The 72,089-nt window shown below is 36.0% G+C and overlaps 1 pseudogene; it reads right to left on the reverse strand.

Moving 5' to 3' along the window:
* Positions 1-33,707: 33,707 nt before the first annotated feature.
* LOC114209875 (U2 spliceosomal RNA) lies at positions 33,708-33,835 on the reverse strand (annotated as a pseudogene).
* Positions 33,836-72,089: the final 38,254 nt, after the last annotated feature.

The raw sequence follows: 72,089 nt of genomic DNA on the forward strand, positions 1-72,089 counted from the left end.
AGATCTTTTTTTTTTTAAAGATTTATTTATTTGAGAGAGAGAATGAGATAGAGAGAGAGCACATGACGGGGGGAGGATCAGAGGGAGAAGCAGACTCCCCACTGAGCAGGGAGCCCGATGTGGGACTCAATCCTGGGACTCCAGGATCATGACCTGAGCCGAAGGCAGTCGCTTAACCAACTGAGCCACCCAGGCGCCCTGGAATTGTGAAGATCTTTTATGGACTTGTTTAATATGAAATGATTGATGTGTAATGTATGAGGCTCTTTACTGTGTGCTCTGGAAATTTAAAGAAGAAACTCTGAACTCAGTTTTTATTCATTGATATTCTTGGAATTAGAGCAGAAGCTTGTTAGCAAAGGATATTAAGTCAGATTATTCTTTTGTAGTGTCTTACCTCATTCTCATCTGGTTTGCTGAACTCACCCCTAACCCTCAGAAATGCACACAGACAAACAGTAGATAATCCTATTTTCTTCACCTTTATTGCTTCAAAAATTACCATCATTTGCTCCCAAACATTGAATGGAAACTCCATTCCCTCAGGACATCTCAACTACTTTCCAACAAAACCTCACAGCAGTTCAGTATATGGACATTTGACAACATGGATAACAAAGGTTTGAATGTGAGCTCTGGAGCTTACTAGCTATAGAAACTTCGGCAAGTTAGTTAAAATTCTCTCTCCTTCATTTTTCTTCTCTGTGCAATGGGATGACAGTATATCTATTGGCTAAGCTTATTATGAGTATTAAAATATTTAGTACATATAATACACTCAAAGCTGCATATACACAGTAAGTACTAGATATGTGTTAACCATTGTATTATTATCACTATTATTTATTATTTAGCACTTAGGAGAAAGCTTAATTTATATGTTTAATGTGCTGATCTTTTCAGCACTCTTCAGAATTTGAAATAAAAATCTATTAAGGAAATAATAAGGATTCTGATACTATGATTTTAATAAATCATTGAGAATTACCCATAAAATGGAGATCATCTCATTTCAACCTCAGATCACCTTGTGAGGTAAATATTACATACACAAAGTTAAATTTAAATTGCAAAGCTCTACTTAAAGGATCATATTCATTATAATTCATATTGTGGTTCATGATGTTATGGAACAAAATTTACTGATACTTTGTGATTCAACTACATATTTTATCTAGACCAATCTATGTTGGCTAAATATTTAGACATGGGGGACCTGGGTGGCTCAGTCGGTTAAGCATCTGCCTTCGGCTCAGGTCATGATCCCGGGGTCCTGGGATCGAGCCCCACATCAGGCTCTCTGCTCAGCGGGAAGCCTGCTTCTCCCTCTCCCTCTGCCCCTCCTCCAGCTTGTGCTCTCTCTCTCTCGCTCACTCTCTGTCTCTCAAATAAATAAATAAAAAATCTTTTAAAAAAATATGTAGACACAAGCATGCCTCTATATTTTACCTCATAAATAAAGTGAAATAAATCTAAGCATCTTTTCAAATATCTGGAAAATTATCAGCATCCAATCTGATATTGTCTGAATTCTGAATTTCCAGTCTTCTGATTTCTAAAAGGTGTATGCACAGGCGTGATTCATCTAATTAACTTTATTTTAGAATACATCATTGTCAGTATTTTCTGGATTTGGATTCCCTAGGTCATCTTGACTTGGCATTTCTTTCTGTCCTGAATCTTTGTCAGTGGGGATAAAAAAAAGGTTTGGTAATGAAAAGAAAAGAAAAGAAGTCTTTTGATAGTGGAAGATTTAAAATGGATTAAAAGGTTTTTATTGGAATGTCTATTCATTAGGTGCATTAGGGGAAGACACTAAAAAAAAAATCGATGTTTGACTTTTACTTTAACCTTAAAATGTCATTAAATTCCACACATGAAAAGGTTGATGCAAACACCCTTTTTACTTAATTGACAACACTTCCATTCTCTGTAGCATTTTGTTAAAGAAAGGGAGCCTATGTAAAAGGTGCACGAAAGGTCAAACTGCAACTTGAAATATTTAGTGTTTAGGTAGGAGGTCTTTATGAGTGCAGACAGATTTAATAATTAATTTTTCCACTTTTTCCATGTAACTCATCATTGTTTTTTTCAGAGGCATTCAGATGAATACTTTTTACAGACTAAGCTGCATAATTTATATTTAGGCATTATGACACTGTCCTGCCGTTAATGGTTATTCAGTGACCTTTCACCTGTTCTCACCATGCTGCTAACCTGGAAGAAGTAATGATTTTTGTCTCATGTTATTTTTGTTATTAATATGCTTCCTCATCATAGTTGTTAATAATGCAGAAGAAGGAGCTGGCTGTGGACAGAGCATTAATTCAATTAGTCACATTTACATACTTAGCAAATGATATAACTTAATCCTTGTAGCTGTGAAAAAATAAATCCTACTTTTAGAGGTGTATTATTAAAAAATTTCAATACTCTGTTTCCCATCAATGATATGTGACTTCTAAGCAAATAGCCATTAAGTTCAAGCTTTGTCTTAATAGCACTAGTTCCTAAGGTGTTTTTAAAATTCCAATTCGGCATTTAAAAATCTAACTCCCAATAGATTTTGTTGGCAACATATTGCAAGGACACGTTTACATTCTAAAAATATACTTCTCTATTTTTGTTCGAATGTCAGAAGATAGACTATGATACCAAGTTCCCTTTTAGATGTGCTAAAAAGCTAAATTTTGCCATTTACCAAATCTACAAATACCCTGTGAAATTGCGGTTGACATTTGTAACAGCAGTTATCTGCATGCCAATTTCATGCACACGTAAGACATTTTATACCATAAAAGAATGCATGGATAAAATCAGACCCAGTGCTCCAAACTCTATGATACTTTCTGTGGGTAGGGAAGATTTGAAATGGAAAATGGGAGAAAAAAAAAAAAATCATGGGCTTTGCAATCAGGCAGTTGTGGTTTCAAAACCTAGCCCTACCATTTCCTATTTTTGTAAAACTTGCCAAGCTATTTGGTCCTCTGAACCTTAGTTTTCTCCACTATAAAAGAGTATAAACGACCTCCTCAGAATTAGTGAAGATTATAAGAAATGATTTCACTAATGTTACAAAATGTAATATACACAATAAACCCCAAGTGGTAAATAGCAGATGCTCAGTGAAGGTGGATTTTCATGTATTCACTAGTCATCACATTAATGTGGGAAAGTATGTTAAATTAAAAAGATATACTGTTAGACAAGTGGATTAGAAAAGGAGTTATTTTTTCAGTATCGAATATACATATGGTATAATTGACATGTAACATTGTATTAGTTTCAGATGTATAACATAATCCCATTTTTGTATATATTGCAAAATGATCATCACAATTAGTATAGTTAACATTCATCACCATACATAGTTTAAAAATGTTTATCTCTTGTGATGAGAATTTTTAAGATCTACTTCCTTAACAGCTTCCAAATTTGCAATACAGTATTATTAACTATAGTCACCATGCTGCACATTATATCCCCATGACTTATTTATTTTATAACTGGAAGTTTGTACCTTTTGACAGATTTGATGGCAGAGAAGAATGAAGATTACCAGGACCCTTGATAGGTCTGGGCTGGACAGCTTGAAGAAATCAGATTATCTGCAGAGTTTGAGAAAAGTAAAGAATAACTGAAAGGTACGAAAAGAACACTCTGACCATGTTTGATTTTGCCTATTATAAGAGCAATATCATTTATAAGTGAAAAGCATAAAACAAGGTCTCATTTTTTGTTAGGCCATAGTAAAAGAATCTCTCTAGAGAGTCTGTAGAGTATGTAGAGTAAATTCATGGAAAAATATAGGTTGCAGAGTGGTGTTATATTATGGAAGGTTGGAGGAAGAGAGCTATGGTATCTAAAACAGAGAATTTATTTTGCCTCAAAATCTAACCACTCACTACAGGTAGGGAATAATAACATGGAAGCTCCGCAGCGATGAAAAACTATTAGCAGAGTCTGACTGTCTACTTATATTTTCTTATGCTGCTAGATGGGATGTGCAAATGTGCACTCCCCTCATAAATCAATCCTAAACTTCTCTTTTCCTCTGACAATATACATTGGAAACGTAGAGTGGAAATGGGTTATTAATCAGTGTATTCTTTCTACTCCTTCAGGTTCTTCTCTAGCCCAACTTGCTTATTAGAAAATATTATTGTGGGCAGCTCAATATCTGGCTATGTCAGAAGAGTGTACAAAAACACCTGTTCCAAATTAATTGGAGTAAATTGTTTAAATACACTAGAGACTTAGCTAATTATGGTAGGAAGCAGAAAAAGAGAGGGGGGAAACTTAATTGAAATTCAGGGGTGCCAATATATACCATAAGATATGAACAAAAGAGGAGAGGGTAGAGTAGCCTAGCTATCACATCATATTACTTGGACAAAGAAATCAATTACATATTTAAAAATCAATAATCACTATATTTCTTACAACCTATAATGCCAAATATTTTACTTTTCTAACCTGATTGTTTTGCTTTTAATTAAATTTGAACTTTTAGTCAAATTGGAATTTGTTTTTATTGAATATATTTTATTCATTTTAAAAGATAAAATCTATTTATTTTGCACATTAAGTAAATGCAAAAACAAGCAAATGGAGCCAGAAGCAATTGTTCATGTTCCACTGCCAAGACACTGCTAACAAATGCTAATATAGATTAAAAGAAATGTAAGAAACACATCAACCAATTTCAATGAATACTTTTTAAAAGGAGGACAAGAGGAAAGCAGGGAGGAGGTAGAAGAGATTTATAAGCCAATCAGGAAAATGTGGACACTTACTGTTTGTGTGAGGCTATTAAAGAATTTATTTTGATTTCTGAGTAGGGTGATGATATTGTGGTTATATTCCAAAAACTAGAATCTGTGTCTTAGAATGAATGTATTGAATTTCACAGATAAACTGAAAGATGTTTGGAATTTGACTAAAAATCATCCTATAGCAGGGCATCTGGGTGACTCAGTTGGTTAAGTAGCTGACTCTTGATTTTGGCTCAGGTCATGATCTTGGGGTCCCAGAATCGAGCCCTGCATCAGGCTCCATGCCCAGTGGGGAGTCTGCTTGAGGATTCTCTCTCTCCCTCTCTCCCTCTCTCCCTCTGCGCCTTCCCCTTTTCATGCTCTCTCTCTCTTTCTGTCTCTCTAAAATAAATACATAAAATACAATAACAACCCAGTAGCAGAAAGAAATGGATATAGAAGAAACAAAATTAGTAATGAATTAATAATTGTAGAATCTTGGTAATAATATTCCTGAGTATCAGATTGCTTTCCAAAAGAATTCTCATAGTTTACACCACCATCGGCTCCATTCATTTCAGAAAGCACACCTTTACTGGTATGCAGTATTGTCATTTTTATATACCTTCCTGAAATATTGCTGTATTTAGTTTACCAACTCCCAGGCTCATCCATCATAGTCATCAACCATGCAAATGCCAGATCTGTAGTCTTAGTCTTGGATTGGGGGAGGTAGGAGATGGGTGACAAAAGGAGTAAATTTGCCAAATCTGTATTGTTGAAAAATAAACATCGGAATTTGATGGGCAGCTGCTACATCTCCATGAGGTTTGAGTCTAGGATTTAAAACTGTCACATGAAAGGCCTTCGATATATTTATAAAAATTGACATTTACATGATCTTACTATGTTTCAGTCTTGTACTTTGCAATTAGTGATTTACGAGGTGAGAAAGAGCAAATGATAACTGTGTCTTTTATTTTTCAGGACATCCTCTTTCTATATTCAACAATGTATAATCAAATTCCTCAGCACTTTCATATACTATTTGGCCTTATCTGATGTTGGCAAGCTAGTAAATTGCGTGATATGCTAAAAAAATAATTAAATTTCTTTGACAATAACTGCCCCATTTTATTAAATGTCTTGTAATGGAAAAATATTGAAGAAAGAAACTTATATTCATAGTTATAAGAGGCATTTTATCGATATCTACAGAAGTATCACCAAGTCTGAAAAGTAATTTAGATTTCTTTCTATGTTAGGGAGTCTTTTTGTGAGAATGTGTGAAGTCTCATGAATATTTGTTAAAGAAACTGATTAACATATAGGTGAAGCAATTTGAAAGGTGAAATATTTTATCTCATGGCAAGAAAATACTTTTTAAAGTAATGTTACCTTTTATTCTGTGACACATACCACTCTGTGGTTACAAATTGGCAGGTGTTCTTTATTCCAAATTATTCCATCCATAATACTAAAGTAACTATAATGCAAGCATATTCAAAGATCATAAAGAGACTTAATTTTTATAAGAAGTATGATTGTCTTTATTAAAAGTGGAACCCTAGGGAATAGTTTTAAACATTAAACCCATTTAACATCAAAGGAAGAACTTTTCTACAAGACTGCCATTTATTTTCTCTAGATAGTAAAGAGTTACCTATCTGTATTGATTTGTCTGTAATCCCAACAAAGCATAGACAATAGTTCCTACCTGAGAGAAAAAAGAAGATAAATCCTGAATCAAAATAATGCTCCTTCACCAGCATCACCATGCAATGTTAATTAAATTATAACATTCTTAGAATATTATACCCACCCCATCATTGTACAGATTAGTAAAAAGATTCAAGGAGATGGAGTTCTAATGAGATACAGTTAGAGCAAAACCTAGAATTTAGAAGCCAAGATATTCCATATGATATTCTTTCCAAAATATTTGGCTGAAGTAAATCAATATCCCTTTTATGTTAGTTATAATGATTTTGGTTTAGAGTATGAACATATTTGTGTAGATATTATCAAAACATTATGCACAATTGAGCATGCTCATGATTCTTAAGTCTTATATACACATGAAATTTTGAATTTTTAAGTTGGAAGACACCTAACATCCTCATGCAACACAAATTGATGACATAATGTGTGAATAGTATTTTTCTAGGATCTGGGGATATAGCAGTGAACAGATAAGATCCCTGTCATTATGGAGCTTACTTTCTAGTGAGAAACAGATAACAAATAAATGCACATGTAAAGAAGAAAAGAAATTGATAAATATTATGTGGATATTAAAATGAACTGTGATACTGACTAGATGACTACTTTTTATTTGATGACCAGAGAAGACCTCACTCTGTGAGAGCTCATTTAAACTGAAGTCAGAATGATGATAAGATTCCAGGGGGGTGAAGATCCTGAGGAAAGAGACTTTGAGGCAGAAGAAATAGTAATTTCAAAAGACACTGTGGTTGAAGATTAGAGGATAAGAGGAGTGTTCTATGACATGAATTGGAGAAGTAGTAGAGATTATATGATACAGAACTGATAATCCAGGTTTAGAGTTTGAATTCCATTGTAAATAAAATGTAATTCCCCTGGAGTGCTCTAAGTAGGAAAATGATGTGATGTGTTTACATTAAAAAAAAAAAAAAATCACTTTGGCAACTAGTGTGATGAATGGTGGCATAGTGGCAACACTATGTGATGAATGAAATTTTCATGTGGTGAACGGGATGGAAAGAGTAGAAGCAAGTAGACTGTCAGGAGACTTTTGTGATGTCCAAGCAAGAGAAGACAATGATTTGACTTAGAACAGTGGTAAAGGTGACAAAGAAAAGTGGACAGACTGGAGGTAGGGTGGACACTATCTTCCAAAGGACTGAATGTGAGGGGTTAGTAAAACAGAAATCTAGGATTATTCCCAGAAGTTGGCTTGAGCAACTAAATGGGTGGGAAAAGAAGATTTGGTGCAAAATTGGGAATTTTGTCTTGGCCATATTTTTGAAATATGATTAGATATCCAAGTGAAAAGGATAAATCAACATTGATTATTGAAATTTGATGGGGAAAGTTATATATGTATTGTATTTATGGACATGGAAGTGGATAAAACCATGTAAGGAGAGTATGAATGTAGGAAGAAGATCAAGTAGGTGGGTTTTTGCTAAATCCACATCTAAAATAATACGTTCCTTTTTTTTTTATCAGAAAGAAAGAGAGAGATAGCAGAAGCAGGGGGGCGGCAGGCAGAGGGAGAAGCAGGCTCCCTGCTGAGCAAGGAGTCCAGGGTGGGAATTGATCCCAGGAATCATGACCTGAGCCGGAGGCAGACCCTTAACTGACTGAGCCACCCAGGCACTCCAATACAGTGTTTCAGTAAGGAAAAAATTATCAACTGAAACAAATATTGCTAAGGGGGAAATTAAGATGACAATAGGGAAATAATCATTAGATTTCAGAGACAGGAAGCTAAAGACACTTTTGATAATAAATTAATAGAGTGGTGAGGCTATTGGCCTAATGAGTAGGTTAAAGAGAAAATTCAGTGTGAATTAATGTTGACAGCAACAAGAGATACCTCTTTCAAGAAATTTAGCTACAAACGTGTGTGTGTGTGTGTGTGCGTGCATGCTGCTATAACAAATTACCACAAACAGTAGTGTAAGAAACACAAATTTATTCTTTTATAGTGTTGTAGGTCAGAAATCCAACACAGCTTTTACTGGGGCTAAAATCAAGATGTGGATAGTGCTGTGTTCCTTTCTGGAGGTTCTAGATGAGAATCTGTTTCCTTGTCTTTTCCAGCTTCTAGAGGTTACCCCTTTCTTTGGTTCAGAGCCCCATGAGCAAATAACATTGATTCTCTTCATAACTAGCACCATTGACTCTCTCCAACCCTTTTTTATCATCTCATCTCTCTCTCTCTCTCTCTAATCCAGTCAGAGTTTTAAGGGTTTATATGATTAGACTGGGCCCATCTGAATAATCCAAAATAATCTCCCTATCTCAGTGTCCATACCTTTAATCACACCTGCAAATCTTTGTTTCAAAGATAACATATTTATAGGTTCCAGGGATTGGAGATGTACGTATTTGGGGAGGCCTTTATTCTCCCCACATCAGAAAGAAGACAATGAGAGTGAGTAGGGAGTTGGAGGGAGAAATTGGGTTAAGGAAGCTTATTTTATTTTATATTGGAAATATTAGAGTCAACTAGAATATATCTAGTATTCAATAGATAAAATGTAAACATATTTGAATATGTCTGAATACATAGTGTATAATATTCAAGATATCAGAGGTGCCTGGGTGGCTCAGTCAGTTAAGCATCTGCCTTCTGCTCAGGTCATGATCTCAGGGTCCTGGGATTGAGTCCTGCATCCTGTCAGTTGGGCTCCTTGCTCAGTCTGCTCAGTGGGGAGTCCGCTTCTGCCTCTCCGCCCTGCCCCTGCCATGCTCACATGTGTTCTCTCTCTCTGCTTCACATAAATAAATAAAATCTTTAAAAAGATATTCAAGATATCATGTTACTCTTACCCCTCCTCTTTTTCTTTACCTTCTCCCCCTTGACACAGATTTTTAAAATTTTAATAAGTTAAATTTTTATCAAAGTACTATTTACATCCTTCTAAAAATACATTTTTCTTAATTATTCAATAAAGCAATTAAAAGACTAGAAAACATACTTTACCTGCCTTACACCTCCTCATCCCACAGTAACATGAGGAGAAAAAAGTAGTAAAAGAAGACAAAGCTAATCACAGAGCACTATTTGGTTTACTAAGGAATAGTATTTTTATATGAATTGTAATGTATAGGATAAATGTTGATTTAATTAAAATCACAATTTATATTTTGAGAGAATAGCAAAAGCCAACAAATAATACCTAAAATATTCATTGCAACGTGGTTTGTACTGGTGAAAATTTTAAATGTTGTAAATGTCTATTAAAAGAAAAAAGAATGGGTAAACTTAATGAATATTATACAGCTGACACAATAGTAAAATAAAAATAAATAAATGTGGATAAAGGTAAAAACAATTTTAGGGAAAAAGTGTTGCAGAAGATATGATAACATCTTTTACATTTTAAAATATGCAAGATAATATAAAAATAGTTTCATGGGTAGAAGAAATATAATTCATAATAATTACTTCTTGGATGAGAAGGAGAGAAATGGGGTCATGGAAAGCTACCCAGAGGACTTAAATTTTATTTCAAATATTTAAGCTAGGTGATAGGTACACAGGTGTTCATTATATGCTTTTCTATGCCTTTACATGTCAGTAGTATTTAATGAAAGTAATTTTTGGATAAAATTAAGCAACAAGCAAAGAAATTCTAAGACAAAACGGTGATGAGAATACTTATGCCGGAGAGGTTCAGGAGGGAAAATACAAGATACCATCTTAAAAAGACCTGCATAATGCCTAGCACATATTAGACATACAATAAATATTTTCCTTTTAAGGAATTCTTTAAGTGCGAAGGAACATCAAGGGATGGTTTTATGGATAGATCTACTATTAGAGAGAGTGTGACTTCATAAAAGGAGCAAGCCAAGAGAAGGTGTTCCCTAAGCTGGCCATCTACTTGAGCCTCAATTATTATGACTTAAGTAATTCCCAGTTTGTGATGCCATCAGTCTTAAAACTGCTTAATATAGTTCCATTTTCTTTTCCCATAAGAAAGAGAGAATTTTTCCAATTTGAAAGCATGTTGGGTTGCTGCCCAAAAGCAGCTACAACATTTAAAGTAATTGAGTTTTCCTTTATTTTAGTATACTTTATCTTACAGTAGGCTCTCTGGAAGAAAAGAGGAAGACCTCTTAAGCAAAGAGGGTTAAAAGTCATAAAATTTGTTTTTTCAGAAATAATGTTTTATCACATTACTGTATCTTAGAATTTAGTCAAAAGTTATTCTCATATTCAGACTATTTTATCTCTTTAAGACAATCTGAAGTATTTATTTGTAGTACTATGACTCATCTCATTTATTGTGAAATATTTACTTTCTCCTAGCAGCAACTATCATATATTTTGTTGAATCTATTTTCAAATACCAAAACACTGAGATAGTCAACTTTTTCAAATAATATCCCTATTGTGGCAAATATTTTTTTTAATTTTTTAATAAACACATTAAGCTGTTTTCATCCATTTACTATGAAATAATCTAATATCATTATTCTAATTTTTTTCTTTATGTTTTATTATTGCTGTGTGATACGTTACAGCTGATGTTTTATGGTACATGGTTGTGGCAGATATTATTTTACAAAGACCTGTTTAATGCTATCACCTATCAGTCATGGGCTTCTTACTCTGTGACCTTACCACTTCTCCATCTACGAAAAGAGCTGATGTTCTTTCATCTTGAGTCTAGGTGGAATGTTGTTATACCATTTACTGATAGAGTATAGTGGAAATGACGCTATGTGATTTCTGAGGCTAGGTCATGTAGACAATCTGCCTGTTTCTTTCTTATGGAACTTGCTTTTGGAATCTAGTCACTATAATACAAGAAAATCTAGGCCTCATTGTGAAAGGAGGCTGATTCTGGGCAACAGCTATTATCAACTGTCAGATATGTAAGAAAGCTTTAAAGATGACTCCAGACCCAGTGGTTATCTGATGACAACTGCATGAGAGACCCCTAAAGGAGATCTGCCTAGCTAAGCAGAGTCAGTTCCCAAAGCCATGGGAAACACTAATAATAAATAATTGTTGTCGTTATACTTCATTAACTTTGAGATACATTTTTATGCATCTGTTGTATCCAGATCAGAGGGATGCTACTATACTAAAACCTAAAATATGTGGCTTTACTTTTGGGAAAGGATCATGAGCAAAATCTGAAAGTCCTCGAGGCTGTTTAGTAGAAGCCTAATGAGCCCTGAGAAAAGTATCTTTGAAGGCCCAAAGGAAAGTCAGGAAAATGCAAGTGAATGATGGAGGGTAAAAGGCTTATATATTGGCAGAAAATTAAATAACAAACATTACCTGTGAAAATATAGAAAATAAACCTAATGTATTCTATGATTTAATAAAGGATATTTTCAAGTAAAATGTTGCATGACATGCTTAACTTCTTCTAGCTACTGTTAATAAAATGAGAGAGAGGAGAAAGAAAAAAAGCTTAAGAGGAATGATGTCACCAAGATGGAAACTTGGAGGCTGAGTTTCCCTCCTCCCATGAAGGCCCCAAATACACATGTACACACAGATCAATTCCCTCTGAGAGAAATACAGAAACTAATTGAGTGACTCCTACCTATCAGGTGACTGAGACAATATGGTTCAGTGCAATTACTATCAAAATTCCAACGACATTTTTCACAGAAATAGGAAAACAAAAAAACAAAAAACACAAAGACCTGAAAGCCAAAACAATCTTGAGAAAGAGCAAAGCTAAACACCTCACACTTCCTGACTTCAAACTATATTGCAAAGCTATAACAAAAGCAAATCAGTATGGTATTGGCATAAAAGCAGACAAATAGATCAATGGAACACAACTGAGAGCCCAGAAATAAATCCATGCATATGCATATGTAGCAAATTAATTTTTTACAAATGTGCCACAAATATAGAATGGAAAAAGGATTTTTTTTTTCAATGAATGGTGTTGGAGAAACTGGATATCCATGTACAAAAGGATGGAAATAGACCCCTGTATTACACCATACACAAAAATCAACTCAAAATGGATTAAAGACTTGAATGTAAGATCTGAAGCAGTAACATTTCTGGAAGAAGACCTAAGGAGTAATCTTTCTGACAATGTCAGGGAAATGCAAATCACAACCACAGATATTACTTCACATTTATTAGGATGACTAGCATCAAAAAGACAAAAGATAACAAGTGTTGGTGAGGATGCAAAAAGGGAACCCTTATTCAGCATTGGTGGGGATATGAACTGGTACAGTCACTACCAAAAACTCTATGGAGATTCCTTAAGAAATTAAAGCCTCTTGGGGCTCCTGGGTGGCTCAGTCGTTAAGCGTCTGCCTTTGGCTCAGGTCATTATCCCAGGGTCCTGGGATCCAGGCCCACATCAGGTTACCTGCTCAGCGGGAAGCCTGCTTCTCCCTCTCCTCATTCCCTCCCCCCCGCCCCCCGCTTGTGTTCCCTCTCTCGCTCTCTGTCAAATAAATAAATAAAAATCTTCTAAAAAAATAAAAAAAGAAATTAAAACCTCTTTGTACAGAACCTGGTTTTCATGAGATCATGGACTTTTAACTTGCAGCAATGAGATTAAATTTGGATATGCATGAGAGAGGATAAATGTATTTTTCATGTTGCAGGAATGTGAACTCTTGTGGTCAGAAGAAGGATTGTGGCAGATTTTATTTTCCAAAGAGGTTGTAACAGTATCTCCAGGCTACATGCAGTACTTAAAATGTGACTTTGCCATTGGAACACTAGTGCATCAACTAGCTGAACCTTCAATTTAATTATAGTATAAAATACTACTTTCTAATTTAAGGAAAACATCCTGAATATCTATCTGCAGACTTTGGTTCTACTCCTGATCTTGCATCTCTGGCCTTAAATATTTTTACCTCTCCAGACCTAAATTTCTTCAAATGTGAAATGAAGGACTTGAATTTGGTCAGGGACATTTAAACAAGGGCTTCTTGACTTGCAGCAAATTCCATTGCCATCACCACAGGAGTTGAGCGCTAGGGCTTGCACCTCATTTCAATCAGAGCATCTCTCATTTTATCTGTTTTACACTTTGGACTCCTGCATAAATTTTCATTTGAAAAAAGAATTACACAGCTTAAAAAAATAAAACTTGAAGCTGCTGTCTTTGCTGATCCATATTGCCTTTTTTAACTGTAAAATTCTATCATTCTTTTGTTTTGTCAAATAAATCATCTAATCCAATGACTTCAAAATTATGCTTTCTCCTACTAACCTATTAAGGAAGGTTAAAGAAGTCAGTCAGTTGCCTGAAAAGGAGTAGTTGAAGGAGTCATTTGGGATAATTTGGTTTATTCAAAGTTATTCTCTAAATTTACTAAAGACAAATGTAAAAAAAAAAATCCAAGGAAGGAAGGAAGGAAGAAAGGAAGGAAGGAAAAAGGAAGGAAGGAATTAATTGAAATAATTTCTAAGAAATGAGGATTGTCTTGTAATATTTTAAAAGGTATTGTTTCTATCAAATTTTACTGGATTTATTTTATCTTAATTGGTCTTAGCTTGTATAATTCTTAAAGGCCTCTTCCTGGTTCAGCAGAATGGATAAACTTCCATTAGATTGACTACTGAAATAATTCCAAATGATGATATGTGTTTTGTGAGGGTTTAAGGAGATTTGTTGTCATGATGAAAAAGTGTGGGATGTCAGTGACCCAGGGAGAACTCGGACAAATGATCTGAAAAGCAATAAGCCACAATGTATACTTTTACTTAGAATAAGTCTGTGGCAAACCCTCATTCTTAATTATTTTAGCTGTTATGTGTTAGCTACTGGTCATCCATGTATTAAAATCAATAAAATAAATCTTTCAAAGCAAAATGCAATTTTGTAGCCTCTTCTACCTTTTGCATTCTTTAGCCGGTTTGTAGTACCCTTATTTCCTTGCTTTCAGGAATAATAAGCAATAATAGTAGCTGAGTGTTGTAATTCAAGATGTATGTTTTTTGAATACAGTCTTTGTTTTGTCTTGTTTTTTGCTGTTCTATCATTAGTGCCAAAGACACTACATTTCTGACACATAATACATGCTTAATAAATATTTGTTGAATAAATAATAATAAACGATAACATTTATTTAGCCCCAAATGTGTGCCAGGTAATATCCTAATTGATACACACAGACACACACACAACCTCATGTTACCAACAACCATGTTAGGTAGGTAGTATTACCATCCTCATTTAATTGAATTTAACTTTTCTTTTTACCAAGTCACACAGCTAGAAAACAAAAGAGCCATTTTTTTTTTTTTTAGCCAAAACACTCTGTTCTAGAGTGCTGTATCATTATGCTATCTTGCCTCTGTAAGTGGAACAAAGCCTTTTTGTCATAAAAACGTATCCTGCTAAGAAATTGATTGTAATTTGGTTCATAAAGAGAGAAGAATACTAAATATAAGATAAATAAGCATCGGGGTATGGGGTGAAGGAAAATATTGACCCCCAGACCACCAGATTTTCAATATATATACAGTGTTCAGTATCATCAAAGCAAAAAAATAGTAAATACCATGCAGAAACTCAATAGTATAAGAGGGACACATATAAACCTATGGGTAGAATAACTCCTAAGGGAACTGTAGAGCAGATGACATTTGCCTTTTTTCCTCCAATCATCCACTGGTTCTCAGGTATTTTTCAAGGCTTTTTCACCTGAGAGAAGACAGCAATTTCTCCCAAGTATTCAGATCCTAAGACAACGACAAAATCCACCTTCAATATTTAGCCAATTAGATTAAATAATTATTTCATATGACCTTGAACAATTCAATTTAAAAAATAAATAAGGTTAAACAAGCTAAGGACAGGGAGCTCAGGAAACTGTGACTTGTGGAAGTATTTCCAACAGCATCACACTGTCACTGGGGGCATGTATACATCAGGTCCTTTTAAATACCCCTCACGTCACATCTTGCTGGCACTTATCGATTTCTCCTGATTTTCAAAGAAGGCCTTCCTCTATGGTTCACAAGAAGTCAATGATCAGTCATATTGATTTTTTTGTTGTTGTTAAGAACATCATATTCTATGCAGTTCAGTCTAATTTATTCTAACTTTCTGTTTACAGAAAGAACCAAGGATTTATTAAGGGTCTTCAAATACCATGTTCTATCCACGTCATAACTAAAATATGACTTCTCTAAAATGAGATTTGGCCACTCAATGCCCTCTCCAAATATCGCCACAGATAGTGGCTATTTAAAAATAAAAATTGAAATTCTTTACTTGTATTGTTAGTGGATCCTTAGAAAAGAGAAGAAAAGCAGTGTCTAATCTCTGTATATCTATTGCTGCACAGCATTCAGAGGCCCCAAGTGAAGTAAAAGTAATTTATAGACTAAATAAAACCTCAATAAAAAGTGGAGGTGAGAAAATAAAATATTATATTTAAGCCTAGTCTAAAATATAGGATGTTATTAAAGAAATGCCATTAATAGTAGACAAGATAATATTTTCTCTCTCTGCAATAAATAGGCTTATAGTTAGTTAAATTCCTTTACTTCTTATAGAATAGGCCATTTGGCCTCATCTGAATGGAATCTGTAATGTTCCACTTTTATTCCCAGTTCTTAGTTATTTACCTCACAAAGAATGTTATTTAATACAGAGCTTGATTTCTTCATGTCCTTCTGAAAGCAGAACAATTCAGGGTAATAGTTCCAAATTAAATTATAACATATTGCCCTGCAATAGACATTTTCATTAGAGAATCTCAAATCCATCACCAATAATAATTAAGTAGAAATATCAAATATACTCTGAGAGGATTTGGTGGGTATTTCTGACTGCTGCACTACAGTTAGAGGAAATTAAATGCCTGCCAAAGGCTATTCTGTGACTCAGTTGGTAAGGTAGATTAAGAACACAAGTGTCCTAGGTCTTCATCCATATTGAGGAAAAAACAAAACAAAATAATGAGACAGAAGAAACACTTGAGGGGAATTGTCTAAAACTAATGGAAATACATGTGAAAAATAATAATTGAGGCATGTGCTATTGCTCTTTTTAGAGGAAACCAAGGTGCTATGTTTTAAGGTACCATGCTGAGAAATTAAAGTAACAGCTTATATATTTGTCGATGGATAATCCTTTTTATTCTCACTTAGGCATAGTTTTATGTGACTCAAAGAGCGAATGATACAAAGGCACACGGTTGAGGATATTCAGAAGATGAATTTGTTTTATATGTATGTACATATGTGTCAGCTGTGAATTTTAGCCCTCAATCTGAAGTATGCAAGAAATGACATATTTGTTTGTTTTCTTTATTTTTTTAAAGATTTTATTTATTTAAGAGAGCAAGAGAGAGTGCAAGGTGGGGGGGATGCTGGGCAGAGGAAGAGGGAGAAGCAGGCTCCCAGCTAAGCAGGTAGCCCCACATGGGGCTCAATTCCAGGACCCTGGGATCATGACCTGAGCCAAAGGCAGATGCTTTACCTACTGAGCCACCCAGGCACCCCTGCTTATTTTCTTTAAATCAAATTAACTCCAGCTATAAGCCTCTTTCCTGCTAGGATAGAGGAAAATTTTTTCTCTGGAATTAATTGGAGGACCAGTTCCTTCCCTAACATTGCCCTGAAACCAGAAAGGCCTAAGTAGTGCTTGACAAAAGAAAGAAGGGGCTCTAATCTTCAGTCATCATGGTCACTTCTAATCACTGCATTGTCCTAGATACGCAACAGCTGGACTGCTCCTATTCCATGCTCAATGTACAGGCACCTTTCCTGGGTTTGTGTACCTGGGTCTGCCTACAATTATGCCATTTTCCTCTGAGCTCCAGTTACTGCCTTGGTGCTCCTACTGGGAAATGGGAACCCCCACTAGGGCAACTTCTAGGGCCTTAGTCTCTTTCCTAGGCTCAGAGAGTTTTCAGTTCACTCTCTCTTAAATCAAAAGGCTCACCTCTCCCCCATCACTTATAGGAAGGCAGAATGCTTTTGAGTATCTTCTATTTTTGATCCTGAATAACAGCTTTCCCCTGACACAGGAAAATCCAAATGTCTGGCTGCCTGTGTTGAGTTGGAGGTATGAAGGTAAGGAGGGAGGCTGGAAGGAATATTGAAGGCAGAAGAAAAGAAGACACTAATATTCCAATAATTGAATCTTTTAAAGAGGTATGCATAATGCATCTGACTTCTAAACATATGTAGTGTTTGCATAACCATGTAGATTTTTTCTTAGAGGGAACATTATGCAAATGAACTATATTCCGCAAGATTGTCCCACTTTGCTCAGATACAGGAAGAGTGTCAAATTATTCACATCAGCAGTGTGATACTATTGAATCACTAACAAAGGCTCATTACTAAGTCATTCAAAGCTCTGTGGACAGGAGTGCATTTGATATATCCTCCCTTTTCCAATGTCATGAGGAACTAAGGCATTTAGATTCTATGAAGTTTGGATGGTTTCACCTATAGAGCAACAATAAAATACTTTTTCAGTGGATGAACTCTAAGACATCCTGATTAATCTCAGCATCCCAATGCAACATTAAAGTAAAGGAATAAAGGGAGTTTGGCCAGCCCCAGTCAGTAGCACTGTGATCAGGACACTCCAAAACTATTTCAGGTTTGGCTTCAGAGGTCTTGAATTTCATAAAGTCTAGAAATAGAGAGGTCTGAGCAGAATTACAACTTATAACATCTTTTTTGCTTGTTTCCTTATCAGTAAAATAGAGATAAAATAGGTAGATCATAGGATTGTTGTGAGGATTGTGTTAATATATATGTAAAGTATTTAAAACAGACCTAGGACAAAATGGTATTCATAAATCTTTGCTGTTTATTAATATTATCATTATATTTATCATTACTGTTTTAATAAATATGTTGAGCATAATGAGATTATTTTATAGCTGGGCATGCTAGGGTGAGAATGCATGCAGTGCCTCAGGTTAGATACTGTAACATGGAAGACCTAAAGAAGCATGTCTTATCACTGAGAATATAAAGTAGCAACATAGCATAATGGGTTACAACAGGGTCTTAATTTGTTCTTACATAGATGAACCTCCTTTTGTATTCAAATATCCAAACACAATATCCAAATACAATTCAGTCTCTTGTTTTCAATTGAATTGAAATTCTGGGTCCTAGATGAATAAATATTGAACATTAACCAAGGGAAGATTAAGACTATTCCTTTTAGAGCAGCATCAGATTAAGCATAAAAGAACAAATTAAATATCAGCTCAAAGTTTTAAAATAAAAGCAGACAAAATTGTTTTGCTCTATTTCAGCTACTGGCAGAATAAAGAGTAGAAATTCTGTTACACTTCACCCCTGTCCCCATAATACTTAAACACTCTATATACACTATAACTTCTCTCTCTGTCAAATTAAAAAAAAAAATCTTTAAAAAAAAAATACACTATAACTTCTAGACCGGAGGTTGACAAACCTGTTCACTAAAGAGTCAGATAGTAAACATTCTCAGCTTTGCCAGCTGAACTATCTTTGCACACAACTTTGCCAATGTAGCACAAAAACAGCTATAGACAATATGTAAATGAATGCATTTAACTGTGGTACCATAAAACTTCATTTTAGACTCTGAAATTTGAATTTCTTATTATTGTCATTTGTCACAAATATTTTTTCAAATATGACTTATTGCAACCTTTTAAGTAGTAAAAACTAATTTTAGCTCACAGGCTATGCAGAAACAGGTGGCAGACTGGAGTTGACCAGTGGGCTATAGTTTGCCAACATCTGCTCTAGATTATGGACTCTTTATATGATAAGAAACTTGGTTACAATTTGTAAGCAAGCAAAATCTATTATGTGGGAGAACCTATGAAATAAATACTTCTCATGAAATAAGTTCTCAATGAAGCAGTTGTACTTGAAGTTCCTCCTTAAAAGCAGTCTGTTCTCTTTAATTTGCAAAAAATCAGCATAAAGAAGCTCAGTTGTTTAGTAGACTTTAAATTCATGGAAACACAAACATTTGTATTAAAAAAGTCAACTGCCTAATCAAGCAATTTTTCCACCTTGCTCTCATTAACTGGCCTTCTAAATGACAGGGTTTCCTATTCTGAGTGTTCATTTAACATCTGAAAATTGATTGCTCATTATTGTGATTAACACATTATTATAAGTAAATGATGCATCAGTGTGTTGGCAATCTGAACAGTTTCTAAACAGATGGAAGATAAATATAGATGATGTAGCTTTTTTTCTCATTTTAAGATTCTGACCTTATTTAATACAGTCTAAATTGACTAGCTTCCACATTACAGTTTGTAATTTCACCTTGGGTGTTGCCAATTTAAAATACTAACATTATAATATTTTAAAGAGACTTGAAGAGAAATTAAAAGCAAAAAAGATCATGAAAAATACATCCATTCAGACCAAGGATAATTATCATAGCTCCTTCTTTAGGAAGGCTTATTACCTGGCAAGCACCTACATAAATGAGTGACATGCAACTTAGTCATTAACATTATGCCATTATATAAAAGGCCAGGAATACAGACTATCAGCATGTGAAATGTTTAACATCTCATAGTTTTGAGAACATAGTCTCTACTTAGTCTTAGCCCATACTCTTGCAAATGAGACCAATTTAAAATATATATAAAAGAATAGAGGAAGTTGTATATAGGACTTACTATACCTAAATATCATGATTTGATGAAAAATTCAAAGTTCATACTACAGTGTAGTGGGTAGACATCTTTCATATATGAATCTGAAGATTTCAACAGTTGGACTCAGTTCTATGTGTGAATAATTTCATTCTTTAACTTAAAAGTGTCTTATCTAAGAATTTAATACTCTCCAAAATATCAATCCCTGATTTAAAAAAAAATAAAATTGTCAACAGTGTGTCTTGTCACCTCAATTGTTATTAAGAACAATCAAGCTTTTATTGGGTTTTCTTTGTGCTCATAGAATTCTGTGCCTGTCACATTATTTAACTGGCACTACATTTGAGAAGGAAAACAAAGGGAATGTCAACTATACGACAGATATGGACCCAAGCATTATGCATTTTATTTCACTAAATCTTTACAACCACCATTTAGGATAAATGCTCTTAGCCCTACTTCATATATCAGAAAGAAACTATGGCTCCAGATGTTTTAATACCTGGCTGAAATTTACCCAATACAGTGGCAGGGATAGAATTTAAACCCATGACTCTTTGCCCTCTGGGACTGTAAGCTCTATGGGAGCAGGAACCATCCCTTTCTATGTGTTGCTCTGTGCCCAAAGTAAAGTACAGTAAATATTCATTAAATGATGAATATGCTATTTCCTCCCTCTCTCTCTCTCTTTTTGTCTCCTTTTCTCTTTTGTATCATTTGTCCTTTACTGGTTACCCGGTCTTTTCCTCTATTAGATCCTTTGCTAACCACCAGAAAAAAGCACCTTGCAACTACCCTACTTGCTTTTTAACCTACCTAGAAATAAAATCTGACAACCAGGCTGAGTAGTTTACTCTGTTCCATAGTTGAAATATTTTTAACTTATACGCCTAAGACAAATCAACAAACTACAGTGGTAAAGCCAAAACATTCCAGGTTGGTTATTTAACATCAATCAGTAGGCTACAATGAAAAAGACTTTCAATTTCAACTTTCTCATTGTTCAGGTACCCCTCGATCTTTAGCAAGGATGCCCATTTCACTGTGAAAGAGTGGTACTCTAGCAAATTAGCTAGACTTTGTGATTGACCAAAGGAATGGTCTTTTTTGACCTCTTTTCTTTGATCTTACCGTCCATTCTTCCTTTCTCAAGGACGTCCTTGACTTAGATTTATGTTTGTCTGCCTTCCTAGCTCTTCTCTAATTTCCTTGAGCACCACTTCTCATGCTGTTTTTCTATTCCATTTCCTTTTTACACCCAAGAAAAAATAAATTCTGGTCTAAGTTTTTATTTTTTTAAGTTGTTTTTCTATTTTGTGTACAACATTTGTACATAGATTACAGCATTTACATTTACTATCTCATTTACACACAGGTCTCCACAATTCTACAAAATCCTCAAGGTAAACTTAGAGAAAAAGCACTGTGTGTGTATTTATTGGTTGAGGGGGATCTGAAAACAATACATCCAAGAGAAATATCAGGGTTGCTTATGTAAGGAGTTCTATATCCTGCCTCTCCTGTAGAAATACACAGAATATTAATTAATTTGTAGCTTAGAAAACTAAAGGAAAATGAAAAAGAAAAATTGCCTACATATAAACTTTAAGTGTGGTTTCTAGAACAAATAAAATGACGCACATTTCCTGAACCAGGTATGGCTAGACCATAGGCCTAAACCAAATAAAAAACAATTCTGTGATTCATGTTTTAAAGCAAGGCAAATTGATAAAACCATCATGCTTTGATCAAAGTTGAAAAAAAAATGTTGCCCTTGAGGCCAAGTGATAACATTATTATAAATTAAATTGATGTTATAGTCAAAATAATGTGTTCTAAATGATATAAAACATTAGAAGCCAGTAGTATAATGTACACAGAGCTCTAAAAATTAATATATATGTATATAAATTGTCATTTAAATTATTGTTGTAATGGAAGCAGAGAAGCATAGAACCTTTGCTAGTGAAGCTGTTAGGTTCTGAATCCTGTCCTTGGTCAGGTTTTTAGACTTGAGTCAAACTCGTTCATGATGTCCTCATAAGCCTTTCTGTACATCTTTTGAAAAGTATCCATCATTTAAAGAACTAAACAAAGACAAGGATACTCAACAAGTTTATGTTGGATGCCTTCATCTAATATGACTGGTGTCCTTATCAGAAAAGGGAAAAGAAACATACACACAGAGAAAACCATATAATAATGGAGGCAGAGATTAGAATATTAAGGATTGCCAGCAACACCAGAAGCTAAGAGAAAGGCATGGGATGGATTCTAGTCTTCAGGATAACATGGTCCTTCTGACAACTTGATTTTAGACTGCTAGCCTCCAAAACAGTAAGAAAAGGAATTATCTTGTTTTGGGCGCCTGGGTGGTTCAGATGGCTAAGCATCTGCCTTTGGCTCAGGTCATGATCCCAGGGTCCTGGGATTGAGTCCCACATCGGGCTCCCTGCTAGGCGAGGAGCCTGCTTCTCCCTCTGCCTCTGCCTCTCTCTCTCTCTCTGACTTTCATGAATAAATAAATAAAACATTAAAAAAATAATTATCTTGTTTTAAGGGCCTTTGTTATTATAATCCTGGGAACCTAATGCAGCATAAGGCAGAATTTAGAGTACTTCAAAGGGATTAAGCTAAAATGCTTACTATGACTAAAGCTATCGTAATTTTGTCAACCATCATTTTTCCTATAGTAAGCAAGTGCAAGATTTTGTAGCTGTTCCTATATTTATTTGTTTGTTTTGTTACTTGCAATCAAAAGTATCCCAACTATTATATTTCTTTCTTGTCACTATCTATATTCTTGTCAAGCAAGAGGTTCAAGCACTCAGGGAGTAGAGCTGTCTGATTAACCTGCCCAATGCTTTTGAAAGTAAAGACCTAGCCTGAGTGCCTGGATATCACATCCCCATGGTATTGGTCAGGGTTCTCCAGAGAAACAGAACCAATATGTATTTATAAATATATAAATATATGCAATATATTGAAGAAATCTGTAATAAATCTTCTCATATAAATACATGTGATATAATAATATATAGGTACATATATAATGCACACATATATATATGTATCTGAGGAGATTTATTATAGATTTCAGCTTATATGGTTATGAAGACTGAGAAGTCCCATTATCTGCCTTCTACAAGCTGGAGAACTAGGAAAGTTGGTGATGTGATTTTGTCTGAATCTGAAGGCCTGAAAATTAGGGGAGCCAATGGTGTAAATCCCAGTCTAATTCCAGAGCAATGACAACCAGGGACACCTGAAGTCCAAGGCCAGGAGAAAATGGATGTCCCAGCTGAAGCAAAGAGTGAATTTTGTCCTTCCTCCTATCTTTTTGTTCTGTTTAGGCCCTCAGTGGATTAGATGAGGCCTACTCACATTCTTTATTTGGTCTACCAATTCAAATTTTAATCTCTTCATAGACATTATCACAGACACACCCAGAAATGATGTTTTAGCAGCTATCTGGGCATCCCTTAGTCCAGTCAAATTGAAACATAAAAATAACATCCACTTTGTGTATCTATGGCTTGGTAGCAAACATAATAAAGGAGGACCATATAAAAGCAACTTGAAGAATTAAAGATTATTTGTTGCCTACCAGATATTTACATTATCAAAGTGAACTAAAGCAAAATTGTTTGTGGGTTATTTAGTGGTATAGGAAGGAGAGTATGCATGTTTTCTGGAAGTAGATAGATCTATAGATATATGCAGGTATCTCTCATATGTATATAGAGAAATGCATTCATAAAGTCAATTTCGCTTTAAAATCGCGGCTATTTCCATTGTACTAGAGTGAAATGTTTTTCATGTTTTTAAATTCTATAGTGTATATGAATGAGATTCATAAGGTACTTAGACTTCTTTACATAAAATGCACTCAAAATTGAGTACAAAAAATATTCTTCCTAGTAGGAAATTAGAGTCTATTTCAAAAGATTATTATTACTATTTTGCTATCTTAAGGAGCACTTGAAAATTGCTACTGTTACTCACTCACTCATTCATTTATTCATTACAAAAAAAAAAAAAATCGGAGGGTCGAGCTAAGTGAAACAAGTTTACAAATGAATAAATACTAATCCCTCTAGTTAATGGATATTTCCACAAAACATCTATAACAGAATGTATAAGCCCCTCACCCACCCACCCTTTCTCCGCTCTCAAAGTCCAATCCTCTATAATGGGATTTACCTTCCCAATCACTGTGGCCAATTATGGTTAATTTATAAAGTTACATGGCCTTATTAATCATTATAATCACACTCAACTTAGATCCATAGAATGTAATTTAATGTAAAAATGCAATTTGGTCAAGAAATTGAATTGAAAGTGAATCCCAGCTGAATGGTGAATTAATTTTAGTTGCAAACTATACAGAACAAATTGATTAAAATAACAGCAACAACAAAAGTCCACCACTTCAACAATGAATGACATAACTGGTTAAAACATGGAGCATTTCAAGCATTCCTTTGTGTCATGTTCACAGAGGCTGGCTGGGTCCTAGGACATACATTATCAGTCAAAACTGGGTTCACCTCTTGGTGAATGTCAAGCCAAAAGACACTATGAAACCAAAGAATAGGAAAAGGAAGGATTTTACTTGTAACCAAGAAAGAACACTGGGGATCTTTTCCCAAGCAATGTCTCCCCAAACAACAAAATTCGGGAAGTTTTAAGCTAAGGGTACATACATATTCATGAAGGGGCTTGTGCAATGGGGAATATGTGGAACTGGGGCAAAAGTCATCTTAAGGTGACAGAGTCCAGGTCCAAGTCTCAAGGGTGCACAGTGGTCAGCACCATTAATTCTCTGGCTTTGCTGGGTCCTGTATCTGAGTGCTCAAGGGGATTTAAATCCTGCAAAGGTAACTCAAGATTGTGTGTAGAGTCAGTCTTCACTTTTCGGTGGGTTTTGGCTATCTCCTGGCCAGATAGTGGCTATTTGTTCTTAACATTCTTTCACAAGATGGCTGGAGGCCTAAATTGACTTTTCTTAGGTCAAGAAAGCTATGTCTTTCTTTTTTTCTGCTTACACTACCCCATTTCAATAAATCAAATTAAAGTAAATATCATGGATTATTTTGAAGGGTGTCTTGGCTCAGGCTGCTATAATAAAAATACCACACTGAGCAGCTTAAACAGAAATGTATTTCTCACAGTTCTAGAACCTGAGAGGTCCAAGATTAAGGAGCCAGCATTGTCAGGTCTCTGTGAGGGCCCTTTTCCTGGTTTGCAAATGGCTATCTTCTTACTTTATCATAAGGCACTGAGAGAGAGAGACAGGGCATGTGCGTTCAAGAGAAAGCAAGCTCTAGTCTCTCTTCTTACCAGGACAATAATCCCATCATGGAGGTTCCATTCACACAATCTCTTCTAAACCGAATTACCTCCCTCAGGCCCACCTTCCAATACCAAGCCATTCGGGTTAGGGTTTCAACATATGAATGGGGGGGGCACTACATAATAGAGGAGAAAAGGCATTCATTAATATGAATTCCTAAAGATCTGTAAAAGAGGATAAATCCAACCATCTGATTATAGACATCCTCCCTTAGGACAGGGACCAGGTCTAGTTTATTGACTAATGTAAAACTATTACTTAACATATAAATGATCAATAAGTAGTTAATGAATAAACAAATACATCAGCAGACCAGTCAGTGATATGATCTGATTGCTTATTTATAATTTTTTTCTCTTTTTAGCACCAGTTGGTGAACTGAACTCATCTTCTAGTGGCAAACCAACTCCATCTCCCCATTCTGCAGCCACTTTTTTTTTCCTTTGTTGTACATTTTTTTCTGCAATTCAGTATTATAATGGTATCTATACTTAATTATATTGTTGATTCCTAAGTCAGGGGCATCTTCCTTCCTATTTATGCTTATATTACTGATTTGCTGAAAAATGCTTAAAAAGTTCACGGAGAATGAGAAAACACAAACTTTCTTAGAAGGCTTACCAACAAAATAATCTTTTTACCAGACCCTAAAGTTGTGAATTTCCATGGACTTCAGAGCTGAACTAAGACACTTGAGAGAAAGAGAGACATCTTTTTCCAAGGTTCCCACTATTCACTGCACATTCAATTTTTCTTTAACAGAGATGGAACCATAACTCCGGGAACTAAGAATTTGGGTTAAAAAGATCTCCAAAAAAACATGTTTCTGAGAATTTTTGTGCCGAACTTCAAAGTAGACCATGTGTGCATTGCATATGAGCAGAATTTCTCCTGTCTCTGACTAGCAGCATGATAGGTTAAAAAGTAATCCTCTCCAGTAACTTGTAACTATTTCTAAATAAGACTAAAGAAACTTACTGTGAATGAATATGTCTAAAAAGAAAACAGAAACTGATTTTTACTGAATAGTTGATGTATGACATGACTCTGCAAGGTGCTTCTATGTATCTATCTAGCTGTCTATCTATCTATCTAGAGTACCTACCATGTGCCAAGCACTGATGACAGTGAACAAAACAGACAAATATCTCTGCCATATCTCACTTAATTCTCATATTAAGCATGTGAAATTTTATTATATTCTCCCACATGACAGATGAGGAAAGTAAGGCCCTAAAGTGTTTAATGACTTACTTATGTCTCAAAAGTGGTATAGCCAGGATTTGAACCTAAGTCTACTTAAGCCTAATTGTTATAGTCTTATTACTACCTTTATGCTAACTCCTCAAATATTTTCTTTTGAATGTTTGAATACTAGTCCTTTGATTAAAAAAAAAAAGAGAGAGGATTATCTGGGTGGCTCAGGTCATGATCCCAGGGATTGGGCCCCACATTGGTCTCCTGGCTCAGCGGGGAGCCTTCTTCTTTCTCCCTCTCCCTCTGCCTCTCCCTCTGCTCATGCTCTCTCTCTCTCTCTCTCTCTCTCTCTCTGTATCTCTGGGTCTTAAATGAATAAATAAAAAAAAATCTTAAAAAAAAAGAGAAGGTGTTAGAGCTGAATTATATTAAGTTAAAAACCACATTATCTTTAATTGCCAAAACATGTTTTCTACAAGATATTGTTCCACCCGACTTCTTGTGGGAAAAATTTAATTTTGCAGAGAGGTGAACATTTGAATGCAAATAAATTAGTGTTCTTTATAAAATGTAGAGATTCTATGAGCATTTGTGCAGATATACATAGAGCAAAACTAGATTTTTAGAAGTTAAGAAAACATGGAGAATAAAACAAAAATGTGGCAGTAAGAGGAAGATGGAGTTACATTAGTACACAACATATTTAACATAGTGACACTATGCTAGTGGTAGGTATCAAGTTTGATTAAGCACGTTCTACTTACCAAAACAAAGAAGAAAGCCTATCATGAATAAATACACATTGCCTGGAAAATTTGTTAAATGACTTGCTCAGTACAAGTTTTACTAAATATCAGGGATTAGCAAACATTTTTTTTTTTTCTGTAAAGGGCCAGATAGTAAATAATTTAAACTTTGTAAACCATACGATCTCTGTAGCAACTGCTCAGCCCTGCCACTGTAGCGTGAAAACATCTATAGACAATATATAAATAAATAGGCATGGCTGCATTACAATAAAATTTTATTTACAAAAACAAGCAATGGACTGAATTTGGCCCCCTGGCTGTAGTTTGTTAATCCCTGCTCAGAACCATCACAAATAGCCCACGGCAGAGGTTGCTTCCTTATGAATTTTTCTTCAGGAAAAATAATATTTTCACACTTTTGTATTTTATGTCTCCTCAATCTAGTCTACTGCTGTAACAGGCATAAATCTATTAATGTCCAGAGGAATCCTTACCTGGTGGTCTTATCAAAGGAACAGCTAGAAAAGAGAATGGGTCCTAAACTCTTAAGGCAGTCTTTTAAAAATGTGTTTTGAAGCAAAACTGTTAATAAGAATTAGATTGCTGAGATCAAGGTTATATTTATCATCACAAAATTTAAATTTTGTGTATATTCTATATTCTATATTAAATTTTGTGTATATTGTGTATATTCTATATTCTTGATCCACTGCTATAACAAAGAGGATATGGTAAAAATTAATGGATTCTGATACAAAAGGATCGATGAGTAGTGATTATGTGGAAGTAGAATGCTTCTTTTTTTTTACTTTTATTTTTATTATGTTATGTTAATCACCATACATTACATCATTAGTTTTTGATGTAGTGTTCCATGATTCATTGTTTGTGCATAACACCCAGTGCTCCACGCAGAACGTGCCCTCTTTAATACCCATCACCAGGCTAACCCATCCCCCACCCCCCTCCCCTCTAGAACCCTCAGTTTGTTTCTCAGAGTCCATAGTCTCTCATGGTTTTCTCCCCCTCTGATCTCCCTCCCTTCATTTTTCCCTTCCTACTATCTTCTTTTTTTTTTTTTAACATATAATGTATTATTTATTTCAGAGATACAGGTCTGTGATTCATCAGTCTTATACAGTTTACAGCACTCACCATAGCACATACCCTCCCCAATGTCTATCACCCAGCCACCCCATCCCTCCCAACCCCCACCACTCCAGCAACCCTCCGTTTGTTTCCTGAGATTAAGAATTCCTCATATCAGTCAGATCATATGATACATGTCTTTCTCTGATTGACTTATTTCGCTTAGCATAATACCCTCTAGTTCCATCCACGTTGTGCAAATGGCAAGATTTCGTTTTCTTTGATGGCTGCTTAAAGGTATAGGATAATCTTGCAATGCTAACATACTAACCTTAAACCTGTGAATTTACATATCAAAAAGAATGTTGATCTGCATATAGTCAACCAACAATTGCCAGCACCAAAAGGTAAATAGTCTGGTTTGCTCTCATATTTATAATTTTTGCTACTGATTGATGTCCTAGTTCTGGACAAAACTAACCAATAACATATTTTTTGGCTGTATATTAAAATAATTTTTATTTGTATCATTGATAATATTTTACATTTGCACATTTAAATATTTGATTTTTTTCATATCCAATTAACCTAATGTCTAACTGTGCACATTTGTTTAAGAATTAGCCAAAGATATAGGTACTTGTTGGGGTATTGGAATAAAGCAAATATAAATGGTCCATTCAAGAACTGAACTCATGACTCTTGTATTACAAGCAGCATGAATGTCTATTTCAGCTAGTAGACAAATTCTGATAATAAATTATACAGAGTAAATCCTAACGAAAACTTGAAAGTTATTCCTGGATCAATATTATAGGTTAATAAATATTCAATTTATAGAAAGGAGGTAAGTAGGGAAGCTAAAAATACACTAAATGAATTTTTAGTTATTTCCCCATCCCACACCCTCTATTACACATTGCTTAAAGAAACACTTAAATTGTCTTTTTATTTTTTTATTTATTTTTTTTAAGATTTTACTTGTTTTTTTGAGAGATAACTAGAGAGAGAACATGAGCAGGGGGGAGGGGTAGAGAGAGAAGGAGAAGCAGTTTCCCCACTGAGCAGGAAGCCCGATGCAAGACTCGATCCCAGGACCCCAGGATCATGACCCGAGCTGAAGGCAGATGCTTAACGACTGAGCCACCCAGGCACCCTAGCAAATTGTCTTTTTAAATAAAGATTATGGGGCGCCTGGGTGGCTCATTCGGTTGGGCGTCTGCCTTCGCCTCATGTCGTTATCCCAGGGCCCTGGGATCGGGCCCGGCATTGGGCTCCCTGCTCAGCGGGAAGCCTGCTTCTCCCTCTCCCACTCCCCCTGCTTGTGTTCCCTCTCTTGCTGTGTCTCTCTGTCAAATAAATAAATAAAATCTTAAAAATAAATAAATAAATAAATAAATAAATAAATAAATAAATATAGATTATGGTGGCTCTACTTTGCAGAATACTATACTATGATGAATGTATTTTTATAAAATGCATATCTCCCACATATCCCCAAAATTTAGTGTTGGTTTGCAATGGGAAAAAAATAAATAGTACATCAAAGTATGAATGACTGAATATTTACACCAATTTACACCAAGCTTTTAAAAACCAAGGTGAATGGAGAATTGGGGTAAAATTCTAATTATTCTATCCAATTAAAATATAATGTTAATATTTTTTTAAAAGATTTTATTTATTTATTTGACAGAGAGAGGCACAGTGAAAGAGGGAACACAAGCAGGGGGAGTGGGAGAGGGAGAAGCAGGCTTCCCGCAGAGCAGGGAGCCTGATGCGGGGCTCAATCCCAGGACCCCGGGATCATGACCTGAGCCAAAGGCAGATGCTTAACGACTGAGCCACCCAGGTGCCCCTAATATTTTTTTCTTATGTCAAATATAATGCCAGTTTATTTTGAAAATCTTTACCAGCAACAATTGGAAAAATAATGCATACTGTTAATAGTGAGATTATAGAAAAAACACTTATGATAAACCTGTTTCTTATATCATCCTTATTAAAGACCAATAGCATAACATTAATATTAAATTATAGGCTAACAAAGACATTTCAGAAAGAATCAAAGCCAACAAAGTTTAGGTTTGTAATACTCTGTGGTATAATTTGATATAAAGAAAGACATCTAGCAGATGGAATCAAATCTATCTTAATTAGTCTCACTAACTCTTTAATGGAGTTAGAAAATACTGGTTGAATTCTCGAGTATGGTCCTGGTGCATAGCTAATGTGTATTGCTGATAGTAGGGAAATCCAAATGCTGAGGATTCCATTTATCAAAGCAGAATAGATGGTATTAAGAATGATATAGGATCATAAGTTCCATTTTTATTTGAGTAAGGATCGACTCATGTCTAAACTTCTATAGGCTCAGAGGAATTCTCTTAGAACCTCATTTTCCCCTTGTTGGGTCTGCTCAAGTAAACTTATCTGATCCTAACATGCTCTCCCTGAATTAAATAGAGCTGAACTTTGGGAAGAAAACTGAATGGTAGTGTTGAAGCATTATTGGATAGATGTGTTCTTTGTGAAAAGCTTATCTTTCATGGTTTTCTCTAAGAGTGCAGCAGAGGCACAACTTCCATTTGGAATTCTCTTGTCAGTCTAAGGGCTCATAAAAAGGAAATCAACTCACAAGACCTTTTATAACCCATTACTTCAAAAGAATTAAAATATTATTTTTAAGGAATCTACAGAAAGCACGTGTTCTACTGTGCCTTCCTGAATTAGACTCAGTTCCAATGGTCTGATCCCATGAAAATAATAAAATTAAACTTCTTATGCATTGTATCCCAGATGACCAAGAGAATCTGATGAGACAGTTTGACAGCAAATTGCTTCATTACTCAATAAATGAAAGCTGTACTCATTAAAGGTCAGTGTCCACTTTTTGATGCATATTAAGTGAGGAAATGTAGAAATCATCAACCTTAGCTTTTTCAGAGACAGCTACCTGTCCTGCTGATAATTGAACCTACTTTATCCCTAAGGAAATAACAAATGAATGTTAACTCCCAGCTCTATCTGTTTCTGCATAAACAAAAAGAGTTCCATGCTTTGCCAAGATTCTAGGTTCTAAACCTCTAGAGCAAAGGGGAAGACTCATTTTGCCACCTGCAAGCAAAAATTGTCCAAATGAGAATCCTGTTACTTATTCAGCAATGGCTCTGGGAATACACTCCAGATGTGTTGAATCCCTATCGACAAACGTCTGCCTTCTGGTTTTATAGTTCAGCAATGCACTATTACCTGCCCTAAGTTGTCTGAATTAGATGGTTCCCATTTCAAAAATGTTATGTAGTTACTGAACTCAGACCTACTTAGTATAAGTAAGTCTATACATTGAGGTTTGTGATCTTTCAAAAAAAAAGTTTTGTTCCATCTTCTAGTGGTTTTGACCCTTTCTATAAACAATATCTTACCAAATATCTATAGAGTTCCATTCCTTAGAGTTAAGCATTTCTTTCTTTCATTGTATTAGCCCATGTCCTGGGAAGGGTGAACACTTTAAATTCATAGATACTTAGAGTGAATTGATTTACTCTCTGGTTTTCTTTCACATGAACCCAGAGCAGCAGGAAAGCAATTTTACATAGAGTCCACCCCTGCTGAATCTGATGTTTCTAATCACAAACAAATATATAGCAAAATGTTGGCTATTTAGTTATCAGGACAGAAAGGAAAAATGATCTTCCAATATGGTAGAAAGAGCTGGGACAAGATAATTTATTGGCACATTAATTTATGTGTGTTATTTTTCTATTCCCTCACCTCTAAAACACATGCAAATTCTAAGCAGGTAGCTAAACATTTAGAGATTTCTTCCCTTGTAGATTTGTACAAGGAGGGAAAACACAAGCTTTATTTACCTTTGGTAAAAGTTTAATTTTATTACTCCCATGATCCAGGAGTTGGAATGAGGTTGAAGGAAGAAAGAAAAAGCAGAAAAAGGAATGTGCTTGAAAGGAGGAAGAAAATAAGATTTTTTTCTCTCAGACCGTGAAGATAACAGAGATGTGTAGGACAAACATAGCAATGGAATTGTTGTCTTGAGTTTCTTTTTTCTTTTTCTTCTCTTTTTTCCAGTTTTGAATGCCAGCTTACCATAACCTACAATTTACATAAGAAACCCTGAATTTACTCCCTTATAAAATGGAAAATATGATTTTTCAATATTTTAAATTAAAAAGCACCTTCACATGCATTTCTCTCCCAATCACTCATTAAAAATAAGTTGATTGACATTCTCCAGTAATGGATAAAAGTCTGTTCCAGGACTGGGGCAGGTAAAGTAAAAGAATTCTCTTGGAACATCTCATTGCACAAGAAAGAAAGGAAGTGCTAGAAGAATAATGGGGACCTATCAGAAGGACATAAAAGGATAATGTGAGCATCAGATTATATAATGAGTGATGAATTACAATGTATTCAGCAAAATAAGAATCCATGATTCCATACTGAAAAAAAATTAAACATTCTTAAATTCTTATATGGACTAGAAACAAAATAGCAATGATGAACCAATGGATATTAAATATGGGGACAAATCAACATCATGCGACTGTTGATATAATGCAGTAAGAAAGACACCATATCACTTTGTGGTATTACTGCCAAAAATAATACATAATCTGTATCTTATCATGAGGAAACATCAGACAAACCCAAACTGAGGTGACTTCAACTAGCTCATACTTCTGAAAAAAAATATTTTAGACACAAAAAGGAAGTCTGAGTATCTATTCTAGATTAAAAAGACTAAAGAAGGGTGCCTGGGTGGCTCAGTCAGTTAAGCATCTACCTTCGGCTCAGGTCATGATGCCCGAGTCCTGGGACTGAGCCCCTCATCCTTCTCCCTGCTCAGCTGAGAGCCTGCTTCTCACTCTCCCTCTGCCTGTGTCTCCCTCTGCTTGTGCTCTCTCCCTCTCTCTCTATCAAATAAATAAATAAAGTCTTTAAAAAAAAAAGACTAAAAGGTGGCTGGGTGATGGACATTGGAGAGGGCATGTGTCATGGTGAGCGCTGTGAATTGTGTAAGACTGATGAATCACAGATATGTACCTCTGAAACAAATAATACATTATATGTTTAAAAAAGAGAGAGAAGATAGTAGGAAGGGAAAAATGAAGGGGGGGAATCGGAGGGGGAGACGAACCATGAGAGACTATGGACTCTGAGAAACAAACTGAGGGTTCTAGAGGGGCGGGGGTGGGGGGATGGGTTATCCTGGTGACGGGTATTAAAGAGGGCAAGTATTGAATGGAACACTGGGTGTTATACGCAAACAAGGAATCATGGAACACTACATCAAAAACTAATGATGTAATGTATGGTGATTACACTTGATCTTAGCCAAAAGGCCAAGAAGCGATGTAATGTATGGTGATTAACATAACATAATAAAATAAAATAAAATAAAAAGACTAAAGAAACAGGACAAACAACTAAGATGCAATATGTGATTCGGAATCAAGTTCAAAAGTAGGAACAAAATAGCTATAAAATAAAATTGGGACTATAGATGAAATTGGAATATGGACTATAGATTAGGTAACAATTGTATCAATACTAAATTGTCCAACTTTTGATAATAATAATATGGTTATACAGATAATGCCCAGGTCTTAGGAGATACAAATGAATTACTAAGATGTAAAGAAGCACAATATCTCCAACTTATTCTCAAATAATCCTTATCAACGATGATAAAACAAATGAGACAAAAATGATTTGGGTAAGGGATAAATGAAAGTTCGTGTATAATCGTTACAAATTTTCTCTTATCTGAAACTACATAAAAATTAAAAGTTACAAGAAATATAGTGAGTTGGGGTTAATGGTCCTTAAAGTTTCCTTCCTTAAAACTTATGATTTTAGGAATTAGTTTCATCATGAAAATTTGTCCAGTATTTCTCCAGGAAAAAATCACTCCTTCCTCTGAATTTATACCCTTACAGCCCTCCTCATGTTTCATTAATTCATGACTTCAACAATTAATTCATCAATTATTTATTGAGTACTTAGTATAGGTTGAACTGAAATAGACACCGGGACTCCATTATAAGCAAGAAACAAAATTTTATAGAGTTATAGCCTATCTTACTGTATTTTGAGTAGATATGTCTTATTTGTTTACTAGAATTCTAAAATCTTTTAGAACCCAATCACTCATGAACATGTCTAATATTTATGTCAATTAAAATGACAATTGAAATATACTATATGTTAATTAATTGAATTTAAATTAAAAATAAATAAATAGATAAATAAAATGACAATTGACTATCCAGAATGTCACTTGTTTTTATTTTTATATTTATTTATTTACTTATTTTAAGTAGGTTCCATGCCTAAGGTGGGGCTTGAACTCATGACCCTGAGATCAAGAGTTGCATGCTCTACTGACTGAGCCAGTCAGATACCCCAATTTAACCTACTTAACCCACATTTAAACATACTTGATATAGAAATTAAGATTATGTGATAAATTTATTTTATAGGTAAAACAAAAATTTTGAAAAAATTTTGAGAGTCTGCAATATAACACTATAAAGGAAGAAAAGATGTCCTATGTTAGGAAGAAAATAAGGAAACTAATATTTATTGAGACTATACTGTGTTCTAGAAATTGTGTTCAGCAGCATATACCAATTATTTCATCCATGCAACAGATCCATAAAATAGATATTATTAGCTCCTTTTTACAGATCAAGAAACTGAGGCTTAGTACATTTAAGATGCTTATGTAGGTTTATTCATGTTTGTAAGAAGATTTTTTGAATTCAGGGCTGTTAAACTCTAGATCATTCCACCATTATCCATTCTGATGACTTTTGGCCAGTCATCACATTTTCTCTTTGGAGTTGAGGGAGAAAAAGATGATATGTCGAAGGAGAAGTCAAAGAAGTAAACAAGTGTTCAGTTGGCCTAATAGATTTTTATATTGTTGTTCTCAATTATTTTTAATCCATTTACCCTTTACATTTATTGAAAGCATAATTGCTGCATGAATGTGTGTTTGTCAAAGTATATTCAGTGACTGGTTATCATGATCAAAATAGATTATACAGTTATTTCTTTTTGGAATAAAGAACAGAGACCTGGAAGTGTCAAGAAAATCCATAAATACAGTAACTTACATTTGTTAACTTCCAACATGTAAATGATTTTCAAATGAAGTTTTCTACAGATTTCAAATTCTGAAATCCATATATTTTTTCATATAAGAATAAATCCTGAATTAATTAACAGTAGATGAGTACATTTTTACAGTATTATTCACTCAAAATTTCCAACAGTATTTTGAAAGAGCAGATATCTTACTTAGCTCCTTGATATATGCAGAATTAGGTGCTTAAAAACAGACAATGAGTGAACATTAATGAAAAAGAGTTCTACCTTTGCTTGGAAAAGAACTGAGCAGATGGCGTATTTCTCACTTCCCCACAACCAGATCAATCTTCCATTTCACAGAGAGTGAGAAGGCAGTAAATGAGTAATGATGGCAAAGGAAATTGTCTCACATGTGGAGTCACCTGATTCCCCTATCCTGGACATAGTCAAAGAAGGTCTGGTTGTGAGGTAGACAGATAGTCTTGAATTTCTAGAATAAATACAGAATGTAATTAAGATGTGTTTTAATTTCTTTGAGGCAGATATATTTGTAGAGAAAATATTTTGTAACTTAAATTATAACCATAATATATATATAAAAATGTATCTCTCTTTTTATATATTTATATTTGATATAAAGTAATGCGTAAGAGTAGAAATAGTGGGTGCCTGGGTGGCTCAGTCAGTTAAGTGTCTGCCTTCCGCTCAGGTCATGATCCTAGAGTCCTGGGATGGGTCCCACATTGGGCTCCCTGCTCAGCAGGGAACCTGCTTCTCTGCCCCTCCCCTGGCTCGTTCTTTCTCTCCCTCTCTCTCAAATAAATAAAACCTTAAAAAAAAGAGTAGAAATAGTAATGATCAAGGGACAGAAAACCTGAAATCTTGTTTTTAGTCTATCAAAAATAAATTGGTGATTATAAGCAAGTCACTTAAATCTACCTCATCCATACTTTCTGAAAATGAGAGAAACGGAATAATCTTCTGTGATCCTTTCAGTCTTCAAAATTATTTGGCTTTACTTAACCAAACTGAAATCTCTGTGCCAACTGCTGTGCTTCTTCTTAGGAAAAATGAGAAAATATATAGAAAATTTTATGAATCAGATGAGGAAAATAAAACAACAAACCTAAGGCTAAGAATAATTTTGCACTGAAGTGATTTTTTAGGTCTAGGACCAACAATAAAAATTACAATTATTGAACTGTTTATATGTCCCAGGCATTGATCCGTGGACTTTCCATATATTTCCCATGTAATTATCATTAAAAAATAAGCATGTAGTTTTGTTTCTGTTTATTGATAAAGAGACTAAGGCTTGTAGAGGTTATTTTGATGTCACCCAGATAATAAGTGATGGAGCCATATTTTAATAACTTTGAAACCCTTTTTATCTTTGGGCTACTATACTTTATGTGGACTCTAGTGCTCAGGGAAGGCTTTTTTAGGGCAAATAAACTTGGTAAGACTTTAAAGGACTTAAGTAAGAAGGGTGGGAAGGAAGGAAGAAGAAAAGGATTGGAGTAGTTTTTATATTCTTATGTTTACTAAAGTCCAAGTTAGACCCTACATAAACAAACACAGACACACATGATCATACACACATATATATTAAAATATATAGTGCATTTTACGTATAATGAGTCTTTCAGCGAGTGTTCATTCTTACTACAATTCTTAGAGCAAATATTAGCTGCACTAACATCAATGAAATCAGCCTTTGTCTCTTTTCTGAATTATCATTCTTTTATATTCCTCTATAGCTTTTTACAACTTGAAAAATTCACAGCAGTTGCTCATAAATGCAAAAGGAGTAAAATTTTCTAATTGGCCACCTCCCTTCCCAGACATGATGTATTTATAACAAATACCATACTAAGTTTATGTTTCATTTCCAACAAAAGTATGCCCATTAACTTTTCTTCAGTACTCACATTATCTGTTAACTTGGGTGTTTAAAGCACAGGGACAAGGACCTATGGGCAGAGAAAGTTGCATTGGGGTCATGAAAAGTGGCCCATTATGTGCTTCCAAGTTAGGAGGAGGTTAGGGATAATGTTAAGTCTCTAAAGAATTTGGAAGCAAGGTTTCCAGGACCTTGAGGAGGCTAGCTCTTGTTGGGAAAGCATCATTTATTACTGTCTCATAAAACCTGAGTCATGAGACCCTTCAGATGTATATATATCGGTGGGTCATATGCTTGGAGGATGATTACCAGCATATATCTTGGGGGGTAGAGATAAAATGGAAGTTTCCAAAAGAACTTTTATCTGCTAAAGTAGGCTTACAGGGGCACCTGGGTGGCTCAGTTATTAAGGGTCTGCCTTAGGCTCAGGTCATGATCTCAGGGTCCTGGGATTGAGCCCCGCATCGGGCTCCCTGCTCCACAGGAAGCCTGCTTCTCCCTCTCCCACTCCCCCTGCTGTGTTCCCTCTCTTGCTGTGTCTCTCTCTGTCAAATAAATAAATAAAATCTTAAAAAAAAAAAAAGAAGTAGGCTTACAAGATCATGGGCACAGGGGTTGGGGGGAGTAGGTGTTCCACTAGGATTGTCTTTTGCCCTTAGCAAAGTGTCAACATGGAGGCAGTTGAGTCCCTAGAGGAATGTCACCCTGCCTGTTTCAAGGATTTGTCAATGGGCTGCAGGTAGTAAGGAAATTTAATAATTTTTCTTCTGTCTTTGTTTCCCACATCATTAACTACATTTTTATAATTCATTGAATTTTGTAAAACTTGAACAATAAAACCATCGATTGAGAGTTTCTCACCATTTCTAGCTTCAGGGTCAAATTAAGGATGTTGTCCGTTAAAGTCCTTCATGGATGTTCTAAGAGTACTTATTCAATATATTTTCAGTATAATAAATGTGAATGAGGGGAGTCTGACTGGCTCAGTCAGTAGAGCATGTGACTCTTGATCTTGGGGTTGTAAGTTTGAGCCCCAGGATAGGTGTAGATATTACTTAAAAAAATATTAAATAAGTGTGAATGAATTAGGATAACAGCTTGAGAATTAGTCTATCACATTTATTTAGCACATAAAACTCTGACCTTTGATCATTATGTTTTTCTTTTTCTCTTACTATTTTAATCTCTTCCCAAAATTTTACTAGGTCATAAAGCAACTCTAATCATCGGTGCCTTATCAATAAAATATATAATTGCTGTAAACTCAAATGTCAGCATGCTAATGAATGCATTTCAAATTCTGATTTTCTCACAACATACAAATGTGCTTTGAATCTAGCCAGTTAGATGATATTTTGCTTGGCTGGGTTAATCAGTTAATTAACATGTTTTTATTAAGGGCCTACTATGTAAAGCACTAAGTTACTTTCTCATTAGAATAACTAATTTGCATGATAATATCAACAAAGACTACCTGAGATGATTGTCTTCTCCTGAAGCAATTTTATTTTGTAACATAAAAGCAGGATCCCATTCAGAAATAGCCAATATCAATGCCAGTTCGTTCTTGCTGTTGTTGGGGTGGTTGATAGGGAAAGACAATTTTTTTAAAATATAGGACAGTGATGATTACAGTTTAACTTCAATTTTAAGAAAATATTTGAATAACTTTAATATTTAGTTTTCCTTTTGAATTACCTATGGAAATTGCAGAAAGTGTATTAAGCTTTCTCTGCTTGTGGTAGGTACTTTGCTTATGTTGTTTGATTCTTCATAATTCTGTGAGATTGGTGCTATTATCCTTAATTTACAGATACTGAAATTCAGAGAGGTTAAGAACAGAAATATTAAGAACTAAAATATTTTATGCAAAATCAAGCAGGTTGGTACATAGCAAATACAAGATTAGAACTAATGTCTTTCGTGAGTCCCTGTGAGCAAAGAATTCAGAGTTTTTACAGCATAACATTGCCCACCTAAATATATATGTTACAGTCATGTTTAAATTAATCACAACTTAGGACCATTTTGCTGCAAATTTCACTATTATCAGAGATTGGGAAATGTTGTACCTCAAATCATGTTTTCTTTTTTAATATTATTGGACTGTGAGTATTTCTTAGTATGATAAAAAGTACTATCTTTTCCCCATCACCAGCATGATAGAATATTTGGCCCTATTTTAAATGGAAAAAAACTAAGAAATAGTGCAATATCAGTAACCTTGCCAAAGGTGACAAAACAAGTGTGCCCCGGAGACAAGATTAGAACTTATTCCCATTTTCCAAAAGATATGACTATGTCTTGTTTCCATGAGGATACAAGAATATAGCAATAATGCTCTTGCTGTGTCAGCTTTGATTTGGCACATGTTGACATTTGGCCATTTACATTCTTTGTTCCTTTCTTTGTTGCCTTGGATGTGTTTAATTTCTCCTTCATGTCTTAGAAGAGAGCAACTTAAAAAAAAGCATAATAGTTTAATAACTCATTCAAATAAATGCTTATTTGTTTAAATTTGTGACATTCTATTTAAACAAATTTGCTGTTTTGTTTACCTGAATGTGATATTGTTAAAATACGCAGCTGTCTTTGTTTCAATGTGGGATGTTTTAGATACGCTGCCTGTCCAAGTATATTTATGTTCTTGTATATTTGAAACCTCACACCTCACTACACACTTAACAGCTTATAGAAACAGCATCCCACTCATGTGGGATGTCAGATATTAGTTCTTCACAACAATGTTGTCTATGATTATTTATTTAATATAACTTATTTAAAATGTATTTAACTATGCCTTGTTAACGAGTTTTTAGTCCTCTTGGAAACCAGTTTACCATTTTAAAATATAGCATCTTCATGTTTTCAGAATCTTTTAAATGACTGCTCAACTGCTTGCTCCTTAAAAAACAAAATTATTTTGTTTTGATAAATATTTTTTAAATAAAATCTCCCTCTCCAAAGGGACATATCAATTGAATTACTGCTGCCCCCTACCACTAAAGAGTAGAAAGAAGGAGAGGAAGATTTTAGGGTGAAAGTAGAATTACTAGTGCCTACAAATTGAGCCTGTTAATGGAAAAGACTTCTCATCCATAGCTACAGTCCCACTAGCATAACAACATAATTAGCTTTGGAGTTTTAGTAATTACCAACTGGATTCCCAAGGAAAACAGTCTTGAAATTACTGCTGTGTAATCACAAAGAAAATTGTAGTTTCCTGTTTAAATTTATTTCAGCTCATAAACAGAAATATTTGCCAAAGATCTTGTGATAAAGGATAAGCTTGGGAAAAAAATCTCTAATTTCAGAAATCTTTGAGAGGTTTCTCTATATAGCTTCACTTCAATAATTCTTTATCCCAATATCCTCTCACCATTTGTAGCCACATTTGGAACATTGGGGCCATTAAATTAAACAAACTCAATCCACTCAACCCTGTCCCTTCCCATGACTCATTTTGACATGCGCCTCTGGTCTGAGATTCAATCTCCTGCCTTCTAATTAGTCATAATTACTACCCTAGGCTCAAACTTCAAGATATTTCATTCTATACTAAAAAGTATAGTACAAAAAATAAGTATATTTTTATTATTATATATACACACATATATATTTACTTACATATATATATACTTACACATACATATTTTAATCCAAAAGAATGGAGTTACTTAGATTAGTTCTTACTTGCTGTGTGACCATGGTTAAATAGTATAACCTCTCTTTTTTAATTTTTTTAAGATTTTATTTATTTATTTGACAGAGACACAGCGAGAGAGGGAACACAAGCAGGGGGAGTGGGAGAGGGAGAAGCAGGCTTCCTGTGGAGCAGGGAGCCCGATGCGGGGCTCCATCCCAGGACCCCGGGGATCATGACCTGAGCTGAAGGCAGACGCTTAATGACTGAGCCACGCAGGAGCCCCAGTGTAACCTCTCTAAACCTGAGTTTTATTTTCCAAATTCCAAGGATATACTCCTTGTTTTATAAAATGTATTCAATAAACTATACTGTATTAGTAATAATTTTGATCAACTGTAACTAAGTAAATTCACCCATGCTGTTTTCTCTCATACCACATTATCTCTGGCAAACTTACCCTTGCCCTAATGAGAAGCTCTACCATATCCTCAGTCATTTTTTCCCTCCTTCCCTAAACTGAAGCCCAGAGGTCCTTAATGACATTATTCACTTCAAGCTACTGCCTAAGATCTTATTTTCCTCTATGCCAAGGCCACATTTTGTACTGTGCATCCAATTAACAGAACAAGGAGGAAAGTTTAGCAGTTCTGTTCCTTTCTGAAAGAGTGACAATTCTTAAACATCTTTCTTTATCAGAAATCAATGAACTTTCTCCTTATTATTCTCTTTATTGATTTATTTTTTTGCTACTATCATCAAAAAATGTAATGGACATTATTGTAGGCCACCTACATTAATCTTCATGACCAAGGCATTCATTTCTTCAGCTGCCCAGAATGTTAGTTGCTGGTGACTCATGGCTGAGTCCCTCTGCAGGAATAGCTTACATTGTAAGAAAGCTGCCTCAAAACTTCTGCATGTAACAACTGTTTGTGGTATGGGTACTGTGTCCCTTGACTTTATTAGAAAGTCTCTAAAGGGTCCCAGGTCTAGTACTTTCCATGGGATCAGTTGTGGCCACTTTTGCACTTATACCTCAATTCAACTACTCCTTCTACCCGGTTCTACACTCTTCATGCCTGGTAGATGTTTATTATTGAGATCTCATCCCAGTAAGCACCCCCCACCACACACACATACAAATACCAGAGTCCCTGAGTCTATTTTTCATGGAATGAGATTCATGATAGTTGGTACAGGAGAGATCCTAGGAAGTAGACTCAAAGATAGGATGTTGGATCTGCGTCACTCACTGGCTATCTGTTAATGAGGATGTCATCACACATTTCAGTGGAGCACTGATTGCCCTTAGCATAAGTTTGTAATTCAATGTTAATAAGTTTATAAGCAGTGAACTAGGAGGGGATACAGGAAGATGGAAATGCACTGATAAGTATAACATTAGAGTTGTTAGAGAGCTTTGAAAATAGTAGGTATGCATACAAAGGAGTCACTGATGCATTGAACACACACACACACACACACACACACACACACACACACACACACACACACACACAAAGGCTTGAAGTAACTGATCACCAATACAAGGCTAGATGTGAAAGCCAGAAGGGCTCCTTGAAGATTTTATAAAGACTCTCTGCCTTGCAGCTAAGGGGCAAAAAAGCTGTTCCAGAAAATATTGAATTCTCAACCCTGGCATGTCTGCTATGCTAAAGTTAGGACCTATATTGGGAAGAAGTGGGACCATGAGACTTTCAATGGGGATATTTGAGACAGTGCACCTGAAAATCATTAGTCCTTATATTCTTGTCTGGGGCTCTGGAAATAGTTCATCCGTCTTGTAATAGGCTAGATCTTCCTCCACTTGTTTAAAAATAATATAGAGGACCCTGCCTTGCAAGAATATATGTACTTCTCCCTCCCTCTTAAGATTTACTGTCACTTTTTCTTCTGGCCACCAGACTAATAATTAGGGTCAGGTTACAATCATCCAGCCAGAAAAATATTGAACCTTCTAAGGGAGAAGGTTGTTATTTCCTGAAGGGTCTGCAAGGCGCATCCAACACGTACCATCAGTACAGTAGAGCGCATATGGGACTGTATCTAAGGATGCTAGATAAAGGAAAATAATAGAAATTTAAATATGAATGATAATATCATTTTAGAGATATAGCATTTAAAAATCCTTAAAAGGACCCTAAAGATGATACTAATAAATACACTTCAATGTTGCTTCTTGCACATTTGGAAAATTCAATGACTCACCTTAAATAAGCTACAAGTGCCAGAAAAACTGTTACAAACAATGGAAAGGGAATAAAAATTCTTAAAGAATTGGACATGATGGAATGAATATACTATATAGTGACCAAAAATCTCCCTAGGCAACTGTTTTGATACAGGTCCATGAATGTGCTACATTTACCAAAGCAATAAGAAATGCTCTGATAAAAAGAAGCACTCATATTTTTTTAAAAGACTCAATGGTGATCATTTTGTAAGCAAAGGTTAGAGTAGGTGATGTAGTTATAGACCTAGCTTTCTAATAACGGTGGGAATGTTAGGATTTCAAAATAATATAAGTCACTTGGTGGCACTTGATAATAAGAAGCAAGATAGGTGCAATTATTGTTTTGAGCAGCAGGTCAGAGTAGAAATCAGAAGGACCTCACTTGAACAGAGCTATAAAAATTGTAACATAATTATGTATTCCTAGTGGCAAGGTAGATGGGTAGTCAACAAGGTTATTGGTCCATTTATACACCACTAACAAATCAGGGATTGGTAATCAGGAGCCTGAAGACAGCTGCTCCAATAATGTCATGATTCCTTTCCCAGGTTCCAGACATGAATGAGCTTTCAGAATTTATTGACTAATTGGGAGGGAAGGACCTGTATGAACATGGCAGGTGTATACATAACAATTTCTTCCTTCTCCATAGTATCACACAGATTTATATTCATATACCCATAATAGTAGAGGTAAGGGTCTTCCAGATATTTTGAGGATAACAGACACAGAATCTGAGCTGATATTAATACCTGGAAATATAAGATATCATCATAGAAATCTTGTCAGAGTGGAGGAATATGGAGTCCAAGTAAAAAATGGGAGTCTAAGCCAAGGTCTAACTCACACCAGGTTAACTAGTTCCAGTGGTCATTTTCAAGGCACCTGAAAAGAATGGACATATTTGGAGGTTGGTTAAACCTTCACGTTGTTTTTGTTTTTTGTTTCTGTTTTTTGTTTTTTTTTAAAGATTTTATTTGAGAGAGAGAAAGAGAGATAGCAAGAGAGAAAGCATGAGCAAGGGGAAAAGGGAAAAGCAGGCTCCCTGCTGAGCAGGGAGCCCGACGTGGGGCTTGATTCTAAATGAAAAAACAGTGTTACATCCCAGCCAAATAATTGGCCCAATTGCAGCTATAATCCAGATATCCTTGTTATAGTTTATGAACACAACTTTAGGTGTGTGGTATATTGCTACTGATCTGGTAAGTGTACTCTTTTCCATACTTATTAAAATGAGAAAAACAAGAAGTTCACCTTATATGGGAAAGGCAAGAAATATATATTTCTGGTCTTGTTCTTAGGCTCCTACACTCTCTCAAAATGTAATTCAAGAAAGTAATATTATTCAGATGTTTTGCAGAATGACGTATTTGTCCACAATATTGAAGACATTATGTTAACTAACTCAGGTGATCAAAAAGTGACAAATACATTGGAAGCTTTGAGAAGAAACATGAGTTCTACAAGGTGGTCTGCCACATCAGTGAAATATTTAGGAATCCAGTAGTCTAGGATCTCCCAGAACATCTATTCCATAGTAAAAGACAATTTTTTTGGTCTCTCACTTCCCACCATTAAGGAGAAAGCTTATCACCCATTAGGCTTTTTCAGGGTCTGTGGAATCACACTTGAATAATATTGATTGCCCTGACCCATTTACTGAAAGCCAAAGAAGGCTGTCAGTTTGTGGAGTAAGGGGCAATGAAGGAAAGGCAGTAGGTTCATGCTATGATGCAAGCAGCCCTGCCACTTGGGTGTACATTATGGAAGTTTTGTGGTATTATTTTAGACATCTCTGTGCTAAATGGAATCTATTAACTCCAAAACTACAATTACAACTTAAAACTCTATGGTTCTGTAGCAAATATATCTTATCTACCTGGGCCCAGGTGAGACAGAGTCTCTGGTCATGGAGCATCAAATGGTCAGCAAGAGCTATTCACTTTGAACCAAGTCATAAATACAGTCAGGCCCAGAAGTAATCCATCATCAGATGGAAGTGAGACACTGTTATCAAAACCCAGGTTTGGCTGTTTGCCAAATGAAAAGCCTATATTCAAGAGACAAGTGTTGGTTTGAAAGGAAAGGTAGCTTTCTTTATTCAGGAGGCCAGCAACCTGGGGACATATTGGGCTGATATCCAAAGACCATCTCAGGTTCTAGGTTAAGGAGCAGATTTTTTTTTTTAAAGATTTTATTTATTTATTTGAGAGAGAGAGAATGAGAGATAGAGAGCACGAGAGGGAAGAGGGTCAGAGGGAGAAGCAGACTCCCCACCCAGCAGGGAGCCCGATGTGGGACTCGATCCTGGGACTCCAGGATCATGACCTGAGCCATAGGCAGTCGCTTAACCAACTGAGCCACCCAGGCGCCCAAGGAGCAGATTTTTTAAAGGGGAAATTCAGGATAGGAGATTACATGCACATTGATGAAAAGGGCAGGGAAATGTGAGTATTCATGAGGAAAGAGAGAGCATGTGCACTGAGCAAACATGCATGTAACGTACATCCCATATTCACTTTGAGGTGGAGACTTGACATCAAAACAAGGCAAAATTCAGCCCCTGATGTCAGAAGGTTCCCTTAGGACAAGGAAAAGGAGCTATGGCATGCTCTGAGAGCCGGTATAAACTAGATCCCATCTTGGGCTCATTACCTTGGGTAAGGAATTCAGGGCCTTGCTTGTTCATAGGCTGGAACCATATCTGTTGACCTGGAGTCCAGGCTTCTGCAGAGACAGCTAGTGGATTTGTTAGTGGGGTTTGAAAAGACACAATAGCTGATTAGAGAGAAACAGTTCTCTGAAAATCAAGCTTTAAACTTCCTGCTAGTTTCAACCTCATTAACCCTATGGGGCATGGTTTCAGATTTTCCCTGAGTTATGAACATTCCTCAATCTTGAAAAATTGGGATGATGACCCTCTGGTGACTTCCTTATCTTCTCTAGTGAGGTAGGTTTCAGATAAAGAGCAGATTTTGCAAATCCTAGTTGTAAGCAAAATTCCTTTGATGAAGGAACATGCCTACATGCAAGGCAAAGTAGAAGTTTCTAATCTATAGGTCTGGAAATAGGAAAAATATCGAATCAGACATGCAAGTTTCTTTCCTGTTATACCACCAAGAATGCGACATGAGCAGAATCAGAAGTAAGCTGTACAAGAAAATAGCCCAAATCCCTATGTTGCCCACTGCTATTGCTCCAGTACCTCCCAATCAGCTGACATCTTGCAGTCACAAGCTAACAGAGAAGGGAAAATACCAAGTGTAATTTGTGGATGAATCAACATAATAGGTGTCTGTGTGTCTAACTTGTACTGCTGCTATACTCTGGTCCCACTCAGTGGTGGCCCTTAAAGACAGTGGTGAGGGGCAAGCCCCCTATTGGGCTGAACTTGAGGTATTACACTTGGTCCTCTAATTTGGATGGAAATGAAAGGAGACATATGGGCAGTGGCTAAGGATTTGGCAGCCTTGTCTGAGGCCTAGAAAGAGAGAGATTGGAAGATTGAGGACAAGAAGATCTATGAAAGTGACTCCCTCAGAAAGAGCTTCAATCCAAGAAGTAACGAAGAAAATCTGAAATCTGCAGTATCTGAGAACTGCAGATAATGAGTCAACAATAGAACCAATTTAGGAATTCCTTTATATCATTCCTATTAGGAATGATATAAAAAATGATAAAAATGTATAAATATCTGAGAGGAAGTTAATGTAAATCCTTCAGACAATCCTAGGAAAATTTTACAACGATGAGGATCTTAGTTGAAGAAGCCAGAACAGCTATGACGATAAAATAATCAATCTCGGAATGAATAGTTTTAAGACCCTAAGGAAAGGTATAAAGAAGAAGAGATAAACTAATGGGAAAGGAGGAGGAAGGCAGTGTCCTAACAAATCAAGTATAAGCTTGGATTAAATTTTGAATTGATAATAGACTATTTTTGTCATAGATATGTTCTTGTTAGAAACGTGAGAATTGACAGTCCTAGATAGTTGATGTTTAAGCAAGGGCAGATATCTAGAATTTTATGTCTCTTATTATAGGGCTCCTTTGGGAAATAATTTAAATAACTGGTAGGAAAACCAAAAGCCAAGAGCAAAGGGTCTTAAATCTACATATAGTAGAAGACGAACTAAGTAACATAGAGTTGAGTAATTTTCAAACCTAAGCTTTTTGTTTTGTTTTGTTGTTTTAAAGATTTATTTATGTATCTTTTAGAGAGAGAGACCAGGAGGGAGGGCATAGGGAGAGGAAGAGAATCTCAAGCAGATTGCCCGCTGAGCACAGATCCTGACCTGGGGCTTGATCTCATGAACCTGAGATCATGACCTGAGCTGAAATCGAGAGTCAGACACTTAGCTCTGACCCACCCAGGCACCCCCAAACCTAAGTTTGGAATGCTTGAAGGACATTTGGCAACAGCATATAAAAATTAGGAAATAATCATTTTTACTTGTGTGAGAAAAGTTAGTACTTAAATTTTTAGTTTGTTAAGATTTCTAAAATTTTGCATTTAGTGGGAACGTATTCACATCTGTTATAGTTAGCATTGTGTACCCCCTAAATTCATATTGTTGAAGCCTCAATCCAAAGTACTCAGAATGTGACTGTATTTGCAGATAGGTCTTTTATTTATTTATTTTTTCTGTTTTTACTCTTTATTTCTTTCTTTTTATTTAAATTTCTTTTATTAACATATAATGTATTATTTGTGTCAAGGATACAGGTCTGTGATTCATCAGTCTTACACAATTCACAGCACTCACCATAGTACATACTCTCCCTATTGTCCATCACCCAGCAACACCATCCTTCCCACCCCCCTCCACTCCAGCAACCCTCAGTTTGTTTTCTGAGATTAAGAGTCTTCTTATGGTTTGTCTCCCTCTCTGGTTTCGTCTTGTTTCATTTTTCCCTCTGTTCCCATATGATCCTCTGTCTTGTTTCTCAAATTCGTCATATCAGTGAAATCATACGATACTTGTCTTTCTCTGATTGACTTATTTCGCTTAGAATAATACCCTCTAGTTCCATCCACGTTGTTGCAAATGGCAAGATTTCATTTTTTGATGCCTGCATAATATTCCATTCCATATATATATATATATACACACACACACACACACCACATTGTCTTTATCCATTCCATATATATATATATATATACACACACACACACACACACACACACACACACACCACATTGTCTTTATCCATTCATCTCTTGATGGACATCTATGCTATTTTCATAGTTTGGCTATTGTGGACATTACTGCTATAAACATTGGGGTGCAGGTGCCCCTTCATATCACTACGTTTGTATCTTTGGGGTAAATACTCAGTAGTGTACTTGCTCGGTTGTAGGGTAGCTCTATTTTCAACTTTTTGAGGAACCTCCATACTGTTTTCTGGAGTGGCTGCACCAGCTTGCATTCCCACCAACAGTGTAGGAGGGTTCCACTTTCTCTGCATCCTCGAAAACATCTGTCATTTCCTGACTTGTTAATTTTTTTTATTTTATTTTATTATGTTATGTTAATCACTGTACGTTACATCATTAGTTTTTGATGTAGTGTTCCATGATTCATTGTTTGCGTATAACACCCAGTGCTCCATTCAGTATGTGCCCTCTTTAATACTCATCACCATGCTAACCCATCCCCCCAACCCCTCCCCTCTAGAACCCTCAGTTTGTTTCTCAGAGTCCATAGTCTTTCATGGTTCGTCTCCCACTCCAATTTTCCCCCTTCATTTTTCCCTTCCTGCTACCTTCTTCTTCTTTTTTTTTTTTAACATATACTGTATTATTTGTTTCAGAGGTACAGGTCTGTGATTCAACAGTCTTACACAATTCAAAGCACTCGTCATAGCACATACCCTCCCCAGTGTCTATCACCCAGCCAGCCCATCCCTCCCACCCCCCCCCACCACTCCAGAAACCCTCCGTTTGTTTCCTGAGATTAAGAATTCCTCACATCAATGAGATCATATGATACATGTCTTTCTCTGATTGACCTCTTTCGCTCAGCATAATGCCTTCCAGTTCTATCCACGTCGTTGCAAATGGCAAGATTTCATTCCTTTTGATGGTTGCATAATATTCCACTATATATATATACACACACACCACATCTTCTTTATCCATTCATCTGTCGATGAACATCTTGGCTCTTTCCATAGTTTGGCTATTGTGGACATTGCTGCTGTAAACATCGGGGTGCATATACCCCTTTGGATCCCTACATTTGTATCTTTGGGGTAAATACCCAGTAGTGCGATTGCTGGATCGTAGGGTACCTCTATTTTCAACTTTTTGAGGAACCTCCATACTGGTTGCCAGAGTGGCTGCACCAGCTTGCATTCCCACCAACAGTGTAGTAGGGTTCCCCTTTCTCCGCATCCCCGCCAACATCTGTCATTTCCTGACTTGTTAATTCTAGCCATTCTGCCTGGTGTGAGGTGGTATCTCATGGAGGTTTTGATTTGGGTTTCCCTGATGCCGAGCAATGTTGAGCACTTTTTCATGTGTCTGTTAGCCATTTGGATGTCTTCTTTGGAAAAATGTCTGTTCATGTCTTCTGCCCATTTCTTGATTGGAAGATTTGTTCTTAGGGTGTTGAGTTTGATAAGTTCTTTATAGATTTTGGATGCTAGCCCTTTATCTGATATATCATTTGCAAATATCTTCTCCCATTCTGTCGGTTGTCTTTTGGTTTTGTTTACTATTTCCTTTGCTTTGGAAAAGCTTTTTATCTTGATGGAGCCCCAGTAGTTCATTTTTGCCCTTGCTTCCCTTGCCTTTGGCAATGTTTCTAGGAAGAAGTTGCTGCAGCTGAGGTTGAAGACGTTGCTGCCTGTGTTCTCCTTTAGGATTTTGATGGACTCCTATCTCACATTTAGGTCTTTCAACCATTTGGAGTCTATTTTTGTGTGTGGTGTAAGGAAATGGTCCAGTTTCATTCTTCCGCATGTGGCTGTCCAACTTCTCAACGCCATTTGTTGAAGAGACTGTCTTTTTTACACTGGACATTCTTTCCTGCTTTGTCAAAGATGAGTTGACCCTAGAGTTGAGGGTCCATTTCTGGACTCTCTATTCTGTTCCATTGATCAATGTGTCTGTTTTTGTGCCAGTACCATACTGTCTTGATGATGACAGCTTTGTAATAGAGCTGGAAGTCCGGAATTGTGATGCCACCAGCTTTGCTTTTCTTTTTCAACATTCCTCTGGCTATTTGGGGTTTTTTCTGGTTCCGTACAAATTTTAGGATTATTTGTTTCATTTCTTTGAAAAAAGTTGATGGTATTTTGATAAGGATTACATTTAATGTGTAGATTTGTCTAGGTAGCTTTGACATTGTCACAATATTTGTTCTTCCAATCCATGGGCATGAAATATTTTTCCATTTCTTTGTGTCTTCCTCAATTTCTTTCATGAGTATTTTATAGTTTTCTGAGTACAGATCCTTACCTTTTTGGTTAGATTTATTCCTAGGTTTCTTATGGTTTGGGGTGTGATTGTAAATGGGATCAACTCCTTAATTTCTCTTTCTTCTGTCATGTTGGTATATAGAAATGCAACTGATTTCTGTGCACTGATTTTATATCCTGCCACTTTACTGAATTCCTGTATGAGTTCTAGGAGTTTTGGGGTGTAGTCCTTTGGGTTTTCCACATAAAGTATCATATCATCTGCAAAGAGTGAGAGTTTCACTTCTTCTTTGCCACTTTGGATGCCTTTTATTTTTTTTTGTTGTCTGATTGTTGAGGCTAGGACTGCTAGTACTATGTTGAACAGCAGTGGTAATAGTGAACATCCCTGCCATGTTCCTGACCTTAGGGGAAAAGCTCCCAGTTTTCCCCTATTGAGTATGATATTTGCTGTGGGTTTTTTATAGATGGATTTTATGATATTGAGGTATGTACCCTCCATCCCTACAGTGTGAAAAGTTGTAATCAAGAAAGGATGCTGTATTTTGTCAGATGCTTTTTCTGCATCTATTGAGAGGATCATATGGTTCTTGTTCTTTCTTTTATTAATGTATTGTATCACATTGACTGATTTGCGGATGTTGAACCAACCTTGCAGCCCAGGAATAAATCCCACTTGGTCATTGTGAATAATCCTTTTAATGTACTGTGGGATCCTATTGGCTAGTATTTTGGTGAGAATTTTTGCATCCATGTTCATCAGGGATATTGGTCTTTGTTCTCCTTTTTGATGGGGTCTTTGTCTGGTTTTGGGATCAAGGTAATGGTGGCCTTATAAAATGAGTTTGGAGTTTTCCTTCCATTTCTATTTTTGGAACAGTTTCAGGAGAATAGGTATTAATTCTTCTTTAAATGTTTGGTAGAACTCCCCTGGGAAGCCGTTTGGCCCTGGGCTCTTTTTAGTTGGGAGATTTTTTTTTTTTTAAAGATTTTATTTATTTATTTGACAGAGAGAGACACAGCGAGAGAGGGAACACAAGCAGGGGGAGTGAGAGAGGGAGAAGCAGGCTCCCCGCTGAGCAGGGAGCCTGATGCGGGAATTGATCCCAGGACCCTGGGTTCATGACCTGAGCCGAAGGCAGACGCTTAATGACTGAGCCACCCAGGCACTTTGCCGGCATATAGTTGATCATAATATGTTCTTATAATTGTTTGTATTTCTTTGGTGTTGGTTGTGATCTCTCCTCTTTCATTCATGGTTTTATTTATTTGGGTCCTTTCTCTTTTCTTTTTGATAAGTCTGGCCAGGGGTTTATCAATCTTGTTATTTCAAAGAACAAGCTCCTAGTTTCATTGATCTGTTCAACTGTTCTTTTGGTTTCTATTTCATTGATTTCTGCTCTGATCTTTATGATTTCTCTTCTCCTGCTGGGTTTAGGCTTTATTTGCTGTCCTTTCTCCAGCTCCCTTAGGTATAGGGTTAGGTTCTGTATTTGAGAACTTTCTTGTTTCTTGAGAAAGGCTTGTATTGCTATATACTTTCCTCTTAGGACTGCCTTTGCTGCATCCGAAAGATTTTTTTTTTAAGATTTTATTTATTTGAGAGAGAGAGAATGAGAAAGAGAGCACATGAGAGGGGGGAGGGTCAGAGGGAGAAGTAGATTCCCTGCCGAGCAGGAAGCCTGATGCGGGACCTGATCCAGGGACTCCAGGATCATGACCTGAGCTGAAGGCCATTGTCTAACCAACTGAGCCACCCAGGTGCCCTGTATCCCAAAATTTTGAACAGTTGTGTTTTCATTTTCATTGGTTTCCATGACTTTTTTTAATTATTCTTTAATTTCCTGGTTGACCCACTCATTCTTTAGTAGGATGCTCTTTAGCCTCCATGTATTTGAGTTCTTTCCAACTTTCCTCCTGTGGTTGAGTTCTAGTTTCAGAGCATTGTGGTCCAAAAATATTCAGGGAATGATTCCAGTCTTTTGGTACCAGTTGAGACCTGATTTGTGACCTAGGATGTGATCTTTCTAGAGAATGTTGCATGTGCACTCGAGAAGAATGTGTATTCTGTTGCTTTGGGATGGAATGTTCTGAATATATCTGTGAGGTCCATCTGGGCCAGTGTGTCATCTAAAGCCTTTATTTCTTGTTGATATTTTGCTTAGATTATCTGTCCATTTCTGTGAGGGGGATGTTAAAGTCCCCAGCTATTATTGTATTATTGTCGGTGTGTTTCTTTGATTTTGTTATTAATTGGCTTATATAATTGGCTGCTCCCTTGTTAGGGGTATAGATATTTACAATTGTTAGATCTTCTTGTTGGATAGACCCTTTAAATAGTGTCCTTCCTCATCTCTTATTATAGTCTTTGGTTTAACATCTAATTTTTCTGATATAAGGATTGCCACCCCAGCTTTCTTTTGATGTCCATTAGCATGGTAAATGGTTTTCAACCCCTTCACTTTCAATTTGGAGGTGTCTTTGGGTCTAAAATGAGTCTTTTGCAGACAGCATATTGATGGGCCTGTAAGGTGACTGTTTCTGTATATTGTCTCTGTTCTTTTCTGTTCAGTGTTACTTTTAGGCTCTCTCTTTGCTTAGATGACGCCTTTCAATATTTCTTGTAGGGCTGATTTGGTGTTCGCAAATTCTTTTAGTTTTTGTTTTTCCTGGAAGCTTTTTATCTCTACTTCTATTTTCAGTGACAGCCTAGCTGGATATAGTATTCTTGGCTGCATCTTTTTCTCATTTAGTGCTCTGAATATATCATGCCAGTCCTTTCTGGCCTCCAGGTCTCTGTGGATAGGTCAGCTGCCAACCTAATGTTTCTACCATTATAGATTACAGACCTCTTGTTCCGAGCTGCTTTCAGGATTATCTCTTTGAGTCTTGTGAGATTTACTATTAGATGTCGGGGTGTTGACCTATTTTTATTGATTTTGAAGGGGGTTCTCTGTGCCTCCTGGATTTTGATGCCTGTTTCCCTCCCCAAATTAGGGAAGTTCTCTGTTGTAATTTTCTCCAGTATACCTTCTGCCACCCTCTCTCTTTCTTCTTCTTCTGGGATCCCACTTATTCTAATGTTGTTTCGCTTTATGGTATCACTTATCTCTCACATTCTCCCCTCATGATCCAGTAGTTGTTTATCTCTTTTTTTTCAGCTTCTTTAATTCTCCATCATTTGGTCTTCTATATCACTAATTCTCTCTTCTGCCTCATTTATCCTAGCAGTTAGAGCCTTCAGTTTTTTTTTTTTTTTTAAAGATTTTATTTATTTATTCGACAGAGAGAGAGAGCACAAGCAGGGGGAGTGGGAGGCAGAGGCAGAGGGAGAAGCAGGCTCCCCGCAGAGCAGGGGGAGCCCGATGTGGGACTCGATCCCAGGACCCTGGGATCATGACCTGAGCCGAAGGCAGTCGCTTAACCAACTGAGCCACCCAGGCGCCCTAGAGCCTTCAGTTTTGATTGCACCTCATTAATAGCCTTTTTGATTTTGACTTGGTTAGATTTTAGTTCTTTTATTTCTCCAGAAAGGGATTCTCTAGTATCTTCTATCCTTTTTTCAAGCCCAGCTAGTATCTTTATAATTGTCATTTTGAACTCTAGTTCTGACATCTTACTAATGTCTGTATTGGTTAGGTCCCTGGCAGTCAGTACTGCCTCTTATTTTTTATTTATTTATTTATTTATTTTTTGAGGTGAGTTTTTCTGTCTTGTCATTTTGTCTGGAGGAGAATAGATTAATGAGAGAAAAAATGCTTTAAAAAATGCTAAAAGGGTAACAACGACCCCAGAAAATTATACACTAAACAAATCAGAAGAGACCCAAAACCAAGGGGGAAAGAAAGGGGAAAAAAAAAAGGAATATGATCAGGCTGGTGAATAGAATGAAACACTTTTTTCAAGAATGAAAAAAATTAAAAGAAAAAAAAGAGAGAGAATGTGATCAGGCGGAAGCCTAGGACAACGTCAAACACTAGATTTAGGGTATATTTTGGTCTGTTAGAAGAAACTGTATCCCAAAATTTTAAAGAAAGAAAAAAAAATACACACACACACACACACACACACACAATAAAGTTAAATACAATGAAAGGATAGAATATACCTGTAAAAATGAAAAATTAAAAAAGCTTTTAAAAAAGGAATTGATAAGATGTCGGTTGAAAAAGGAAAGAAGAAAAATTCAGATAAAAAAATAGAAAAAGAAAATTTAAAAAGTTAACTTTGAAAGACTAAAGCATCATGGGAAAAAAGCCATGAATTCTATGTGCTGTACTCCCCTAGAGCTGGGGTTTTGCACTTCTCATTGATCAGTAAACTTGGTCTTGGCTGGATTTTCTTGCTCGATCTTCTGGGGGAGGGGCCTGTTGCAGTGATTCTCAAATATCTTTGCCTGAGGGGAATTGCCCTGCCCTTGCCAGGGGCCAGTCTAAGTAATCTGCTTGGCTTTGCTCTCAGTAGCTTTTGTTCCCTGAAAGCTTTCTGTACAGCTTTGGAGGATGAGAGTGAAAATGGCAGCCTCCCAATCTCCGGCCCCGGAGGAGCTGAGAACTCAGGGCTCCACTCCTCAGTGAGCCCTCAGAGAAAAGCTGTCTATCACTCCCATCTCCCCAGTCTCTGGCGACCCGTGCTCACCCGGCCTGTGACCGAGCACTTCTATCTCTGGCACATGACCCTGTTTGGAGTCTCCAAACCCAGCAAATTCCTGCATTGCGCTCCTGCACCGCTCCTCCCTGGGGAGGAAGGGGAGTCTCCCCGGATCTGCCACTTGTTGGGTCCCTTCTCAAAGGGCAGTGGTCTGACTGTGCCACAGAACACAGTTTATGGCAACCCTGAACTGAGAGCCCACTCCTTGGCTCCATCTATGCAGCCGGCTTCCGCGCTCCAATACCTGGGGGCTCTGCCACACTCAGGCACCCCCAGTCTTTCTGTGAACCCGGGGGTCCTGAGACCACATTTTCTCAGCAAGGGTCCACCTCCCTCTCCCCCCCCCCAATTAGCCACTGGAGTGACATCCCTTAGCGGAGCAGACTTCTTTTTTTTTTTTTTTAAGATTTTATTTATTTATTTGACATAGAGATAGAGTGAGCACAAGCAGGGGGAGTGGCAGGCAGAGGCAGAGGGAGAAGCAGGCTCCCCACAGAGAAGGGGGAGCCTGATGTGGGACTCGATCCCCGGACTCCGGGATCATGACCTGAGCCGAAGGCAGTCGCTTAACCAACTGAGCCACCCAGGCGCCCAGCGGAGCAGACTTCTAAAAGTTCTGATTTTGTGCTCCACTGCTCTATCACTTGCCAGTAGCTGGCTGACGGAGGCTCCCTCCCCCCCAACCCCACAGTCTATCTTCCCATATATCTCCGCACATCCTACCTTCCAGAAAGTAGTTACTTTTCTGTTCAGAGAGTTGCTGCTATTCTTTTCTTCAATCTCCTGTTGAGTTTGTAGGTGTTCTGAATGGTTTGATAACTATCTAGCTGAATTCCTGGGCCAGATGAAATTTAGGTCTCCTATTCCTCCGCCACCTTGCTCCTCCTCTGCAGATAGGTCTTTTAAATAGGTAATTAAGATCAAATGGAGTTAAATGGGTGGGCCCTAATACAATCTTACTGGCATCCTTGTAAGAAGAGGACATTTGGACACACAAAGCAGGTATTCACAAACAGTAGGAAAAGTCTATGTGATCACTCAGTGAGTGGTGCAAGAGTGCCATCTATAAGCCAAGAAGAGAGGGCTCAGAAGAAAACAAAGATGCCCATGCCTTGGTCTTGGACTTCTAACCTCCAGAACTTAAGAAATAAATTTCTGTTGTTTAAGGCACCCAGGTTATGGTATCATGTTATGGCAGCCTTAGAAAATTAGTACATTATACTAGTGGTAAACAGTCTAGTCTATAGCTGCTGAAGATGACTATACCAGTAATGTGAGTGAGATCCTTCTGACTGAACTAAATTCATTAAGAAATTCGGAGTGGACTGACAGACATCCGCAATTCAATTTCTTTGGACTTCAATATTTGTGAGGAAAGGAAACACGGAGCATTCTTCATTATATTAGATATGTGGATACGTGGTGCCCATTTGATTACATTTAGTTCGCTATGTTGAATAACACAGGTAGGTTTACTTTGAGATGGGTACTAGAGTGGCAGTTTTCCAAACTTGTAATGCAGTTAGATACTATGATTAAGGCCCATGGCAAAGACTTCTGTCAATATATTTGGGCACAGGAGGACACAAGAAAACCAGTTACTGTTATGAAGAGAACAGCCTTTAAGTGTGGTAGTCCTCCCCTGATGTGCTTTCATCTCTTCCACAAAGGAAGGCGTCATACCCCTGAACAATTATAGACTTGGTGACTTAGAACATTAAGCTAATAATTTAAAATTTTAAAAATAGGGGAATATCTAGAAGATGACACTGTAACCACAACAGGAATCTTTTATTTTTGCCTACCCCCTTTCCAACATCTCTCCTCCAAGAGAAAAAAAAAAAATACTTAGTCACAATTCTAGGCTCTCTGCTGGGCCATGTTCACTAATACTGGGCTCATTCTCATACACTTGGCCTTTATTATAGACGTTTTGCTTCCTGATTCTTTGTAGTAAATATAAGAAAGGCCAATGCTTAAGAGGAGGTTAGCTATCTCTTCTCTCAAGCTCCTACCTCTTTTTTCTCTTTTCTTCCTTCACTGTTCTATCTCACGTGGCTTGCTCTTTGTCTCACTATATCTAGCTAGCTAGCTAATTACCTTTTTCTCTGCTGACAAAAGAAGATACGAAGAGTTCTCTTCTTGATTGGACTAGTGGTGTCTAGGTATGATAATCGGAATGGCTCTGGCCATCTTAAAGACATGAGGGACATGAAAGAAGTTAGTTGATCTGCTGCTATGACAAAATATAGAAATAGAAGAAATGAAGTCTTGATAGTACTAATTATGAGATGATAAATGTCTCTTATTTTTACCCTAGGTGAGTTAATATTTTCTCTTTCTTGCAATTGAATCATTGCCACTGATTCACTGAAATATACCATTGAGTCAGTTGTTCTTTTCCTCTATAATTTGGCTGACTTGGGAATATACCATTTTCTAGAGAACCACCTCCTTTGCCATTGTTTCTCCTTGACAAATTACTCCCATTAATAGAAATTTGTTTTCATGAAATAGTTGAACATGTAGAGACAGATTTGCATGAATATGTTCATTTCAGAATTATTTACAATAGTTTATAATTAGAATCAACTTAAATGTTTATCAGTACAGAAGGCATTAAATAAAGTGTGATACATTCATACCTTAGACAATAAAAAATCGTTAAAAAGAAAGTTATAAAAATCAACTAATGTTGGGCACCTGGGTGGCTCAGTTGGTTAAGCGACTGCCTTCGGCTCAGGTCATGATCCTGGAGTCCCGGGATCGAGTCCCACATCAGGCTCCCTGCTCAGCAGGGAGTCTGCTTCTCCCTCTGACCCTCTTGCCTCTCATGCTCTCTATCTCATTCTCTCTCTTTCAAATAAATAAATAAAATCTTTAAAAAAATCAATTGATGTAGAAAAATATCCATAGCTTATTATTGAGTGAGAAACTAAAAGCAGAATTCAACAAATTTCTGAGCATGAACAAAATAATCATATGTTTATAAAAAATGTCATGGAATATTTATTTGACATTTATGCATATGAATAATAATAATACAAACAATAATGACCACTAACATTTATTAAATATCTGCTCAGAGCCAGGAACCCTGCTATGTGTTTTACATATATGATAGTAATTAATCCATAGCTCAAATAATATAGATATTATTATTATCTTCATTTATAGATGAGTAAAGTGAAATTCAGGGAGTAAAAAAGTTGTGTGGCCTAGTCATTGAGCAATAAGATCAAGGTTCATATTCAGGTCTATATAGCAGTTTATTATATTTTAACTTTTATATCATAACATACTATAGTATACCATTTACATATTATATTACATTATATCATATTATTATATTACATTATATTACATTATAGATATCTGGAATAATTACTTCTAAAAGGATAATAATAATTGCCTTTGGGTGGTAGAATAGTTTTTTCTTCATCACATTTTTCTGTATCATTACATTTTCTACAGCAAACATATTATTTCATTTTTCTTTAAACATGTATCACTTAAAAAAGGAAAGGAAATAAATATACAACATATACATTTATAAATTATAATAAAAATGCATCATAAAATGCTTTTCCTGTCTCTTTCGCACAGGTGTCAGGAGGAGTATTTCTAGCTCCAGATCTACTTGGCTCTGTAACTTTAGGAAGTCACTGAACTTCTTAATTTCCTCACATGCAAAGTAGATATAATGTTACTTAGCTCTCCTTCAAACAGTTGTTGTAAAGATTTAATGAGGTAGTGAGACATCAAAGAGCTTGGGAAGTTTTAAAGCATGCTAAAACTCTTCCAGGGTATTATTATTCTTTATTGTCTTCATATTGAAACATATTTTAAATGTGTATTGGGGTTTTAAAAAGTTCAGTGTCTTGAAATCAGAATATAGCTTATGTCTTTGTTTCCTAATTTAGATAATGGAATGATAATATTGACCTTTTAAATCACTGTGGGAGTATGTAGATATACCATACATAAAGAATTTTGCACCATAAATTCTAACACAATATAGGGCCTATATAGGTGTGTGTGTGTGTGTGTGTGTGTGTGTGTGTGTGTGGATGCATGTGCATGTTTTAAACTAAAACGTTCCAGTGGAAAGTAAGCTTCTCTTTGGAATTCTCTTCTAATATAAACTCATATTTTTGCTCAAAGGAAAAACAGGAACAATAAATGTGCAATCTGGTTCCCTAAGGAAAAGCAAATCCATATTTAAGAGCTTTCATCACAAGCTCTAATACACTATCTAGTTTGTCAGAGGGGATATATTTATTAGCATAATAAAAGAGTACCAGGAAATTGCAAAATAGTAACTAATTGTCTTCTCTGCCTTCCTTCTTGGAAACAAAAATGTCACAAAAGTTCATGAACACACATGAGACCTTTTCATTCTGTTGTTTCTAAGTTTGCTTTTTTTCACTACTCTTCTATTGTGAATCTGAGAAGGAATTGTCTTCCGAGGAGGAAGAAAACATGGTTCAAAGGGCTAATTTTCTACTGTTCACTGGATCCTGGAGTAACCATGTAATCAGCTGAGTATTCTCCTCCATCCCTTGATTACATTTTTTAGTTTTTATTTTTTTTAAAAGATTTTATTTATTTATTTACTTGACAGAGAGAGAGAGTGGGAGAGGGAGAAGCAGGTTCCCCACTGACCAGGGAGCCCGATGCAGGGCTTGATCCAGGGACTCCGGGATCATGACCTGAGCCAAAGGCAGACACTTAACCAATCAAGCCACCCAGGCACCCCTAGTTTTTATTTTAATTCCAGTTAGTTCATATATTGTGTAATATTTGTTTTGGATGTACAATACAATGATTCGAACTTGCATACATCACCCAGTGCTCAATTGCAACAAGTGTAGTCCCTTAAGCCCCATCACCTATTTAACATAATTCCCATTCCCTCTGGTAACGTCATTTCTCTATAATTAAGAATCTGGGTTTTTTTTTGGTTTGTCTCTCTCTGCCTGTCTTTTTATTCCTCATTTGTTTTGTTTCTTAAATTCCATATATTAGTGAAATCATATAGTATTTGTCTTTCTCTGATGACTTATTTTGCTTAGCATAATACTCCCCTAGCTCCATCCACATCATTGCAAATGCAAGATTTCATTCTTTTTTATGGCTGAATAATATTCCATTGTGTGTGTGTGTGTGTGTGTGTATATATATATTTATATTTACACAATGGAAGTGATATAATATATGTACAATACATATATGTACTGGAATTTATATTTAAATTTATATTTATACAATGGACGTGATATATATATATATAAAATACATATATTATATATCACTTTTTCCTTATCCATTCATCAATCAGTGGACACTTGGGCTGCTTCCATATCTTGGCTATTGTAAATAATGCTGCTATAAATATAGGGATGCATGTATCCCTTTGAATTAGTGTGCTTGTATTCTTTGGGTAAATACCCAATAGTACAATTGCTGAACCGTAAGGTAGTTCTTTTTTTAGCTTTTTGAGGAATGGTCTGTACTGTTTTCCACAGTGACTGCACCAGTTTGCTTTCCTACCAGCAGTGCACTAGTGTTCCTTTTTCTTCACATCTTTGCTAACCCCTGTTTTTCTTGTGTTGTTGATTTTCTGATGGGTGCGAAGTGATATCTCATTGTAGTTTTGATTTGCATTTCTGGATGGTAAGTGATGATGAACATCTTTTCATGTGTCTCTTGGCCATCTGGATATCTTCTTTGGTGAAATGTCTATTCATGTCTTCTGCCCATTTTTTTAATTGGATTATTTGGTTTTTGGGTGTTGAGTTTGTTAAGTTCTTTATATATTCTAATCCTTTATTAGATACGTCATTTGAGAATATCTTCTCCCATTCCATAGGTTGCCTTTTAGTTTTGTTGAGTGTTTCCTTCACTGTGCAGAAGATTTTTATTTATGCAATCCCAATAGTTTATTTTTGCTTTTGTTTCTCTTACCTCTGGAGACATACCTAGAAAAAAGTTGCTACAGCTGATATCAAAAAGGCCACTGCCTGTGTTCTCGCCTAGGATTTTTATGGTTTCAGGTTTCAGATTTAGGTCTTTAGTCCATTTCGAATTTATTTTTTACGGTGTAAAAAAGTGGCCCAGTTTCTTTTGAATGTTGCTGTCCAGTTTTCCCAACACCATTTTTTGAAGAGACTCTCCTTTTCCCATTGGATATTCTTTCCTGCTTTGTTGAAGATTAATTGACTATATGGTCATGGGTTTATTTCTGTGTTTTCTATTCTGTTCCATTGATCTATGTGTTTATTTTTGGGCCGGTACAATACTGTTTTGATCACTAAAGCTTTGCAATATAACTTGAAGTCTGGAATTGTGATGCCTCCAGCTTTGCTTTTTAATTTTTTTAATTTTAATTTTCTTAGGATTGTTTTAGCTATTTGGTGTCTTTTGTGGTTCCATACAAATTTTAGAATTGTTTGTTCTAGTTCTATGCAAAATGCTGTTGGTATTTTGATAAGGATTGGATTAAATGTAGATTGCTTTAGGTTAGATATTTTAACAATACTTGTTCTTCCAACCCATGAGCATGAAATGTCATATCTTTACATTTCTTTGTTTTATCTTCAATTTCTTGAAAAAGTGTTTTATAGTTTTCAGAATACAGGTCTTTCACCTCTTTGGATAGGTTTATTCCTAGGTATCTTATTTTTGGTGCAATTGTAAATGGGGTAGTTTTCTTAATTTCTCATTTTTCATTTTGTTTCATTATTGGTGCATAGAAATGCATCAGATTTCTGTACAGTGATTTTGTATCCTGTGATTTTACTGAATTTGTTTATCAGTTCTAGTAGTTTTTTTGATGGAGTCTTTGGGTTTTCTGTATAGAGTATGTCATCTGCAAATAGTGAAAGTTTTGCCTCTTCATTACCTTTTTGGATGCCTTTTATTTCTTTCTGTAGTCTGATTTCTGTGGCTAGGACTTCCAGTACTTTGTTAAATAAAAGTGGTGAGAGTGGACATCCTTGTCTTGTTCCTGACCTTAGGGTAAAAGCTTTTTCACCATTGAGTATGATGTTAGCTGTGTGTGTGTGTGTGTGTGTGTGTGTGTGTGTGTGTGTGTGTGTGTGTGTGTTTTGTATATGGCCTTTATTATGTTGAGGTATGTTTCCTCTAAACTTACTTTGTTTAGTGTTTTATCATGAATTGATATTGTACTTACTCAAAATATTTTTCTGCATCTGTTGAAATGATCATATGGTTCTTATCCTTTCTCTTACTGATATAATGCATCACATTGATTGATTTGCAAATATTCAACTACCCTTAGAACCTAGGAATAAATTCCACTTGATCATGGTAAATGATACTTTTAATGTATTATTGAATTTGGTTTGCTAGTATTTTATTGAGGATTTTTGCATCCATATTCATCAGGGATATTGGCCTGTAGTTCTCTTTTTTAGTGGTGTCTTTATCCCGTTTTGCTATTAGGATGATGTTGCCCTCATAGGATGAACTTTTAGGTTTTTCTTCCTTTTCTATATTTTGGAATAATTTAAGAAGGATAGGTATTAACTCTTCTTTGATCATTTCATACAATTCATCTGTGAAGTCATTTGGTCCTGGACTTCTGTTTGTTAGGAATTATTTGATTACTGATTCAATTTCTTTGCTGGTTATTGGTCTATTCAAATTTTCTGTTTCTTCCTTTTTCAGTTTTGGAAGTTTATATGTTTCTAGGAATTTACCCATTTCTTCTAGGTTGTCCAATTTGTTGGCGTATAGGTTTTCATAATATTCTTTTATAATTGTTTGTATTTCCATGGTGTTGGTTCTTATTTCTCCTCTCTCATTTGTGATTTTATTTGAGTACTTTGTCTCTTTTTTTTTTTTTTTTTGGTAAGTCTGGCTAGAATTTTATCAGTTATATTAATTTTTTCAAAGAACCATCTCCTGGTTTCATTGATCTGCCCTATTGTGTTTTTGTTTTGTTTTATTTGTTTGTTGTGGGTTTTTTCTCTATCATTTAGTTTTGCTCTAATCTTTATTTCCTTCCTTCTGCAGGTTTTAGGTTTTGTTCATTATTCTTTTTCTAGTTCCTTTATGTATAAGGTTAGCTTGTTTATTTGAGATTTTTGTTGCCCTTGTGATAGGCCTGTATTGCTGTCAACTTCCCACTTAGAACCACTTTTGCTGCATCCCAAAGGTTTTAGAGTATTGTGTTTCATTTTCATTTGTTTCCAAGTACTTTTTCATTTCTTTCTTTATTTCCTAGTTCACCCATTCATTGTTTAATAACATGTTATTTAACCTCCATGTATTTGTGGTCTTTTCAGATTATTTCTTGTGATTGGCTTCTAGTTTCATAGCACTGTAGTCAGAAAAGATATGTGGTATGACTTTGATCTTCTTGAATTTGTTGAGGCTGGTTTTGTGGACTAATGTGTGATCTTTTCTGGAGAATATTACATGTGCACTTGAAAATAATGTGTATTCTGCTATTTTAGGATGGAATGTTCTGAATATATCTGTCAAATCTGTCTAGTCCAGTGTGTCATTCAAAGCCATTGTTTCCTTGTTGATGTTCTATTTAGATGATCTGTCCATTGATGTAAGTGGGGTGTTAAAGTCCCTTACTATTATTGTGTTATTATCAATTAGCTCCTTTATGTTTGTTGTTAACTTTTTATGTATTTGGGTGCTTCTATGTTGTGTGCATGAATATTTACAATTGTTATATCTTTTTGTTGGATTGTCCCCTGTATTATTGTACAGTGTCCTTTTTTTGTCTCTTGTTACAGTCTTTGTTTTAAAGTTCATTTTTTCCAATATAAGTATTGCTACTCTGACTTTCTTTTGACATCCGCTTGTATGATAGATATTTCTCTCTCCCCTCACTTTGAATCTGCAGGTGTCCTTAGGTCTAAAATGAATCTTTTGTAGGCAGCATATAGATGGGTCTTGTTTTTTTTAATCCATTCTGTCACCCTATGCCTTTTGATTAGAGCATTTAGTCCATTTATATTCAAAGTAATTATTGTAAGCTATGTATTATTTGACATTTTATTACTTGTTTTGTGGTTATTTCTGAAGATTTCTCTGATCCTTTCTTGTCTTTCTCTCTTTCATGTTTTGCTGATTTTCTTTAGTGATATATTTAGATTTATTTCTCTTTATTCTTTGCATGTTTATTAGTGTTTTTTTTTTACATATAGTTACCATTAAGTTTGGATATAACCTCTTCTGCATATAGTGGTATATATCAAGTTAATGGTTGTTTAAGTTTGAACCCATTCTTTTCTCCTCTTCTCCCCAAATTTTAGGTATATGTTATTATATTTTATATCCTTTTTTGTGTGTGAGTTCCTTGACAGATTTTTTACAGAAATAACCATTTTTATTGCTTTTGTGTTTCCTATCTTTATACTGTCAATTTTGGTCTCTCTTTTCCACTCAAAGTGTCCCTTTTAATATTTCTTGCAGGGCTTATTTAGTGGTCACAAACTCCTTTAGTTCTTGTTTGTTTAGGAAACTCTTTATCTTTCCTTCTGTTCTGAATGACAACTTTGCTAGATAGAGTATTCTTGGCTACAGATTTTTCCTATTCAGCCCTTTGAATAGATCATGCCATTCCCTTCTAGCTTGGAAAGTTTCTGTTGAAAAATTTCCTGCTAGCATTATGGGTTTTCCCCTGTAAGTTACTGACTTCTTTTGTCTTGCTGCTTTTTAAGATTTTTTTCTTCATCACTATACTATAGAAATTTAATTACAATATGTCTTGATATGGGTCTGCTTTTGTTGATTTTGATGGGAGTTCTCTGTGCTTCCTGGATCAGGTATTAGGGAAGTTTTTAGCTGTTATTTCTTCAGATAAATTTCCCAGCCCCTTTTCTTTTTTCTTCTTCTTTGACTCTAATAATACAAATGTTACTAGGTTTGATGGAGTCACAGCTCTCTAAGTCTGCTCGCATTTTGTATAATTCTTTTTTTTCTCTCTTTTGTTCAGCCTGGTTACTTTCCATTACCCATTTTCTAGTTACTAATTCATTCCTCTGCTTCTTCCATCCTGCTGTTCATTACACCAAGTGTGTTTCTTATTCTGTTTATTGAGCCCATCATCTGTGCTGTTATTCCTTATCTCTGAGTTAAGGGTCTCACTCATGTCTTCTACACTTTTCTCAAGCCCAGTGAGTGTCCTTATGATCATTGCTTTAAATTCTCTATCAGTCATGTTACTTATATCTGTTTCACTTAGATCTCTGGCCTTGGCTTTGTCCTCTTTTTCATTTGGGATAAATTTCTCTGTCTTCTCATTTTGTCTGCCTCTGTGTCTGTTTCTCTTTGTTAAGAAAGTCAGCTTTGGGCACCTGGGTGGCTCAGTCAGTTAAGCATCTGCCTTCAGCTCAGGTCATGATCCCAGAGTCCTAGGATCAAGTCCTGTGTCAGGCTCCCTGAGCAGTGGGGAGTCCGCTTCTCCCTCTACCCCTTTCCCCTGCTCATGATCTCTCTTTCTCTCATGCTCTATTTCTCTCAAATAAATAAAATAAAATAAAATAAAATAAAATAAAATAAAAAGAAAGTCAGCTATATCTTTTGCTGTTGAAAGTAGTGACTTTATGAAGAGGAGGTCGTGGAGTGCCCTGCAGTCCAGTGTTCCCCATTCACCAGAACCCGGCACTTCAGGAGAGTATCCTATATGTGTTGTTTATGCCCTGATGTTATGTCTGAGTCTCTTTCCTTTCAGTGCAGTCATGTGCACTGACTCTCTCTGCCTGTTGCGGGCTGTGCTTGCCCTCTGTGGTGTTAGTGGGACACAGGCAGATCAGCTGTGAGGTGGCATGCTCACCCGGGAACTTAGAAGCAAGGCAGTGATGTTAGCAAAATTTGCCATGGGCCACTAGTCCTATGTCAGATTCCTCAAAGTGCTGGTGTGGCTGGGGGCTGCAAGACTGAATGCAGCTGAGTGCAGCTGAGCATGGCGTGCATAGGTGGCTGGGGGCTCATGGGTGGGCCCTGTGCTGTGGCTGGGTGGGGCACCTGTGCAGCTTTAACAACATTTGCTCTGAGCTTTGGGCCCAGGCTACAAGTGTCTGTGTAGCCTCACCTCCCACAGGTGGCTCTGTGTTTATGCTGAGGGGCAGGGGAGAAAAATGGCACCTGCCAGCTCCCTTGTTTTCAAAAAATTCCCCCAACATGCTCAGAAGTCAGTATGAGCAAATCTGTCTCCTGTTTGACTCCAGTGTTGTATAAACTACCATTTTTATGTTGCCTCTCTATGCAGGCTGCTATCTCTTTAAGGGCGGTGACCCAGCTATCACTTGCCCTCTAGGCTCACCTACTGCTTAGTCAGTTGACTTTTAAAGCCCCTTGTTCCAAGTCCCACTGGTTTCATACACTCACAGAATCCAGCCCCTGTGGTTTTTAAAGCCAAACACTATGGGAATTATTCTTCCCCATGTGAGTTCCCTGGTGTGAAGGCCCATTTCTTTGCCCTCTCCACATGCAGCTCCCTCCCTCCTGCAGGCATCCTTTCTCCACTTTTCTGACCTTCCTAACCTTTCAGATGCAGCTTCTCTCTGTTTAGTTGTGGAATTTGTTCTGGTAGTCTTTGGATTGCTCTCTGGTTTATTGACTTGGATGTGGATGATATCCAGTTGTGAACTTGGAACAGGTTGAGCAGAGGGTCCTTCTACTACACAGTCTTCCTACGCTCCTCCACATTTCTAGTATTTGAATCAAAAGTCTTCAGCTGGGGAATGGGTTAGCCTGGTGATGGGTATTAAAGAGGGCACATTCTGCGTGGAGCACTGGGTGTTATGCACAAACAATGAATCATGGAACACTACATTAAAAACTAATGATGTAATGTATGGTGATTAACATAACAATCAAAAATTTTTTAAAAAAGTCTTCAGCTGGGAAAACAGATAAGGAAATCCTATGGAAAGAATCTAATAGCTTATTTACTGTAGAAACCCTAAATAATATTTCCTCATTATAAGCATCCTCATAAAAGAGCATTTATTTTGCATTTATATGCTCAGCTTACCTGATAGGAAATGCTTCATTATTTCTTTTTCCAGTCCTTCCTGTTCCATAACTGATAACTGAGCTGCTGAGTGAGCATGGGACTGGAATAAGCTATGAACAAAGAGAGTTCCCAAACAATATCTCAGTTTCTGAACATTTTTGATGCTCTTTCATGCCATTCAAATTCTCCCTTTCCTATGTCCTACGGATAAGTTCTCTGTGACCTGACAGTATATCTGATAAACTAAAGTCTAATAGTGAACTAATGGCTATTAATGGGTAATGTTACTCCTTCCAGGAGATTTATATTCAATTTAAACAGGTCATTTGAAAACAAAATTTTAGTCTTAAAAGTGTCATTATAATGATAATTTTGAGTGCCCCCAGCAGATGTGTAGTGGTTTGTGATGGAGGAATTGATGAATAAAAGACTGAAAAGTAAGTAGGCTTTTTCTCTCCAATCTTTACATATAACTATGGCATTCTGGTAGTATAAGCTAAACATTTCTCTCTAGGAGTCTGTGATCTGATGCATTTACCAATGAAAGGTGGTCTGGAGAATTGGAGACACTAACAACTGCATAGGCAACATATCAAATGGGTAAAACATAAGATTTGGAAGTGGTTAGTGGCCAGATTGGAAAAATATTGAGTCAAGCCTAATATCCACAGGGTCTGGATAAGGGTGAAGTGTCCAGGTCTCCTTGTCTAGAAAAGGAGAGGATTCAGATATATTGACGGAAAAGAGGCATTTAAGCCAGGATGATGTGAGCATTCCAGACACATAGGGTGGCCTGAACAGAGGCCCAGAGGAAATAGAGCAGTGATAATTTTAAGATGTGAGTATGGACTAGTTGATAGGAAAGAGAATAACAGGAAAAGAAAGAGCTGGGAAAGAGCATTTGGAATAACTGCATTAATATAAATATTGAGTTAGAGACTTGCATGAATTGAATTTGGAGCCTTGGCTCAATACTCAGTGACAAGTAGCAAGAACTGTTACTGCCCACAAACTTCTCAAGTGAATAAAGTTAATTTTGATGGACTCAATCTTTCCTTTCTTCTTGTTGCCTCAGTTTTCTGCTTTTCATCTTCCCTCAACCAGTAGTATCTGGAAAGATATTACTTAAATAATTCGCCATAGGAAAAAATTTCCATCAAAGATAAGTGGGTTACCCTTCCAAAATAAATTTGCATGTTCGCAGGGGATGAGACCTTAATCTTATTTTTTAATTATTTAGTTCCAGTCATATGTGTTTATGTCAGAGACATCATGTCCATTTGGGGATTGTTCTATATACCCTGCCATGCATCTGACTGCCTTTGAGGGCAGACCTGAGCTCACTCTAAGGTAGGTTAATTTTCATGATGTTAAGAACTTCAAGTACTCGGACAAGAAGGCTGATTGGAATTCCCATGCTCTGAGGACTTGCCAAAAGACATCTAATTAAAAAAAAAAAAATCAGTGACATCCCCTGAGAGATTTTTCCTTCCTGGCTATGCACAAATTAAGTCAAAAGAGCTAAGGGGACTATGTACATAGATTGACACACTGATATTCTCAACATAGTCAAGAGGCTGAAAGGCAAGTCCCAGGGGATGTTCTGAGGTCTAGAGACCTATGCACATTTTTCAGTATTTATATTTAGGTTCTAATTTCTAGTCTACCTTTTACCCAATGGAAAGAATCTTAAATCTTCTTTTCTCGGTCCCTAATTGGCACCTTTGCAAGTTTATATCTATGTACACCTCCTGAGAGTTGTAGAACTTACTTGATTTGATTTTTAAGAGCCCCAGAAACCTCATTATAGCATGGATCCCCTTTTCAGCACTAGCTTTAAAGCCCATACTGCTTTCTTTAACTCACCTTCCTATGGATTAAAGAAATGACAATAAGAAATAAATTGTTTGCCTTTGACACCTTTCATAACACCCAGAGTCTGACTTTCAAAAAAGTTATTTCTAGCAAAAATAGGGAGGGTTTGTTCTGGGCCCTACCTTTTAGCACAGACCAGCCATGTAAGAGAAACAACTGCAGGAGGAATGTGTCATATTCCCAGAAGGAAAGGGGGGTGTTTAGTTTATAGAAAAGGAGGCATGCTGTGGACAGATCATTTCTTATATTCTTGAGAAGTATGTCAAGTAGATGAGGAAATAAGAATCAATGCAAGAAACTACAGGGAGACATATTTCAGTTCAGTATAAAGGCTAACTGTCTAAAATGATTGTCCCAGTTGTCTTGGATGACATAAATGTCCTCAGAAAATGAAAAGCTCCCTGTCACTGGAACATTTGAATTGTTGCAAACTAGCTTCAAGCACTAGATAGGGGTGGTAAAAGATTTTTAAGAGACCTGTAAACCTGCAGATTTTATCTTTACCCTTTTTTTTCCCAATTTCTCTTCTCCAAGCTTTTATGTTTCTTCTCCATTCAACATTTTATTTCCTCCCAAACCTTTGTTATTCATGTCATCGTACTGTAACCTGGGAATATATATTTACAGTAAGGAACCCGTGACTTGATATGTTACTCTTCTCAGGAATATTTGCAATTCAAAAGAATAAAGCAGGGAGAGGGTAAATCTTAACTAAAAGAAATGAATCGCTATCCCTGAAAATTAGAAAGTAACATAAACATGGCAAGAAGAAAGTTTTAAGCAAAAAGGGATGCAGTGTTCCTCAACAGAAAACATAATTGTACAAATATGAAATGAAACCTTAGAAAACTTAAGTATGTTTTCTAATAATCTAACAAATATTTACTCTTTGCCAAATATTTTAAAACATTACATTTACATCAAACAAATCATTTCTAGTTTAACATTATTAAAAATAGATAAAATGAATACTCTGGTTTCTCTTCAGATCATATAAATCTTTCTCCTTTTAAAAATAGATAAAATGAGATTGTCAGAACTGTTTTCAGCAAATTTCAATACAGTGTGATAGGGTAGAAAAACACATGAATTAGAAGCTGACACAATCTAGGTCCTAATTCTGGTTTTCACATTAATAATCTGGGTACCTTAAGCATAGCACCTTATTCTGTGAGATACCATGTTCCAACCTTTATGATGGGAGGGTTGAAATAATCACTAATATCCCTTCTAGCCCCAGATCACATGTTCTAAGTGTACTTTGGGCTAGAGGTTAAGAAAGCTTCCCCTCTTCTGAACTATTAGCCAGTGGTGGACACTAACCCAAGTGTCCTGCATTGTGGAAAATACATTCATTCAGAATCAGGTTAAATCCTTTGAGATTCATTCCTATTTAGAAACAGAAGGCATGGTCACAAGGAGGTAGACACAAATGATTTCTACTTGAATTACAAATATAAGTCCCTATATTTTTGCCATTAACTTTTTGATCCCTTTTTGTCATTTAAATCTATTAAAACAAGATGGCAACCCAGTGACCATGCTAACATGTCCTGCCCGTATAAGTTTCAATCCCAAACTCAATAATGAATCATGTGCTTCATGAAAGAAATCAAATTTTGAGCAACAAGTAGAAGAAAGGAGTATAACTGAACCAATATGCTAAGTACAATGCAGTAAAAATGATTATAGATTCCTTCCTCTCTTCCCCATGGATTTATCATGCAATGGTAAAGAAAAATAAATTTAAATATTACCATGATGCACAACCTCTTATTTAAGTCAAAATATAGCATCCAAAGACAAAACATGAGTGTGGTTGTGTTCCAATAAAACTTTATGTACAAAAAGAGACAGTCAATCATATTTGGCACTGGGAGCTATGGTTTGCTAACACCTATATTAGAATGTACTTTATTAGGTATATGTTATAATTGGGTAAAGTTAGAGTAGGACAGTATTTGAGTTACAGAGCCAGATATATAAAAAATGATTGATTTTTCAAAACCACTTTCCATTTCACTGTAATTAGCAAGTCCCTTGCTTGCAAACTTCTCCTGTCTCCTGAATTTCAGTGATGTCTAAAACAGATTTATCAAGTCAGAGAACCTAAAGAAAAGTATCCGTGGGTTTAAAAGAAAAGAAAGGAAACATATTATCAACATAGTTAAAAAGTCTGTAGAACTTAATATTTAGTATTTCAATCTATATAAATGGAAGTGGAGAACAACTTTCAGAAGGGCAACACTGCATTCAAGAATGGTGTCTATTATAATGAAATGTCAGTCACCTTAGCCTCCATTTCCCCAGTGCGTGGCATGTGATGTTGAAGAGTAAACATACATGTGTGATGCCCCAGAAAGCAAGGCTACATTGTAAAAACTTATCTCTCAAAGCATAGGAAACTCTTGTGAAATATTAGTCTATGAGGATATGGTCATGGTATTCTAAACAAATGATAAGTTAATTCCAAGACGGAGGAGATAGACCAGTATGGTAGGAGAAGAGAAATGAGGCTAAACTCAATATCGAGGAGAATGCAAGAAGAGAGAGCAAAGTTCTATTCCAAGATAATACATAGTAGACATACTATGTAAAGTTACCCTTTTTCATTTTTATGCAGGTTAACATTCTGGTGACTTACGTTTCTGTTGACAAAGAATCAGATATTTTTTTGTTTTTTAATTTGGCCAGCTTCTCAGAATCTCAGTACTTTCTCTTCTTCTATGAAAAATTATTTTCTCAAAGTC

Source organism: Eumetopias jubatus, unplaced genomic scaffold, assembly GCF_037043125.1.
Source record: "Eumetopias jubatus isolate StellerSeaLion01/CBP00866 unplaced genomic scaffold, mEumJub1_p1.0 scaffold_9, whole genome shotgun sequence".
In the NCBI taxonomy this organism is placed as follows: Eukaryota; Metazoa; Chordata; class Mammalia; order Carnivora; family Otariidae; genus Eumetopias; species Eumetopias jubatus.